General features: G+C 40.9%; 1 protein-coding gene across 1 annotated transcript; it reads right to left on the bottom strand.

Moving 5' to 3' along the window:
• Nucleotides 1–13278: 13278 nt before the first annotated feature.
• LOC141739188 (orofacial cleft 1 candidate gene 1 protein homolog) lies at nucleotides 13279–60208 on the bottom strand. Its single transcript, XM_074575978.1, has 8 exons — nucleotides 59803–60208; nucleotides 59652–59707; nucleotides 53397–53463; nucleotides 52915–53091; nucleotides 40823–40909; nucleotides 36303–36386; nucleotides 30537–30706; nucleotides 13279–13689 (listed from the first exon to the last, which is right to left on the bottom strand). Exons 1-8 carry the CDS (start codon nucleotides 59900–59902, stop codon nucleotides 13648–13650), a joined length of 783 nt encoding a protein of 260 aa, XP_074432079.1. The 5' UTR covers nucleotides 59903–60208; the 3' UTR covers nucleotides 13279–13647.
• Between the last annotated feature and the right edge of the window lie 11881 nt (nucleotides 60209–72089).

The raw sequence follows: 72089 nt of genomic DNA, 5'->3' as shown, positions 1-72089 counted from the left end.
TCTTAAATTAGCAGGGATTTCCTCAACCAGACAACATTCTGCAGCTGACAACCAGCCACAAATCTTTACTGCTTCAAGTATTTCTGCACATAAGTACACACCCCAACGCAGCTGTTTCTTGACTGGTATTTGTAAATATAAGCATTGCTTTTCTATACTCCTGATTGAAGAGCAGGCAAGATAATAAGCACAACTCAGGTACAGCCAAGCTTTTTCTCTCTCTTTTTCTGAAGTAGCTAAGGGATTTGCCCATACCAGTAATCGCTATGTTAGGAGATGAGACATGTTCATAGTTGTGCTGCATTCTGTAATTTTTTTTGAAGAGGTGAATGTAAATTATTGTTTTAATAATATGCCTTCCTGTTTCAAGTTATATATTGTGATTAGATAATGGCAAAAGAGAGGAAGTCATTTGAGGAAATCTTTTAAAACTATAAATATTGTCATTATTATGTAGGTGTACTTTATATTAATTATGTAAATATATTCTAAGACTTAGTGTAGGCTTAAAATGAAACAGAAGCATCTGTTGAAAAATGCCATAACCCTGTGGCAGCTGCTATTAAACCATTAACAGTATCAGGTTTCATTTAAACCAGATTTACCATTTTCTATAACAGCCCGTGGGAAAGCTAAAAACATTAGGCACAAATTACTGACAAAAGAGATCCTTAATCAAGCCATACATTTCATTTGGCTAGCTGGGTGCTAGATAGTAACCTCTGTGCTACAAATTAAAGGTGGTGGTTACAAGGCTATGATCAAAGACAATTACCTGCATTATTGAACAATCCCAAAGCATAAGCAGCTGAAATCACTGTCGTATCACAACATCCCTTTTGGTTTCTCCCTTGTTTCCCAGACTTACTCTTTTCTTGAGAAAAACTTCACAGTACACTCTTCTGCCAGCCTGCCTACAGACAGTAGTCAAGCAGTTGGTGTGAGGGTAATTTTGACTATTAAAAATTCGTTTCTTCGTTTCCTTCTCACAGTTATTCTTCATTTGCTACAAGCTCCTGTACTGGACCTGGATTGCAAACTCACTCTTTAGGACTGGAAGCATCCCTTTCCTTATAGTTACAGGAGCTGTATGTTTAAGCTGTGCCATGATCCAAAAACATAATGACGAAACACATAATAAGAAAAAGAAGGATTTTGTCACACACGTGTGTGTTACAAAGCCTGAGGCTGTGAGATTTATTCTGTGAGTCCTCACATGTGAACACTGGGTGTCTGACCCAGGTAGGACAGCGTCACACATTTCAGCATACATGGTCAAATAAAACATACCTACCAAGTAAGAAATTTCTTTCTGTTGAATCCATAGAAAAATCCCAGCCAATTTTCTGCCTGTTACTCTATGCCAGTGTGCCAAGCATTCACGCAGGCGCCTGTGGGCTTTCATTTCCATCCTGACGGCTGCGGGAGCATGATTTATACAGGGGAACTGCTGTTTAGGAAGGGACAGCCAGGCTGAAGCAGGAGACTGTCAAAAAAGAGGCAGGTCCCCTCAACAGCCCCACGCTAAACCTATTCCCATCGCCACAGTGAATGCGCTTCTCCGTCACAGCCCACTGTCCCACAGCCGCAGGGTCAGACAGCCCTGGGAGGGAGCTTGGTGTTGTGCCACCTGCCCTTCATTAGCCTCCTCCTAGGTGGCGAGCCCGAGAGCAGGGATTTGGGGCACAGCCAGCACCACCCATAGGCATAGATACACAAAGGCCTTTAAGCATGCAGCTCCGATTGAAATCTGTGGTCCTTGAGCATCTGTGTGCCTCTGTGCGCTTGGGCCATCATGGTCAGGTACAGGGCAGGGAACAGCTCAGGTGGTTAGAGAAGGAGGGGAATCAGTAATTGCTCGCTCTTGTCAGAGACCCAGGGCCCTGGGAGGAGACAGGAAGGGGTCCTTTCTGGAGCTGTGGGAGAAGATGCATCTGCAGAGACCACTGCCTGGCTCGAGGCAGTGCCTGGGATGGGCAAGGCACAGGCAGCTCAAACTGACCAGTTTGTTTTGATGGACTGCTTTTTTTTGAAGAAAAAAAAAAAAAAAAAAAAAAAAGCAGCTACATTTTCCTTCCCTGCTGGTGGCAACCTCTTTTGAGGCACTATTCAGTAAGTTAGTCCACAAGCTTGACCAACACTGTTGATGCTCAAAGAGAGCACACTACATAAATACAGGTTTCTGAGTTTTAATGGGTCTACTCTCTAACACCTTAGCTCCCTGTTTCTCCGTGCTCGGCTAAAATTTCCATTGAGGTCGGTGAGGTATATAGCCTTTTACAGTGCTATGAAAGCATCCAGCGCCCACTTTTTACTGGTGTAATTTCTTTTGCAAAGAGAGATGCGGCAGCGAATAAATAATGCTTGTGCGTGCCTGCACAGGCACAAGTAATTCTTCTTAGTCTGCAGTTAACAGTGTTGCATTTAATTGAATTAAATCATAGTGAACTAAAATTATCTCTTGCCACTATTTCTGAATTCAACTGTTTTATATCAGTTTTATTGTAATATATCTTACTTCCCCATATGCCACCATAATTTCAGCAACAAAATCATTTACTCTAGAGAGAGAATGAATTCTATTTGAATATTTCAATAAACAGATCCAGTGTGAGGACTGGGGGGGTTTTGTCTGACTTACTCTTGGGCTTTAACCTTGTCAGGAAAGAAAGAAGCCGCCTCTTCTCTCCTCTGCACCTTCAAATGCTTTCAATTTAGGAGAAAAATGGCAAAAATTACCTAATTCACATAACACAAAAATTTGACCACTAAACACGTACAACTCAGATTAAAGTGAATTAAAAGATGCAAAGGCAATTCAATGTTTTCTTATTATATAGAAGAATCTTGCAAAAGACCATATAAATTAACAGCTCATCATTTCTGCTTATGAAAACTGTGGCAAATGAACCTTACTGGTGTAAAACATGAGTAGAAAAACACTTAAATAGGAAGCAGTTTCCATCAAACTATTTCATTAACAAATAAAAAATTACTTCGCTATGTAAAATGAATAGTGCTGGAGATGAGGCTGTTATTGCCAAAATAAGGCGGAGCTTTCACAGCCAGATTCCAAGCCTTCCCCATTAACGTGCAAGGCTAGCATACAGACAGAGGGAAGGGCATTCCTGGGAAGTGTTTATGTAACTTTGAAATTTATAAAAGGCCAGAGGGGAGGGAATAGAAACACGGGCCGAGGTAAAAATAAAATATCATGTTATTAGGGTTTTCCAAAAGTCCTATCTATCATCAGAATGTCCTGGAGTAGCTGGAAACTGCAACAGGTATCTGAATACAAAATAACACACAAATCAAAGGAGGACTGTGCACTGCACCATCATTCATTTTCCCATATATATACTTTTTCTTTTTTTTTTTTCCTATTTTCTGAAAAAGAGAACAGACATTTCAGGCCTGACTTAGGTCAAACGACTCCCTGACTCCTCTCCCTGCAGCTTGCAGATCTCCTCAAACCTTTATGCAGTACCACCATCTTTCCTGTGACCCAGTATCCCAACTTGCCTGACTGGGGGGGATTATGGACCAGAAGCACTTGCGATGCAGCACATGAGCTTGGGATCGCGGATGAGCCGCATGGAGCTCAGGGCAGCGGTATCTGTAATTGGGCTGTTTATTCCCCACTCTCAGCATCGCGGCAGTGGCAGCCAGCAGGATTTCTCCTGATACACTGTGCCAAAGCACCCTTGTGCCCTCCCAGAGCCACATCCAGTGCCCCGATGGAAACATCTCCTGCCCTCTCCTGTGCTACCAGAGCAGCAACGGTTCCCCGCCGCCTCCCTTTCCTGTAGGAGAGATAACTCAGGGGGCAGTTAACTCCGGCAGCATCACACGCGGCACGACTACCTTACACCAGAGGACCAGAATCTGGCCTTTTATCTTCCCAAATACAGGGGAATAATGTTTGCATTCTGTGAGCTTTAGCCTCTGCATCTGTTGCTAATTGTCCTGGCACATCTGCTGCTAATTCTTTTCTGTTCTTTGACCAGCAGGGAGTAGTAATGTATGGTACAGCCAGCGCTAGCCTCCCCGAGCATTTCTGGTGATATACCGCTGGCCTGGGTGAATTCTGACCTCATCTTGCAAGGGAAGAAATCATCTTTGTAACAGGAAGGCAGGAACCCGGGTTCCTTCTCCTGAAACTCCCGTCTCATTTATTCCTGAGACGGATTCCAGCACGGTCAGAGCATGAGTTTCCTGGGATAACATATGCCACCAACATGAAACAGCAGAGTTTATTTCTTTTGTGTCGAGGCGACACGTACTTCGCTCAAAAACCACTCGGAGCCAAAGAGTCTCAGGAAGACGTGGCTCGTTGGGCACACAGGGCTGAGTCACACAGCAGCGCTGCTCTGCCTGCCCCGGGCTCTGGTGCGGGAGCAGCCAGCTTTCCTCTCCCTTTTGCTCCACGAGCTGCTCCATCTCAGGTCTCTTTCCTGATGCTGTTCTGGATTCCTCATCACGCCTCATGTAGAGCAGCATCCCCTTCCTCCTTCAGCTTCAGTCCAGCGTGGGACGCAGCGAGGCTCCCTTCACCAGGGAAGCTGTGCCAATGTGGAATTGACGCTCCTGCAGTATTTTCCAGGTGGTCCAGACCTTCGTTGGGCTCTGCTCTATTTCCAGGGGCTCAGCTAACACCCCTCCAGCAAAGAAACAGTGAGACCGACTCCTGATAACAAATCCCCTTTTCCTTGTGTGCTCTGCTTGAAAACTTTATGTATAAAACAGGATCACTTTTTTCTTCTTTCGTGGCATAAAGTACTCTTCCCATTTCCACAGCGCAGCTTTGCAACTCACCTGCTCATCCCAAGTTCACAGATAACTATATAAAACATGAAAACCTTCAAAACCAGATGTTTTAAGAAAAATAAGTGTCTTCTGAGGGTGTTTTGCTGGCTCCCACGACTTGAAGATAAGGACCAAAACACAGCTTAAGTCCCTTTTCACAGTTCCAGGCTGTCAGCTCTGGTGAGTCGTGGAATTGCTCCATTTTTCCACTCAGAGCGTTTAATGTTAAGGCGGGCATTTATGTTGTTCTTGGTGTCCTCTCTTGTCCGGAGTTTACTTGGAGCTAAGGATACAAGCAGGGGCTGCTGTATTCTGCCTTCCCACTGATCTGCCCCAGATAATATATGACTTTTGTACAACTGTTGTATCCTACGGCTCACGTCAAGCTCTCTTACAGTTATAATTTCCCATTAGGTAGGGAATAGGCCATGGAGTGGTCCAAAATAAAGGCCTGTCCCTAGACACTCCTGATCTTTAACATATGCTTGCGAGATTTTCTAATGAAGACCACACACCTTACCCTAGGTAGATATGATGCATTGTAACATAGGCCACATTTCCGTGGTCTTTGGGCAGTGTGGTTGGTCTAAGCTGAAGGAGCACGCATGGCACAGTCAGCAGGTGTTTCCAAGAACTCCTTCACTGCAGAGCAATGACCAGAAGTGTGAAAAGCAACTCCAACTAATTACCAAAAACAAAACCTGGGATAAGTAGTAACCTTTTGCATACGTAAATCAATTGCATAATGCTAAATATGGTAGATGCAATACAGTCTAATATACAATGGCTTTGTAATGTCAGCACACCAGACTTAATGAGTACTTTCAAGTCTTCACACAGTGCTGGAAACAGCTTTCCACATTGGGAAAGTCCATCTTTGGGCAGTGAAGGTCTCCAGAGAAAGCACCTGAAGGCAGCTCGTGGATGGAACAGGATCTGTGCACTGCACAGTGGCACAGGAGGTCTTCGCGACCCTTTCTGCTGGCTGTAACAGCAAGAAGAAAGGACTCAGGGCCATTTGGGGAGAAGAGGACTACTGAAGGGCTGGCAGTCAGCCCGAGCAGCGTGGGTCCCTCGTCTCCGTGCTGTGAGCAGCACCCAGTCCCAGGGCTGCCAGCAGCACGCCGCAGGGACCTGTCCCCAGGACGGCACGGGGGCGGGACACAGCTGGAACAGGCTCCCTCTGAAAACATGCCTTTTGAGGAGCTCAAAAAGATGTTTAGCAAATAGCAATCGAAGACCAAAACCCCAAACAGACTCAGATAAACAAAACAGAAGTAGTAATAAGCGTGTGTTCCCGCTGTGTGAAAAGAAAGTCAAACCTGCAGTCTTCAAATAAATACAAGCACCCGTCTAAGCTTAGTTCTTGCCTTTACCAACAGGTTCATGTAGCACCTTATCATCCCAACTACAAATAATTGCATCCAGGGAAAATTTAAGTGGCTCTCATTTTGAAAGTCCTCTGGCACTGCCAAGCATTATTACTTCCTATCTTTTTTCATAGTGTATCAAACTCTTATGTTATGTCCTATAAAGTGTCCTAGAGCTAAATGTTCTTCATCTGTGCCAGCATTTTGCTCAAGAATAAAATAACGGGGGCGGGGGAAGTTTGTGCTCTACTTTTCCTAATGATACGTTGTTTTGTAATTACCAAAAGCATCACAGTCCTTAGACAGCTGCTGACATACAGAAAATAAGGTTCTCAAAACTGTTTGTTTCATCATATTTTAAGAATTAATACCTTAGGTCATGTTAATCAGTTTCTGATATATGTAGTTTTCGAAATGCACTTCAGGGAAGAAAATGTTGGAAATGACTAATAACAACAAAGATATGAACTTTATCTGTTATATATCTAACTCTGAATGTGAACATTACCAAACTACTTTGCCATCTTAAGTATTTAGGAGGCCTTAAATAAAAAATAAATCCACCTCATTCAGTGAAATAGAACATCCTCTTTTTCCAAGCAAAAGAGTTCGAATTTATTAATTTTGTAGCTATATTTTAAAATGAGTGTCAGCCCCTGCTAGATGACTGCATGATAAGTGTCCTGAAACTTCAGAAAAAGGCACTAAATTTTTCACAGCATTTGTGTTTCATTTTCAGTGTAATAAAAATATGGTGCCCTTTTAATAATGAATAATAGATCTCCTGGTATGATTTACATGCGTGGATTAAATGTCATGTTTGAAAAGTTGCTGTTTTATTCATATTGAATTTCCCTCAAGTAAAACAAAATGGTACCCAGCTACTGTTATAATATCGCTAGTACCTTGCCACACTGATACATAAATATTAACCGGTTGATATACTCCTTAAAAAGCTACAGATCTGTGAGCTGTTCTGTCAGCAACTGTGGCTTTATATGCATATGAACTGATTTAGTGCTATCCTGAGTTCCAGGTACATTGGGGAAAGTGCGTAGCGCCAGTGCAGACGTACTTCTGGAGCTCACTTTTTTCCTTGCTGAAGTGCCGATTTTGGAAGGCTGGCACAGAATAAGGGCCGATGCTGAACAGGTGCAGCAGGACTGGGGTTAAAAAGCAACTTGGGGAGCCTGACACTGACACCATTGTCCCTGCTTCTCCTCAGCAGCGCTGGACTGACGTCCCGGGTGACTGGACGGCCTAATGAACGTTTTTTAAATGTCACTTGCAGTCCATCTCGTTGGCTTACACTGCTCTTCGCAATAGCTGAAAATTTCCTATCTGAACTTTCCCTACTGAACAAAAACTTGCTTCCCAACAGGCAATATTTTTTCTGGAAATGTGTTCCAGAAATGTTTAAAATTTATTGCAAATACTTGAAACAGAAACATCTTCCTTAAAGGTCCCTTCTCTTAGTAGGTCAATCTTGCGATGTGCAACAAAATATTTTGGCCCTAATAATTGAAATTATAGCTAAAAACATTTTTCTTAAAAGAAGAGAAGCATTTTAGCCACACTCCAATTTTTATTCCATTGAAGCCACTAACTACTTTGACTCTGAAAACAGAGGATTTCTTCTTTTTATGGTAATTGTTTCATACAACTATTTTAACATTTACTGAACTAACTTATGACAAGCTGACTAAAAGAAAAAGAAAAACCACCACTTTTTCTGAGCAAAATTAAACTTTTGCACACCGCTACTCATTTGTGCTCTCCAAGTCATCACTAAGCTGAAGAATGTCATCTGGACGTGCTAACATTGGCACGTGGATCCTATGGAGTAATAAGGCACTACTTTAAGTACACTGTGAATGAAAAATGTTTACTGACTACTTAGTAGGATCTTAGCCACCATGAGATGGCAATAAGGAAATTATATTAGTAAAATCCTTGGTCTAGTCTAAAGATGACACAGTTACATCTGTGCACAGGCTGCCAAGGACAATCTAATTGCAGTAACTGCCTTACTAGATGCATAGTAAACCTCTCATCTCCTTTCCTATCCTCTCCTTACTCAACTTTCATTCCAGACCTGAGAAAAATCAGGCAGGGCAAGAGTATATTGAAAGTTTAGGAACAAAGCTTCTTTACCGCCAGAATTAACCTACTACATTTTTTGAATCTCAGCTTGAGTTCATGTTCAGTTTGTGTTATAACGTAGGTGAAGTTTCAAAATAGCTCTTGCTTCACTTAAACCAGACAGCATTAACTCGTCTAAGTCTAAAGTTCCCATGCATGAACTAAATATACGAAAATGTCCTTGAAATGTTGGGTCTAAAACAAGTCCCCTTCGGATCTTGCTGTTAGTTGCAATTCCTAAAATTGTAAAGAGTCATTTGAAACAGCAATTGCTTTTTATCCCAATCCAAAACATTCACACGTGCTTTGTCCAGCATAATTTAAGGAAAAAAAAACAACTCGTGTGACTGTCTGGCCTTACTGAAAACCAAATAAAATTCAACTGGAGCTATTAGGAGCCACTGTCTAATACGTAGTCAGAGGCTACTGGGGAAGGTAGGTTGACAAACTAGAAAGGAGGACAGTGAAGGAGGGGAAAGAAGGGAAGCTGGCAAGCCGGAGCAAAGAACATTGATTAATGAACAAAAAACATTTTTGAAAGGTCGGGTGCGCAAGTCAGACTAGCCCTGAGGCAGATCTAACTTACATGACCAGCACTTTCTGTACGCAGCAGGTAACCCATGCTGACACCAACTTTGCCAGCATGACAGGGTTATTATTTTTGGAAGGATGTAGTGTTCTGGAACAATTTCTCTAATATATTAGTTAAAACTAAGCTTTCCTTCAATACCAAGCATGCATGTCTTCGTTTTCACCATGTTTACACTGAACTCCTATCATTTTTGTGGCCAATGAAAACAAAAGCTTATTCTTCATTTGTGAGCACTTGTATTTTCCCCACTGTAATATTTCCCAAGGCAGCAGTGCTGTATATAAGATTGTGTTCAAACCCAGATGCTCATCTGGAGCTCACCACTAAGACCTCACTACTTACGCTAAGTTTTGCAGTAGATGCTAGCCATCTGAAGCCTAACATTTGCCTCATCTCAGCATAGATCCTAAGGGTTTCTTTTAAAAAAATTCTTTAAGGTTATGGGCCAATACCAAGGTAGAATACCAACAGAAACGTAGGGTTGTTCAGAATACAACACCTACATCTTCAAAATGAGCTGGTGGAAGAGGTTCTCTAAAATTATGACATTAAGCTTTTACTGTCTGTTATACAGTAAAGAAGACATGGAATCATCAGAAGGTCATTTAGCCCAACTTCTCCTCCTGGTCCTGCATTTTAAGTGGACTTGCCTGAGACCCGCACCCTGGTTCACTAGACTAAAAATTAAGTTTGGTGAAGACACTAATTAAATGTCCTCTGTGAGACTCAAAGAGGACTTTAAATCAAACTCTGGAAAAATGGTAAAACTACCAAGCATTTCTCTCAGACCTTTGGATGAAGCATAAAAGCCACCTCCAAGCAGCTACTGAGGTGCCTGCACAAGCCCCTAGAAACTAACAGAAAGACAAGTTGTGGACCGTGCACGTATTCCTCACAAATCCATGTCAGGAGTTCCTTTGCACTGAGGAGCAGCCGGACAAAAGACGGGTAAATCTGAACTAGCTTTTGCTTAGTACTGAGAACAGAGACACGCAGTTTTGAACAGGGGATATTCCCCAGGTAGGAGCGAAAGCAGCAGGCAAGACCCAGGAGAAACACAATGAGGTAGGGCGTGCTGGAGTCGTTCAGTAGTACTGCTCATAGTCTTCTCCTCTGCATGAAGCCTGAGAAGGCAGCACTTGGGCTTCGAGGCAGTAAGCAGGATGCGTGCGTCCCGCCTAGGGAGGAATCCCAGCTCAGCGATTTCTCGGACAGATACATGTATGTGCTATAACATCATGTGACAGGCACATTCACAATTTCCCTCTCTAAATGCATGATTCTTTCCATACCGACAGCTGTATTTACTGACACACTGTTCATTATCCATTACAGATGATAAACAATTAAAAAGCAGGATATGTGACATAGCAGCGCTTTATATATCACAAACCCAATAGCTGAAATGACCTGTCTGCAAGTAACTAAAAGCATCAGTGCCACACATAAAAGCTGATTTATCTGAAAGCTCTTTGGGATAGGGACTGTCTGTCTGTTCTGTATCTACACAACATTTCACGTGGCGGAAGGGACGGAGGAGGAAATCTACTGTTCAGGTCATACTGCAAAATAAGTAATTGAAAAAGTAAAAAACTCTCCTTTTCGTTCTACCAATGCCTCACATCACGCAAAAAAACTACACTGAGAGAGATGGGTGTTGTTTTTCGAACCGTAAAGAAGCCTTCCTGTGCCAGAGAGTTTATCCGAGACCACTGTTTCAACCAGCACTAGGCATTAGCTACAACAGTGAGCAACTGACACACAACAATCCTGCCATGCACAGCATGCTTAGGCAGGAAAATATGTGTGCCTCAGTCGCAGAAGACAGAATAGAGCCTCAAGTGTTTGGGCTCCTTCCAAAATAATCCAAATGCTGCTTTTTTGGCAAATGGGGGTCAATGGAGCTAAAAACTCACAGAAGGATTTGGGCATTTATGTGTTTATATACACCCACTCGTTCATTTATTATTCTAAAGCTACTTTACAGAAATCAAATTACATAGCTGACAAGCTGCATAGATAAGAGAGAATAAAAGTAAAATTTAAAATTAGCTGACAACACTATGTGATGTAGTGTGTATTTGGCACTTTTAGAGTGAGTGATGAGGGTTAACCTAGGGGGAAAAAAATTGCACCCTCCTAAATTGCACCTTAAATTATTAAATAAATTATGAACATGATGGAATGCATTAAATATATAAGCCTGAAGGAGAAAGAGCGGATGTGTTTTAACTTTCAAAGCAAAGATAGCATATTTAAGAAGTGTTGCTTACAGTCTGGATACTTTGTCCGAAGTAGATTTCAGTGTTATAGAAGTTTCCATCGTGACTAACAGGCAGCGTTGTCCTGGCCTGAGGCTGCTCCTTCAGTTTGGGCCACTCCAGCAAACCACCACCTAAGCGGCTAAGAACAGAAATTTTGAGGGTGTAGTGGCCTTTAGGCACCTTATCTTTGACTCCCCTCAGGCATCTGATGTGAATTTCTATCTGCTGCGGTGTCTTGGAGCAGTCAACCTAGGGAGAAGGCTCTGAGTTACTGACCTGGGTTGAGCTAACTTTAACCGTACAATTAGCAAGAACAAATTTCTTCAAGAGAATAACTACCGAAAAGCAGACAACGTGCTTCTTGTTCAACCTGCAATTACCCATTGCTAGCCGAGGATCTGCAATTAGGGAGGTCAAAAGTCATAGAGATGACAGATAAAAAAAATAATACAAATACTCGTAATAAAACGTTCAGCATCCTTGGGGGGAAGGTGGAGCTGCTGAAGTATGACACCAGAAACCATTAGTCTGAAATAATAAGGCAGAATTAACTGGAAAACAACACCTTCCAAAATACAGCATGCTTTACAAGACAGGCACAATACGTGATGTGACGAGCAGGCTGCAGGCACAGAGTGAAAGACAGGGCAGGCCATGTTTTTATACTAATTATTAGCCTTGCCAAAGCTATTAGTGCTGTGTAATATGCAGACTATCCTTTCACCTTCTGATTATCATATAATCAGATTCTCTTAAAAATAGTAATCAAAGTGCAACACGTGTAGAGTTTAATAACAACTCCCTACAGGCACCTTTATTCCAAGTCCAGACAAAAGGAAACATCTGCTGCTTGCTGTTGACAAGATGTTGTCTGAGTTACAGAATGTTTAGTATGGAATAAATGCTGTGCTGCGTATTAGAAATGCCTTTCTGGTGCTTTCCTTGTATGCTCAGCTTATAGAGTGGAGGTTGGCAGAGGGGAACAGACACAGCAGTGCCATCCTTACAAGTCTTGCCTGAGTAAAAGCGTGGGGTCCATCCCACTACGCCAGCACATACTTTAGTGCTGCCCAAACGCAATATGCAGGGCCAGGCACATAACAGGGAGTCCCAGTTTGGCTCCAGTGGTGACTTTAATGGACAAAATTGCTTCCACAATAACTAATTATTTAGTGCTTCAAATCAGCAATCTTTTTTTTTTTTTTTTTCCGAGGAATCAATTTCTTCCATTATTTTGAGAAAACACTAGTGCTAGGTCGTCTTCTTTCAATGCAATGTGATACAAGAATCCAGGCCGCACTTCAGAATCAAATGGCTACCTTGACTACTAGGTTTAGTAGTCTCACAGTTTAAGCCTACAGTAGCTAATAATCTCTTCTTTAATCCTGTCTTGGATTTATTTTGGAAGAGATAGCATATTTCCATATAGATAGAAAGCTTCTAGAATTAAATTAAGCAGTTAAATAAACAGTTGAATTTGTTAAACTTCTTTTGTTTCTCAACACAAACCATACTAATCACAACTAATCTGAATGACAATTATTTTCAGCTTAATTAGAAAATCTTAATTAACAATGAAGATTTAACCTTAATATTTTTGGTTTCTGAATCATATATAAAAAAATTAACATTATGTGAATAAATAAGACAATCTTTTTAAACCTCAAGGCAGGATTACTGATGCAGGCAGACTTCGTTATTAAACACATTCTAAATTAAACGCCTCTATGAATTTTATACTGAAATATATTGTGATAGTTTTGCATGCCAAATGTGACATTTTGTATTTTAGATTCATCTTCTGTAGTAATTTTGGAAATGTCATACAAACAAAGATTTTGTCATTTACCAATGGAATTACTATGCATGGCCGGTTAGCCATCTCTTTTCTGGCTCTTCTGGTTGTTTCAAGTCAGCAAGCCATAAAAAATCTTTATCTCTCTGAAACACAGCAATTTGGAAGATAATCGAATAGTGACTGGGGGGCAGAAACGCCAGTCTGAGGAATTATACCACAATCTCTCTTGCATTTACAACCTTCCTCAAAGCGAGTGTCAGTCGAGTAGGAAAAGGAGATAGAAGATTCATCATATTTCAAGCCTGTCTCATTTGCATGGTGGCAGAGCTGTCTCATCTCCTGCTGAAAGACTTTGCTTGGCCAGCGCTGACAAACTGTTTTGAAGAACTCTTGCCATGCCCAAATGATTCATCATTAATAGCTTTAGACATTCTCTTTAAGCATATGGTTACTTCTGCTGGAAAGGATATTTTGAAACCTGCTAAATTCTATCCTCTTAAACTATGAAAAAAAAAAAAGGAATAATAATGCAATGCAATTGATCTAGTCATTTAGCAGTTCGCATGAGGGAAAAGAGCACTGATGGAGAACCTCACCTTCCCACAGGGTCCTGCTGCTCCATTTAATCCAGTATCCATACCTGCAAGGTTACCGAAGCTGGCTACCATTTCTTCTTCACATTCGTTCTCCTCTGCTTTCAGCAACTGACGTCCCACTCTGCAGCAGTTAGAAAGGGAAGAAGAACTGAAAAGAAATGAACTACAACGCAGATACAGAAAGCACTTGCCATTGGAAATGCATCGCTGTTTGATGTTTTCCTTGAATATATCGTAAGCCTCGCAGGGCATCCAGGAGAAACAACAGTGTGCTAAGCACAGCAATGACTAGGCTTCAAAAAGCGGCACATGAAAAATGCAGTCACAGCCCCAGTAACATGGCCAATATTTGTCAGTCTGTGCCACAGGTCAACTTAAGGAACCTAAAGTTTCACTGCCCGTGTATAACCAGCTGTGTTTGGTGTTGGGGCTCGAGTTCTAGGTTAAGAATATTATCTAGGTTAAGAATATTAAAGCAGTAAGCCATTGCCTCTATTGACACTTTCAGGACCAATTGACAGCTTCAATAAACTGGTACAGGCTTTTGGAAACCATTGGTTCCTTGAGGATTGGGTTGCTTTAAACCACTGAAGAAATTCTTATTACATATCTAAATCTTACCTTTTAAAAAAAAAAATCTTATAAATTTATATATAAATCTTCTATAATTTATAAGTCTTCTAAAAGATCTTATTTTATACAGATATATATGCCATATATACATACATGCACATACACAAATTCTCAGCTCTATGTGGACCATTAAACCTTCCTTGGCATTCATATGTTAACTTCTTGCATAGTTAAAGTAATTTTGGGGGTAATTATATTGACTCAAAGATTTTTTTTTAAAGAGAGGTCCCTGTAGCAATGCAGAACCCCAGCAAATAGCGTAAGAACAGCCCTACACTCGACACTGCCCTGCTCAGTGCACAGGATACACAAAAGGCATGGTACCCTATGGAGAAAACCTTGTTCTTAGAGCACAGCAGGAGCAAATGCAAAACTAAGTCACTTACAACAGACGCTATAAAGCTGTAGGCTTTGGCAATTCCATCCCATCTTTCAACAGACATGGAACCGTGAACAATTCCTCTGTCCTTACTCGGCACCAGTATCTAAATAGAAATGGCCCTAAGTAAAAACATTTGTAGGCGGTCTGCTGGCTTCAAAGCACTTCAGCTCTTGCTTCCACAGCCCACTTTAAAAGGCTGGGGAGGGTTGGTCAGTCGCGCCAGCGCTGGCGATGCTCCAGCCACACTTGCAGGTGGAGCTGGGGCAGGTAGCAGAGCACAGAGAAAGACACGGCAGCTCTCAAAAGCCAGAGGCTGAGCAGGTTGTTCGCGGCCGAGGGCCAGCCACGTGCCACCCTGGAGGTCAGGGGAGCTGCCTGTGGCGTAGTGAGAGGCGTCATATGGACCAAGAAGAAATCACTGTACCAGGTACAGTTGCAATTCAGGATTAGCTTGGGCATCTACAACACAGGCAATCAGAGGACAGGCTCTCTTAGGCTGCTAAGCCGTGTATTCATTTTTTAGCCATAAAAAAAATAATGCTAAAGTTTGGTATTCATTTAAAAAAAAAAAAAGGGGGGGGGAGGGGGAATCAAACCCAACATTTCCCTGGACTGCATTTCTGAAGCATTCCTTAATTTTCTGACTTGCTTTTGGAAAATTCAATTCCAGTGTCTTCATTCCTTTTTCCTCCTTTGCATTTTAGACGATAATATGAGAAGCCTCCCCATTTGTTCATTTAACATGGCTCTTTATCAAGAAAACTATTTACAGGGACTCTGCAAATCAAGCTAAACATCCCAGTCTGCCTCCAAGTTCCTGGCACATTGCTACAAATCATTTTCTACTCAGATCTTGCCTATTCCCTTTTTTTTTTTTCTTTAAGAAACATATATACACACGTACAGCAGTAAAATTGCCACTGGTACATAGTTAAGCTGTTTTCTAGATTCCTCTAACAGTAGAATCGCATCATGTGAATACCCAGACAACAGCTAAATCAGTTGGAAGGTCTGTGTAGACACTGGTCCCAAAGACATACATAGGAATTTTGCCCAGGTGAGGACTGATGAGAATTAAGGTCAAAATTTGAGTGCTAAGGACTGAATACAAGAAGCACGGGGTCAACCACCTGTGAGGTTTTATCCTTGAGCTGCAGTCAAGTCAACTTGTGTCCAGTTGTCCTAAATGGAAGTGACAGAAGATGCTTCTTGAGTGTGTCTAGCTAATTTGTAGAGCTGAAACATCTGAGAAGTTAACTTCTCTCCTTGAGAAGAATGGTCTGTTTGGAACTTTATACTTATTTAGTTTCTCATGATGGAAATTATTTCACTTAATTTGGTTAGAGCTGCACTGACACAGGGGTTCATTAGGACACCCATTTGCTTGCAATTCAATTTAAAATTAAATACACTTTGTTGTTGATTTTATTACTTTTAAACTACTGTATCTATTGCCTTTATTAGCTGCTAATACACAATTATGAAGGTAAACAGTTTTCATTACTGAACATCAAACATTTAAATAACTGCATTCGATCTCTTTTCGGGTTGCATTGTTTTTCTCCGTTTCCTCCTTTTGCTGGGTATTAGATTCAAGAGAATAATTTATTCAGTGAAGTTAGGCCTCTTTTGTGCTCACCAGCATGCTCATCAGCTGGTCACAGCAGAACATAGCTTCCTTGGCTGTATCCATGTGGATTATTTACTTCCTCCATTCATTTCTTTACAGGTAATTTGATGCATGTATTTAATCTGAAGGTCACCTATAGTTTGATCACAAAAACATTGCTCCAATTCATATTTCCTTCACTCTCTAACGGTAATTCAGAGGCAGGGATGAAAAGCACCATTTGGTCACCTTTTGAAGTGCACTGTGTGTAGCACTTAAAAAATTACAGCCCAAGCTGGGTATCTGAAAATGGAGGTATCCAAAACAGAGGCCTCTTTCAAAAGCACAGGCTAAATTTTTCTAGGCCTGAGGTCCTTTGTTTGGGAGAAGTTCCACTCATTAATATCTGTAAAGCACTGAAAGACCTTTGGAAGAAAAGCACATTAGATAGAAGTACAAAGTAGCCCTTATCTGACATACCTTTGAGAGAGTTCATGAATCTTGGCTCGCAACTTTTGTTTCTTGTGGTGAGAGACTTCCTTGTGGTGCTTTGAGTCCCACATGCCAAAAAGAAAAAAAAAAGGCAAAAAAAGAACAAAAAAACCCTACATTTTGTTTCTGAAGGTACAGAAAGAACGTGGAAATAAAAGCCATAAATGTGCAATTTTCCAAAGGTTTGCCTTAGGTCTTCTGGTTGAATGTTTTCAGAAGCAATTAGGAATTTCAGCCACTATTACTTTACTCCATTTTTTTTTCCGTAAATTTTTCCATATATTTTTCTATACGCTTAGTCCATTATTTCCAAGCGAAACTGAGCTCTAATCTTATTTTAAAAGCTTGATTGTTACAATGTATATTTGTTCACGCTAGTGTCCCACAGTCCTTATTTTTACTGTACCTAACACAGTCATGTATGTGCATACATATATATATATGCACGTATTGGTGTGTTTGTACACACACAACAAAACATAACATGCAAACCAGTCATAGAATACCAGATACCCCACCACTTGTCCCCCTTTAAATCTGCTTGTATCACTACAGCTGTTTTTATATGTTTGGTAAGAGGGACTGGTATTTTTGGATGTTGCAACACACAGGAGGCTAACTTGCACGAGCAGTGCTCCCCCCGCACAGTTCTGTGGCTCTCCAGCATGAAGCTGAAGGACCTCAAATCATTTTACTCTTCCACAGCAAGCTGAAAAAGTCAGTCCGTCTTCAAGAAGCCAGCATCCGTATATTTTTGGACTGTGTTCTCTGTGCAAAACCCAAAAACAACTACCCCGTTGAAGGTGGTAGACTCAGGAAAACAAGACACTTCTCCCTGACCCACACTGTTCAGAGCGCTGGCTGAATATTCAAGGGTATCTCTCCTGCTTCCTGCTGGTGTCCCTGATATAATCATATGTGCGTGCAACACTAGCAATATACAAGGAGGCTTCCTACCGTATGCCATATACTGTCATCTAAACAGTGTAAAATTTTGTTTCCCTTCCACTCTCATCAAGCCTCAAAGCCAAAAAACATTTTGGTAGGGAAACAATGTAATAGCCGATGGAGAAAAATTCCCCATGAGAGGCTCCATATCTGTCCGTTGAAGTGTCTTCTTTCTTCCAAATCTCTAAATTTTTTCACAAATATCTGGCTGTTTTCGAGGAAGCTTAGGAGTCTCTGTTGAAGACTAAGGCACTGGAAAAATTATTTGCAAAGCATCCTGCTAATTTCCCAAATGAAAATTATCAGAGTATAAAAACAGACTACAAAAAACATATTACCAAAGCCTGCCTGAGTAGCTCTTAGCATAACTTGTTTAAACCCTGTAAAATTAAAGCAAAGACAAAACGGTTGCCCTAAAATACAGTATGATTTGTCGGCAGTCCCAGCAGAGAGCCTCAGACGGATGCAATAAATCCTCCAAGCCCTGCTCGAGCACCACACATACACGATTACAAAGGTGACATGACCAAACTAGCTCAAAGCAAGCTCTCTGCGTGGCAGCTGTATCATTGGCAATGCTCCCTCCCCCACCGCTCCTTGGTTAGTGGGAACCAAGCCCTCCTGCTCCTGGACAGTATTGGGCTGAACACTACGAGTCCCTGGAGCAGAGATCGGGACTCATTTCTCTCCCGCCTCCACAGACGCTGGCACTGATTTTCTTTACCCAGCCCGGTGAATCACTACCAATGCTACTTCCCCAGGAAGGGCTGGGAGCTGGCTCCGGTCCCGGCTCTGCTCCATCAGAGCTGGCAGCTTTCTGGTTAGGGGTGATCAGACCCACCTCGCGCCACTTCCCGCAGACCAGTGGGCATTACAGCCATGAGGGAACGCATCAAGAGAAAAGGCGGTTTGCTCCTCCCCAGCTGCTCCACAGGGACACGGTCTTGCAGGCATAGGGGACCTCTCCCAGTAGCAGCAAGGACCAAGCAGTGACATTCATCACCCCAGCGAGGCAGAGGAGCCAGCCTGCCAAGGCTAGGGTGTTTCGGAGAGTGCCCAGCAATGGAGCTCAAAGTCCCTGAGAGGGTTTAATAACGAAAACTACTGACCAAAAGACATCGGGTGTTTCCAGAGTTTGGTGGCAGATAGGAAGGGGTTTAAAGTTGGGCTGAAGTGGTTTAAATTCAGAAAGCAGGAGGAGGGCTTGGTTCATAATTTGTCTCCTGGATCCAACTCTTGGTGATGCCTGGGATAGCGATTTTTCTGAGGCAGGCACTTAAGATTAAGAAATAACATGAAACAGAAAACTCACTTCATGTAAAATATCAAGTAGCCATAACATTACACCACCATTCAGACATTACCAGTCCAGGCTTACACTGAGCCAGAAGTAGAGAAATTTTTTTTAAAAAAAATTGATTATATTACCAGACTCCCATAGCTATCCAATAGCATTGTTTATCTTCCTAATCTTAATTAAATAATGAATATTCAAAAGAAAATATGAATCGGCGTTCCCTGTATGAACTGCACTGCTTTCCATCTCTCTGCCTCTGAAGTGGCAATGGGAATATGATTTAAAACTATTTCTTCTGGATTCTAGTAAAATATTTGTCACAGTGTGTCATGATAATTTTTAAAAAGCTCTATCATCTACCTAATAAATTTGTTAAGTTTATTCAAATCTTATTGAACAGGAAAAGTGCAATGAGTCATGGTTAATATTTCTTTACCTACACTAAGAAATAAAATATATCAAAAATTCAATGCTTAGGGTCCTATTCAGAAAATCTCTATGAGTCTGTAATACATCTTCTACATGATTAAAAAAAATCAGGAAACTTGCTTTAAAATGAATTATTCACCACCTTGAATAAATTTCCATCTTTCCTATTTGCAAAACCCCAAAGTCAGTTATGTAAATTTTAACCTACACTAATTACCTCAGGGGTGCGCAAGCTAAAGGAAAGTAGATGCAGTAGAAAAAAAAAAAAAAATCCCAGACATTTCCATCACCAGGAAGCAATTTAATAGAGGAAAAAATGTGTAAGTTTTCAAAAAGAGAGCAGCCCATGTTATTTTTTTTTTAAATGTGGAATAATCATTGCTGCAATATTCCTTGAATCAGAGATTTACTGGAATAAACCCAAGTGCTTTTTCTCAATGGCATATACCATCACACACATAGCTAAGCTCTTGTTTCTCATCATGACACTGGCATTGTCTAGACCGTAAAAACGACCCATTGTTGACAATGGGCGTTGCCAACAAGAAGGCATGAAATGTGGTTTAGCTTCAAGTTGATATAGACATTGAGGGCCTCTTCAGAAAAAAAAAAAAAGCCACTAAAAGCTGGGAACCACTGGATATCCTTCAGAGCTCGCCTGGGATGTACTGGGGAAAGCGAGGCGGTGTTTGAAGGCAGAAGCCTCAATCACAGCACTGCTTTCTCCTGTTTCCTATCATGATACCAGGACTGCTTTAGCTGTGAGCCAGCTCCTTCAGACATCTTTCTCAGTTTCTTCATCAGCTATCTTCAGGTTTAATTACACAAATGGTCCATCTACTGATTTCAGAGAGCATGACCAAGACCAGTATTTGAAAAAGGTCTTTCAGCCTGGGCTCAGCCCAGAGGCACACAATGGTAGGTATTGTTTCTACTGCAGACAAAAACAAGAACCTGACTCAATACTATTAATCAGTGCTGACTTGCTATTTTCACTGTGAAATTATTTCACAAACTGTAGGACTTGATTCCTATAGTAATTTCCAATTTGGAAAAAAATTAAACAAACCCCGCCCAAACACATCCTTTCCTCTTAGTAGAAAGCCTACAGAATTCAGCAAAGCTTTGAAGCAAAGCAGATTTAGTTTTGTATCATTTAGCAAAAATGGTGTATTTAGGGAAAACATTTACCCTCCCCTTTTGGTCAGTCCTAGCACTGGTATTACGATCTTCTGGTGAGGTGCTCACCCCATTACGATTTGAAAGAGACAGTTGAGCCTTGGCCCTGATGAAATTGTACTCCCTGAGAGGAGTGCTGTGGGGGTTCATCTTCCCACAAGTCCTCCTTATCAGGTCAGGGCACAGCAGAGGCAGTGTGGAGACACCACCAGTGGCGTCTCCAGCAGCCTCCCACCACCCACAGGGATCCCACATGCAGAGGATCTCAGTGTTTCCCCTTCGTTCCACTCCTTGAGAAATCACATCGGTACATCACAGTGCAGGTAGTGCTGTCTTTCCAGCCGTAAACAGATGCCAAAATGAAAGCTTTTTGCTAGGATTTCCATCTCTGCATCTCAAAACGTTTTGCAGTGATGGAAATCCCATCCACTCAATTTTTCAAGACAGGAGAAGTGAGGTGCCACTGAGAATTTTGCCTGAGCTCACTGAGCAAAGTGTCAGCAGGACTAGAAACAAAACCCACACCTCTAGTCCCCACCAGTGCCACCCAGCCCTCTTCCTTCACACTCTGGCTGCTGCGTGGAGGTTCACTCCCAGTGACTTTCAACGTCTAGGGCACTGTATACCACAAAACAAGTGAGAAATGAAGAACCATTTGAGATGGGGAAAAAAAAAAAAAAAGACAAAAAAACACCAAAAATATTGCAAGAAAAGTTAATATTCCTTTCTGGCAAAGTGAGATTTTGAGAGGCTTATCCTACCATTGTTAAATGGGATGAGTGCCCTTCATTGAAAGCAAAGACTCTAGAGTAGCTGCTCTGAAAATTGCACTGCCCGTTGCCTGTTGGAATCTGGGTGATCTTGTCTCGGAGATACCCACAAACCAGGAGGTAAAGTTGCGTCAAAATCCTGGACACATGGTAGTATTATTCACGGTGCACTCTGCCAAAAATGTGCCACAATCTCTCAGACATGTTTTTAAAAGGGAAAGAGAAAAAGCAACAAAGCACACACCCCACACCCCCCCGTGACTTTCCTTCCAAATAGAAAATTAAACCAATTTACCGTTCATGAGCATAAAATTAAAAACTTAGACAACTGAGACATTTGTAACAGCTAGGAAAAAAAAAAAAAAGAATTCATACTCTCTTTTAAAATTGATACTGCAGAAAACAAAGTGAGATTTACTTTAGTCGTGCCACAGCCTTATTACACTGAGTAATACAGTAATACGGATACATTTAGTGACAACATTATAGACTGATCATTTTGATAAATTTGTGTAAAGCATTGCATTATTTCTAACAATGCAGTGAAGGCTGAGCTACCAGGTCAATATGGGAAGGCAGTGTCCTGCTGCCTAAGTGAATGCTTTCATAAGAAATATATATATTTAAGACACTAATTTTGAACAGTTACGGAAAGTGGATACAGCTGTAGATGTGATAAACAAGGACCTGAACTTCCCCAAAACTCTGAGATGTTTTCATTCAGGATTTTGATCCAAGATAATAGTACTAACAAATTAAAAGAACTTGAATCACTTTGCTCAAGATGCACTGAGGAACCTCTGGAGGGATGTGAGTTGCAGAGCTACGCAGCTTCTGCAAATAAAGATTTTGCCTATCCAGCCTCAAAACAGAGGACTCACTTTTCTCATTTCTGCCTTGCTGTTCACAGAGAGATCACCTGTAGTTTCTTCAGAACCACCAGGTACTCCTTCAGATGCTTCTTATTTCACAGTTGAGAAGAGGTAGCTTCAAGGTCATCAAGCTTTGATGTCCTCATCAAAATCTACAGAGTGTTGTAAGTGTATGCAAGGCCATTTATCAAAGTGTCTGACAACCATAGCCGAGCACTGAAAATATACAACACTGAAATGGCATTTGCCATTGATGAACAGACTTGAAGCAGAAATGTGCTAGCCTGTCAAAGCTCCACAAGTTCAGGTGTCTCCAGATTAGCCTAGAAATCACCAGCTACTAAGAAGCATCAAGTAATTTTAGCCTAAATAGTAAGACACAATGGAAGATGCTAACAAGATACAACAGGAGATGGTAACCACATTTTATTAGGGGACACGTTCCCTTCAGTATAAACTCATGTAGCATGAGCGACGCTAGCGGAAACCAAGCGAACTATGCCAATCTGTGGATTTAAAATTAATAGTTTACATTAAAACAGAAAAAAAAAAAAAAGAAAAAATGTTCTTAAGCTATGTAATGAACTTCAGGGTTTTACAATCTTTGCTGCTTTCTGGATACCGACAGCAAATCATGGCACGAACTGAAGAGAAACTGAAAGGAAATACCAATCAGAAATACTGAGAGGTTTTTTTGTGGTTTTCCCCCATTCTTCCTCAATTTAAAAACGTTTGTTAATTTCAGCACAGAATGTTTTTATTATCTCCATAGCCTTTTCAAAGTCCTTCATGAAACTTTACTCCTTTAATCCTCTTACTCTTCCCTAAAGCAGGTATCTAATTTTAGGTCTGTTTTGCAGATAGGGAAAACTGAGTCATAATGACTAATTTGCTTGTTACAGCCCCATAAAAACTGACGTTTAGGTCTGAGGTTACGGTCTACCCTGTCCTTCTGAGTCCCCATTCTTTTTTCTGACTGTCAATAAAGCATTGCCTCACAAATTTGTCTGCATAATTGTAATCTAAAAGCACAGGCTTTAACTTTATCCAATAACTTCCATTTGTACTGGCTTTCACATCATCTTCTGTTTCAAGTGTGCAGACATGCACTTGGGCACTTTATAATTAAAAGAGACATTCACTTACAATTAGTATATCAAAATTACAGAGAGGGAAACAATACTTTAAGTACAGTTTAGTATATGATTGCCTTAAATACAACAGTGGAAATGACAAGTTGCCACGCCTAATGATTTTTCTCTGGAGAGAACAGATCTCCTCCTGAAAGCCCACATCCTGTTCCATCTCTCTCCTGAAAGTTATGGGTGGAAATCGTTTCACATTTTCAGCTGAAACGTAAGCCCCTCCTTCTCTGATTTGAATGCTGACAAGAGCAATTGTATCATAACATCATACTGTGCTGGCACATCTTTGAGTGAACGTATACACTTTAGTTTATGTTCTCATCGTAACCACCTCGTCCTGAAAGCCACATCTTGTCTAAGGGTCTAGCACTGTAGTAAGAGAAACCAACTGTGTTAACAGATTGCCCGCAGGTTGAGCAACAGCGATGATTTCCCACCTTTGTATTAAGCAAGTAAGCAAGCATGTAATGCAACTGGACTGTCTTTCCCAATATTTCTACACCTCGCAACTTATAGATGACCCAGTTATGTTCCACACTAACAAACTGGTGCAAACTCCAAAGCTCTTAAAAACTCAGATTACACATGGAAAGCCTGGAACTGCTCAAAGTGTATCAATATACCTGCTTTTAACTAGACAGCCTCCAGAGGCCCAGTCCTTCCCCACCAGAATTAGTCTGTTCTATGAAGTAGAGCTCAAAAGCACCATCCAGCACAGATTCCTCTCGACAAATTCAGCCCTGCTGTAAGACCACAGAAGCAGAAAAGTTACAATATTTAGAGCAATTAATTTAATTTTAAGGAGCTTCCTGTCATAAAAGCAAATCGACAGAAGACTTAGCTACACCTGTGACTACAGTTTGGCTCTACATGTATTAAAAATACAGAGAAAACTGAAAACCTCCCTGGGGAAACAAAAACCTAAACATAATTCTGGAGAATACATGAGCAACTAAAAATATGTTTTCACTGTATTTATATTTGCAGGTTCACATACCTATTTACCAGCAGTACTCACTCTTTACTTTACAATCCTTATATGAGTTCTGCTTCTTTTAACAGTTGGTCAGTATTTGATGAAGTCACTTCAACAGGACTTGGCAAACACCAATTCTCTTTGAAGAATCTTTCCAATTGCCTCTGTTTATTGAACCATAGAAATAGACTTCCTTACTGGAATTTGTATTAGGATAATGAGCCAGAGAGCTGACCAGTCAGATTACTTTAAGCAGCAGCAAATGCAGTATCATCATTTACAGTAGCTGTAGGATTCATTGTTCCAGCTCAACAGAATATCAAGAATTGCTTTAGTTGTTTAATTACCCTTCTGATCTTAAAGAATGAAAGAACACAGTAAAAACTAAGTTAACTCCATTATCAGTGAAAAATATAAGAAATATAAAAGATTTTAATTCCTTTCATCTAAATATTTACTTAGCTTAAAAATCACATAACTTCTGAATAAGGCAATCAAAAGAGAATTACAATTAAAAAGAGCATCTATATTAATATTGTGGGCACTGTGACAGCACAGTGACAGGCCCTTTGCAAACACATAAAACATGTTTTCCGCAGTTCTGTTTATGTTGGCATTCATTTCCACGCTCCCCATTTCATCTGTCCCAATTCTTTTTAAAAAATAAATAAATAAATAAAGTGTGTATATCGGAATGTCCAGAAGCAATGGGGGAGAAACCTTAGAAATCTAGAGAGTTCCCAGGCTTCCCACTGAGGAAGCAGGAGCAAGCCTGATAGAATAGAGATCTTTAGAAATCTCAGGTTGTCAGCCTGTGAGGTAGAGAAGTCCCCTAGGTACACATACTGAGATCTTGGTCCAGCTTTGGGCCTGCTGGGTGACTGCTGACACATATCTGAGAGCCATGTATACTCACTACACAGGACATCAGAAGTCCAAGGGCCAGAAGTCCAATACCCCAGGCTTTGGGAATTTTCCCTTGTGTTTTTTCCCCCCTCAAACATAGGTTTCAGTGAAGTGTTTTTTCATCAGTCCAGGAGCAGTCTACCTGGAAGGGCTGTAATGAATTCAATGAACTTGGCCTAATGACAAACATCAAAAGGAAATTAGGTGCTAAGCACTTCTGACAGGAGTCGATTTCTATCTGTGCCCTTGTTCTTCCTCTGTAAAATGGAGATACCCATAATTCCTACGGTAGCACAAAAATTAAATGTAAATCATTATACTAACAGACTATAGAGATGCTTTGACACCCAAATAATGTGTAGCATTTAACTTAACTAAATTGAAGTCACCCACTTTTACAACATGCTAAAGTCCTGCAGAGAAGGACTTGGGGGTACTGGTGGATGAAAAGCTGGATGTGACCCGGCAACGTGCGCTTGCAGCCCAGAAAGCCAACCGTATCCTGGGCTGCATCAGAAGAAGCGTAACCAGCAGGTTGAGAGAGGTGATTCTTCCCCTCTACTCTGCTCTGGTGAGACCCTACCTGGAGTACTGCATCCAGCTCTGGAGTCCCCAGAACAGGAAAGACATGGACCTGTTGGAGCGGGTCCAGAAGGCTGCCACAAAAATGATCAGAGGGAGGTCTTTCAGTACTTAAAGGGGGCTTATAAGAAAGATGGAGAACCACTTTTTAGCAGGGCTTGTTGCAATAGGACAAGGGGTAATGGTTTTAAACTAAAAGAGGGTAGATTTAGACTAGATAGAAGGAAGACATTTTTTATAATGAGGGTGGTGAAACACTGGAACAGGCTTCCCAGAAAGGTGGTAGATGCGCCATCCCTGGAAACATTCAAGACCAGGCTGGACAGGGCTCTGAGCAACCTGATCTAGTTGAAGATGTCCCTGCTCATTTGAGGGGGGTTGGACTAGATGACCTTTAAAGGTCCCTTCCAACCCAAACTATTCTGTGATTCTATGAACATTGCCAGCTTTTGTATTCTTGACCTGCAATTCTCAGTAAAACAAAAAAATTACTCATTCGAACATCACAGTCATTTAAAACTTTGGCAAATGTCAAAAAGGAGTAGCCAGGTTTCAGGTAAGGAAACGTCACCTTCAATTCTGCATTGCTTTTAGGTACACAATATTCACACAGGTATCATATTCATGAAGAAGCATCACACAGGGTAGTACAATGCTTAGTAGGCTATGACTTTGACAAGGGGAGCTCTGCAGATATCATCAGGATATAAATGATAGTATTATCCAATGGAGTAAAACATGCAAGCAAATGTGCATTGGTGTTTTATGTGACCGAGGCCTGATCCCCCTGATTAAATTGCTGGTTGGAGGGTAGATTTGTCATTGTCTTACATAGTACCAAATTTTACCCACGCATTATCTACCATTAACCAAAGAAAAACTGATCAATCCATCATCATATAAATTGATCTCTCTGTGACTTGGCAAGATGTTAGAGCAGTGATGACATTGACCCTGTAAGAATATTAGGTCTAATGCCAAGAGGCATTAACCTTTGTTTAACCAAAAGGTGAATCTGTTGATGAAAGGCAACATTTTATTACTATCCACCTGCAACAAATAGCTCCTTTCTTAGTACTATAACTCAGCTGCTGGTACTGAAGAGCAAAACTTGCACTTTACTTTCCGAGGCTCTTGAGTAATTCACGTTGAGGTCATGGGTCAAAACTGATTATTATAGTTGTAATGACCAAGTACTGCAAGGTGTTATGCCCAGCATAGAGGGCTAAATGTAGTGGCTGAATCCTGTAGAGAGAGATGGAGGTCGTGAACAAATTGTGTTTAGTTAAGAATATCAACAAAGTTGCAAAAAGAGGATGGCCAAGCAGGAGAGATGTTCTTGACTTCTGGGGCAGTATTGATCCTTCCAATTGCCTCTCTATTAATTTTTTCTGAGAGAACCCACATAAAACTGACCATTCACTTCTATTGTCTCAGTTCAGAAACGTCTGAAAATCCTAGAGCTGGTTTGTTTCCATGGCATTTGAATTAATGACTGGCAAGATTATGTTGCCAAAGGCCCATCAAGTACAATTCTCACCCCAGTCACCAGTGTTTGCTACACCCTCAGCAGTCTCTCATGTTTTGAGAGCATCTTGCCTTTAATCAAACACGTTAAGCGAGCATTACGTCAGGTCTGTCTTTGCATACTTCTCTGCTCTGTAAGATCAAGTTCTGCCCTTAAGCACACGACCCTGCATTGTCTCATGACAGATGGTTTTTTTGCCATGTTCTTCATACCCAGCCTTGGTTGTACCTGCTCAGCTTCCACCACAACACAGTCCCAAAGTTATGATTTTCTCTCAACAGAGTTTATTTGTCTTTATTAAAAACAAATATCATTGGGGCTTTTGAAATCTGTAGGACGACATGGTAGGCTGAAGGAAACAGTACTGTTTTCCAAATTTAATATTCTTTAATGTGTTTGTTAACAGAACACTGACATCTGCTTAATGCCTTTTTTACAAGAATCTCTCAGATCTTTCCTTATGTATGTCTTACCAACCTCAACTATCAGCTTTTACATTTACAAAACAGAACATGAAGTAAGGAATGACGTGGCTTAAAGTTCCAGAGCTAAAATCTTACATAAACCTTTATTATTATTATTTTGGAAAAATGCATCTGCTCTTTCAAAAACTTTTAATCATGGTGATCTCATGTACTGAGCTGCTGTTCAAACAAAAGCCACCCATTTATTGTAAAGCTACAAAGCAGAGAAGAAAAGCAATGAACTAAGGGATAGATAGTTAATACATAGCTGTCCTCTTCGTGCCAACACTGCCAGCAAAGCAGCATTCTCTCTCATTGGAGAGAATTTTTGGCAGCCTAATAAGAAACAGCAGCAACTCAAGTGTGTTCCTGAACCTCACTTATAAAACTAGTCTCATGTACTGTAAACTCTTACTTGCTTTTTTTAACCCTTGGGCTCCCATGTTTTGTTTTCATTTTTTCAAAGCAAAGGAATGTGAGAGAGATGTCTATTAGACTCCTTCACTCAGCCCGAGGGTTAATTACTCAGTTTGGTAGACATTTGAAAATATTATGTTACCTCTAACGGCAAAATTGATAGAAGCTTGTTTCAGGCTCACTTTATGTCATTATGGCAGATTAAATTAAGTAATCATAAATTATGCTGGCTAAAGTACATTTGCTGCTCACTAAACCTGCAGCAGGAAGGGAAAGGGTTTTTTTTCTGAATAAGAAGTAAAAGCCACACGGCAAACTAAAGACTTTTTCAAACCAAGAAACACACATTCAAGCAACAAAAGCTGGAAGCATCACAAAGATGGCAGCAACAGATTCTGAAGACCATGGCGGCAGTCTAACACTGAACCTGTAGGTGCTGCGGAAAGGCATCAACGCTGCAGAGTTACAGGGTTATATCCACAGATCAAAGAGTAAAGATGGTCCATTAAAGAAGGTCAAGTAAAGAAGAATGTGCATGCACACATTATTATTAGATGTCTTTGAATACCAATATGCCGTAAGAGGTGCATGTTTACAGCCTCTACTTCCAATGTCACATTCCATTTTCTGTTCAAAGGGGCTGAATGCACCATTTCTGTCTGGTTTCAAGGAAGGGATGGACATATACATCACTGATCCAGAAGACAATATAGAATTTACAGTGACCCTCCTGTTACCCTCTTGCAGGATGCAGGTGTGACAGCTGATACCAGCATGACTGAACTCCTAAACAGGGCATGGACAACTGAAGTTAGAGATGCGTGGGAGGAATGGACAGAAAACACAGGCATTCAAGACCTCTTCTGTGCAGTATAAAGTGTTGAGTCCCTATCTGTAAACTCATGGTAGAGCAGCTCAATCAATAACATTAAATGAGGATTTTCTTTCTTTTGGAAGAAAATAAGGAAGAAAAGTAGTGTTATATTGTATTACATGTGTATTTATATATGCAGTTGTCACTTAAAAAGCAGAACATTGTTTTGGGATGACCAGATAGCTCACCCCTGTCTAGGAAATAAACTTTGCTGAATACCTCCAAAAAGAGTCCAAGTAAGATGATCAGCCTCCCAGTGACCCTGTTTAGAGGGAGGGTAAACAAAGTACTGACAAATCTATTGTGTTCCTTCAGGCATCAAAGAGTCTCATGAAGCTTTGGGAGCACCCAAATAGCCCAAACTTAGTTAAAGCATGAACTCTCAACACAAAGTCTTTGGGAAAGGTGCAGCACTCTGGTCACCCATTCCCAGGTTCCTACTCCAACAGTCCCATGAGGCAGGCAATGCTCTTAGTACCATCTGAGTGTTTTTCCCTCAGGTTTCTCTCCCATTTCATGTTCTTTGAGCAATATTCCCCCAACCACCTTCTATGCATGATGCATACAGCTCCAAAAAAAGTCAGACGGAATGAAATACAGCTAAGCAAGGATTTAGAGGAAAGCAGCAAGGAAGGGATTGTGTCCCTCACCAATACGCAGAAGGCAATGATGAGGTTTAGTCCTGCAGTGAAAAAATTCTAAAAACTTCCTCTGAAAATAAAAGAAATCTTAGATCATTATCAGTCACTGGGTAACCTATTTTAAGCCCATCAGAGCCAGTGCGCTGTTCTCATGTTGCTAATTAAAAATGATAGATTCATCAATTAATCTCTCTTCCTGTCCCCTAGTCTTAGTATGAGATTTTTCAAAGGGACAAATGGTAGTTAGGTGCCCACAAGTATCATTTCAGCCCTGAAAACTCATGCCTTTGTCAACATGAACCCAACCCTGTCTCTTTACACTGCAAAATGTAAAAAGAAAACCATAGGAAGCTTTGCCATCCTGAAAAACACAACAGATTCATAATTTGAGAATAATCTTATCCTCTCTACAGTGAGTATCACTACACAAATCCTTCCTGGACTCCAATCTGAACTTGCTTGTTGATAGATGAATAAGCCTCTGTTAAATTTGGCAGAGAGAGATGTCCTAAGCTTAGGCTCTTGATTGAAACTCAATTGCAATACTTACTACGGAGCAGTCAGAGACACTCCACTATTTAGGAAAGAAGCAAGGAAGGCAATCTATTTTTATTCACATTGAAATGGAGACAAAGATAAAGGTCCTGCTGTTAGCTTAGCAAAGTGCCAGTCTCATAAAGCAAGCCAACGAAATGGGTTATCTTTTCCCCTTTCAATATATGTATTGCCGGGCAGTGAAATAGAATTGGGGTGTACAAGGTTAACAAGCCAGCATCATGTTATGAAGCAAGCGATAAAATTGTCTTATAGTTCTTAACTCTGACCTGTTCCAGTGAAAAGCTGCCAAGCAGAATTATGTCATCCTGAACATCTCTCTCAAACTGTTCGATATATGAAGGAATCACTTCATCTTCAAGCTCCCTGTGAAGGTCACGTGCCTTACTGGAGCTGACAGGCATCACGGAGTCCGGAAAATCTTCACTGGCTACATGGGCTGCTTGAAACAAAAGTGGCAGATTATCTCTTAGCAAAAGGGAGTTGATTTCCTGGTTAGTACTTTCTCAGTTAACGTGTTTGGCCCACCAACATTTTAAGACAACAATTCACATCATAAAATGAATAGTAATGAATAACAGCAGTAGAACAACTGCCAGGTTCCAAATGCCGTTATCAGGAAAACTCTCTTCAAGAGCAACACCTGCATACAGGGACAAATTCAGCAGGTGCAGCTTGTTCCTTAAATAATTTTTAAAAGGGGTGCTCTGCATTTCCACCATAACTTTGCTCCCCTGTAAATCTTAAAGGAATTGGGATTTGGAACAACTTTGGCTTTCACTCCTGAGGAAGAGGAGGAATAACTGCAATTGAAAGGGCGTTTTAGGTGGAGCCACTCCAAGCATTTCATCTTCCTCCCGCTCGCCCTGGAGGATCACATTCCTCCCCCAGGTGTGTGTGCACAACTCCTGCCTAATTAACTGGGTCCAGTTCTGCTCTCACCCACATCTTTCCCCTGATTTCACTGCAGTGAGATATGCAGAAACAAAGAGTACATGCTGCATATAAATAAAAATAAATCCCATTCATGAAGTCAAACTTAAAGAGAAGCTGTGTCGTTTTTTCAGTCTAATTCATCATGCTATGTAAAAAAATATGTCTTTTCATTGTTATCTGCTACAGTACTAATACTAGTTTGTGTCACAAATAATAAAGACGACTATTTTTACTCATTTCTCCACATTAGGGTCACTAAGAAATCACAGATATCAGGTTGTCCACATCTGACTTTATCTTTCTTGCTTCATATTTCTGTGTGTAAGTGCATGTTTTTGTAGTTCTCTGTGCCTTTCTCTGCAAGAAAATGCCATATCTAGTTATTTGTTTTTCTCTTTGTCCATCCTAAGACATGAAAGCAGTTAGAAGATATTTTTTTTTCTCACTCCCCTTTGAAGTCTGTCATTCGCTAATGAAGACCAGGAAAGGAAAGATAAAACTAAGGCTATTAAATTTTTCAGTTTTGCTCACTACTCGTTGTTTAATGACTTTAATTGTTGAGCCTCCCGAGTACTTAAATCGCCTCGGTGCCACCAACACACAGGAAATAGGGTGGGTTTTTTATTTAATTACAACAGGATATAATTCAAAATCACGTTGGGGGAAGTGTGCAGTAGATATAAACAACCCAAACAATTTACCTTAGGGTAGACAATCTCTTCACGTAGCATCTTACAAGCCTAATGAAAAGTGATTTGACCTACAACTATTAACTGCAAAAACAAAACAATATTTGCATTTAAATTTATTCTAACATTAAGGGTTTGGCTAGGAGAGAGAAAATCCAGGAAGCGCTGGAAAAGGAAACATTGCCAACAGCAGAAGACGCAGCTTGTCCCTCTCGACGCCGTGTTGTACACAACGGGCCATATGCTCAGCTGGTATAAATCAGCTGCTTTACTGCTTTCACAGGAGCAGAGCAAGCTTATGTTCTGGGAAGACTGTACATTCCTATCTCAGGATACACTGGGTGTAGAGAGACAGCCCTTATATATCGAAAAAGGAATAAAAACATTCCTTTCACAAAAATGACCATGCAGTGATTCATCAAAACATCCTTTCTCTTTTTTGTGTTTATTAGTTTTGTGAGGAATCGCATCGAATGAACTCAGTTTGGTGGAAGACGCTGAACTTATTAACACACAGTTTTTGGGAAAAGAGCAAAATAAGAGAGAAAACATTTTCGCCTTTTCGGGGGAAATAACTGCTACAAATACAGAGATAAATTACATTTCAGATTTGAAAAATATTTGATGAAAAGATACATATGTTCATTTAAGCACATTTGGAAAAACTGTTCATTTGCCTAAGCTGGAGACAGGGAGAGAAGAGGGTTGTTCAGCTGGTTTATTCCTTCTACGCTGGCTTTGCAAAGAGACCTCTGAAACTCGGTCACCATCAGGTTGCTCCTTGTCTGAACTGACCCACAGGTTAGAGGCTTGAGCTGCTGCCCTGCAGCAACGCTTGACCAAAACAAAGCCTCCACCTCCTTGCTGAACTTAAGTAGCCCCGGTGTTAAAAATCTTACTGCTTCATACACACGTGACGAAGTGGCTGAAAATTTACGAGGAAATTCATTGATAGATTGATAAACTAATTAAAAACTGGCTGCTTCAAGTTGTTAGCATCTGCGTCAAACTTTTCATTGCCTTGGCTGTACTTAACCCTGCAAGTCATGCTTGCCACGTAGTTTAAATCACTTCTCCTTAGTACAGGTTGTATTTGTAGACGCTGTGGTGTAATTAAAAAAATCTCTCCAGTATTAGCTTGGCTGCTTGTAACTTCATTTGCTCCTGCATTTGTCCATCAGATTGCAGTGATTTATATACTTAGATGAGAATTTAAAGGGTAGGTTCACCAGCAGACTACACCTCAGCATGGGTTTGAATGTATAAAGCAGCTATAAACTCCACATGGTAAATGCATTTTGGCTGCCTGGTTCTAGAAGACTCTGTGTATAATTATAGCTAAAATAGTACATCGCCAAAGGCTCATGCATCAGTTTCAAACAACTATCATGCTGCAAGACACTGCACCTCAATTTTTCAGTTGTTACCAAAGAACAGAAAACAATTATTTTTTTTTGCTATTCACCTAGTACCATTTTAGATGTGCACGGATCACGGTCTTGCATCGTTTGAGAGATTTTATCCCTAGGTGAAAAAATATACAGTCTACCTCTTTCTCTAAAAAAACAAACCACTAATGTTGCCTTTTAAGCTGCCTTATAACATGAACTAATACGTACCACAAGAGTCACCAACAGGTTACTCAGCGACAAAATGCTTTAAATATACAGTTATATGAATTCTGAGCCATGTTCTCTCCTTTCCTTTGGGGATCATCTATTAATTAGGACTGTATGACTACGTGATTTTTCAGCTCAGTGGTCAAATGAAGAAAAGAAGCAGTTCTGTAAGAATGGAACCAAATGAATCCTAGTTTTCTATGGATTTTCTGCAGTCTAATAAGGGTCAAACTCCCATATTAGCTTTTCCCTCAGTGGAGACATTAATAATGCTTGTCTGCTCTGCTCAGCTGCCCACTTCCATAAAACTGGTGGGGAAGTCAGACCTGTGAGACTTGCTTTCTCTTAAAAAAAAAGGGTTTGGAAGTGAACAACAGGTTCAAAAACTGAGAGGGGGAAACACAGACAAGCAGAAATAAATACAGCCCAATATACACATCCAGAGGCGGAGACTGCACAAGCCTCGCTTCCTCAGGAAAATCTTGCTCTTTGCTGGATTTTATTCAACCAAGTCAAGAAAGGTAAAAAATTCAGCTAGGACAAGGCACGACATTCACCCGCAGGACTAGATCTGAGACCCATTATGGCACTTTTAAGAAATAAAAGCACTGAAGCACCGCTCAAGACACAAGACAGCAGCAGGCTGGACTTCAGTATCTGCACCGCTTGTTGCCTTCATGCCTACATGGGGGACTCTGACGTGCTCCTGTAGTGCAAGACACACATGTAATGGATTTGCTTGCCCTTGAAGTGAATCAGTGAGCCAGCAGCTCAGCCACCTCGGCACCCTCAGCGCGAGGTCACCGTCCGCAGAGCACACCACAAACGTTCAAACAGCTTTGGATGGATGAGGGATTTGAACCTGTCTCACACCGCACATAGCCGAACAGTAATAAGAGCATTTTCTCTCTCACGGTGCTTTGGTAAAACTAGTTGGAGAAAAGGACATTTTTAGTTCAAACATACCTGGTGAGTTTAAATTATAAACATTTGAAGAGGTCAGTGAAACCTTATTTCTCTCTAAATATGCTATTTGCTATTATCCTCTGTAAAAAATCTTAACAATATTCATTAATGTTATTTGTAATATAATATAAAGTTTTAAGGCACCTAGCTGAAAAAGAGAATAACCACTGATAGATGGGAAAGGCTTCCTCTTTACTCCCTGGTACCCTTGCTTAGAAGTAGACAAATAGACACTTACCTTTAGCCATAGAAAAAGTAATGGTCAAGTCTGAGTCTGTTGTTCAAGACCCTTCTAGAGCCAAAAGAAAGAGAAACTGCTTCCAGGGCCTCTAATCATCTAAGAGGTGCCCATGCAAAGTGGGTTGAACCACTGCCCCGAAATGCTTCTCTCTCCCTCTCCCACCACTTTGGGGGAGCTCAGAAGATAACATTCCAAAAGCTAATGGAAAGGTTACTAGATCTCACCCTGGGGCAGTCTGTAAAATGACAGCAGGACATTTTCCTTAATCATCATACAGGGTTATTTTGATGATAAAGTTATTGAAGACCATGAAATGTTGTAAATGTTAGATGGGGACTGCAGAAGTACCACAGATAGACACCCCATGTCAAACTTTCCTATAGAAATAATGTTGATTTCACAGCCAAACATATTTTTATTTTAATCTGTGTGGTTGCAGAATAAAAGCCACGATCAACCTGCAGCACTGTTATAATCTCTCAGCAATGTGGAGCTCTAGATTAACATGCAACGGTAGCAGGCTTGCTAATAATTTCTTAAAGGTTTTTGCTTAAACTATCTGCATGAATTTAGCTATGATTGTTGTAGTTTCTTTTCCTTGCATTTAAAATGAGACAAAATAGGTTTCAAAGATGCTACTGATATGACCAGCGCCAGTTCAAGGATTCTGAAACCCTAGGCAAATGAAAACGTTTGCCTCTTCTAAAACAGAGTTGCTCGCAAACTACATAGTCATAAAACACGTTGCAGCTCCTGGAGCTCCAGTGTCATGGGCAACCACCTGCTCTGTCTCTCTGGCACAGTAGGTCCTGGATGTAACCAAAATGGAACACGAAATCTCATACAGATACAAAGAACAGAAAATACCTTTGTACAAAAGACCTCTGCCGAAAGGAAGGGGAAGTAAGTGGGATACACAAAAAACGTGAGGGCGGCCCTGAGCTGGGGCTTGTTCATATGCCACTCCTCCTAGGATGAACCAGAGAGAACAGACGCACCTTGTGGAAAGGCTGTGGTGGTAACAGCCTCATGAATCAAGTGGGTACGAAATAACACACGTACAAATAAGTGAAGCCAAAGGCTGCTGGCTTGAAGTGAAGAAATCTCTTCTCTTACATGTTGTTGTTTTGCTGTAGGTGGAACATCAATTTGGTATTTCTAGAAAATCACAGAAATAATTTTCTTCCCTCCCTGCCAGTGTAAATCCTTACGTAGATAACCTCAAACACTGCCTGACATAACCAATGGATCTGACAAATGGCCCACCAATTTATGAGCTTAAATAAGGATTTAGATTTTTAGCTTTAAGCATATAAGTAATGACATTTCCAGTCTTCATTTCTATGGGTGGAATTCAACATGCAATGAAGCAGCCTAGAGAAAGCATGCCACTTAAGTTACACTTAAAACCACATAAACATGACTCAAAACAAAAACATTTGGGGAAAAAGATCTTAGAGGCTTGCATTAAAGCCAACGTCCCTTTTGCTTCTAAGTTCAAGGGGATGGATTACCCACTCTCCTCCCCATATCCAGACTCAAAAGAGTTTTGTTTTTCTTTATGCAAATGATTTTGCTCTTTACCTTGGAAGTCCAGCATCTTGTTTTCTTCATCCAGAACCTTCATGAGTTTATCATACAGGATTTGCTCATCAAATTTCACAGGATCTTAAAAAAAAAAACAAAAACAAACAGTGAAATATTTACTGTTTCTTCCAGTAGCATTTCAGGAAACACTACTTTAAACTATACAGACAGACATTCAAATACAAAAGTTAAGAAACCATTTGACACTTTCAAATAGTTTTCACAGTTGTGGTGGGTTGGCCCTGGCTGGACACCAGGTGCCCACCAAGCCTCTTTATCACTCCCTCTCCTCAGCTGCACAGGGGAGAGAAACTATAATGAAAGGCTCATCAGTTGAGGTAAGGATAGGGAAAGATCGCTGACCAATTACCATCACAGGCAAAACGGACTAAGCTTGGAGGAATTCATTTTATTTATTGCCAATTAGAAGTCAGAGTAGGGTAATGAGAAAAAAAATCCCAAATCTTAAAACATCTTTCCCCCCACCCCTCCCTTCTCCCCTAGCTCAACTTCACTCCCGATTTTCTCTAACTCCTCCCCCCGAGCAGCACATGCTGATGGGGAATGGGGGTTGTGGCCTGTTCATCACACATTGTCTTTGCCTCTCCTTCCTCCTCACACTCTTGCCCTGCTCCAGCATAGTGTCCCTCCCACGGGAGACAGTCCTCCACAAATTTCTCCAACGCGGGTCCTTCCCACAGGCTGCAATTCTTCACAAATCGCTCCAGCATAGGTCCCTTCCATGGGGTGCAGTCCTTCAGGAGCAGACTGCTCCCGTGTGGGTCCCCTGTGGGGTCACAAGTCCTGCCAATAAACCTGCTCCAGCCTGGTCCAGCACGGGCTCCCCATGGGGTCACAGCCTCCTTCGGGCACCTACCCGCTCTGGTGTGGGGTCCTCCATTGCCTGCAGGTGGATATCTGCTCCACCATGGACCTCCATGGGCTGCAGGGGGGCAGCCAGTCTCACCATGGTCTTCACCACCGGCTCCAGGGGAATCTGTGCTCCGGCGCCTGGAGCACCTCCTCCCCCTCCTTCTTCACTGACCTGGGTGTCTGCAGAGTTGTTTCTCTCACATATTCTCACTGTTTTTTCCCCTTCTTAAATATGTTATCACAGAGGCATTACCACCATCACTGATGGGCTCGGCTTTGGTCAGCTTTAGGTCCATCTTGGAGCCGTCTGGCATCAGCTCTATCAGACACAGGGGAAGCTTCTGACACCTTCTCACAGAAGCCAGCCCTGTAGCCCCCCCCACTACCAAAACCTTGCCACGCAAACTCAATACATTAGTGCTAGTTTCATAGCAGAGGTGACTATCATTTTCTTCTGAGTTATGAAAGAGCATTTAAAATAAAAAGTACATAATCATATACTTTTAAAGGGCTAGCAATATTATACCTTGATCTGCACTGAAACTGGTTTACTAATTCTGCTAAATAGATTAGTCGAAATGATTATCTATATTCAAACTGCCAGATGAATTCTGTTTGACTCTTAATAAAAAAAAAAAAAATCAAAGTACCTAATTTGTTTTCTAATGTTATTTTGGATCTTCATTAGAAATTTTACCTTGCTGTCTATAATTCTAACACATTATCTACATTACAGCATACTATGAATTTTGATCTATCGGCTGGTCAGTCATTCGAATTCCCAGTAACATCTGCAGGTTTTTAAAAAGAGCAAGAGTCACACAGACATACATGTGCCTTTTTCCATGAGACCTAAAAATCACTTCAGGTGTCTATATTCAAGGGAGAAATGACCAGTTGAGACTATTTTCTCTTCAGGTCTCCCAGACTTCTCTAAGTTATCAGTGAAGACAGGCAGGTAGAAGACCAAAGAAATGCATACAAAATAGGTGGATTGAAGTACAGCTACAAGGGACCTTGGGTGGTTTTTTTTAAGTGTTTGATAGAATCTCAAAGAATAGATTATCTTTACCGTGACATTTCAGAGCCAAGTTTTTCAGTTACACACAGCATTCAAAGAGGGAGGCTTCTACAAACCTTTTCTGCAAGTACAGAATCTTTTCTATTTTTTTTAGCACGTAACATTGAAATGTTCCCTTGGCAGGGAGCAGGAGTGGAGGAGGGGAAGCAAATCCATAGTGGGGTGTTGTTTGTTCTCAGGGCATTATCAACTCAGACAAATTTCCAGAACAAATTTAATTTGTCAAATATAGAAACGATAATTGCTAATATCTTCATTTTCACAGAATAACCCATTAAAGAATCCCATACGATGAACACATTAAAATGATATTTAACTTTGCGTAATAGAGTTAGTGGCTGAAGATTTGCTTTCACCATCTATTCTCTTTGGGCATTGAGCCTGACTTGGCTAAGTCATAAGAAGAGCGTAACTTTAAAGTGTGCACTGATTTCTTCATCTTGTTCTGCTTTCATCTCTTGTTAGTGACCAGCTGCTGGACAGAAGGAGAAGGTAAACGAATATGGTTTCCCATCAGAGGATTGACCATGCAGGACCAGACCTCAGTTCTGTCTGTCCTTTATAACTCCTTCCACTACACACAAATGTAGTTCCATTTATTTAACGCTTCTGCAAGGAAAAGGAAACCAGACAGACAACAAGCCTGGTTTGTGAGTATCACTGAATTAGACTGGTTGAGGTGGGAAGGTACCTCTGAAGGTCATCTGGTCCAGCCCCGCTGCTCAAGATGGCCTATCTAGAGCCAAGTTGCCCAGGATTATGTCTAGACAGCTTTTGAATATCTCCAAGGTGGGAGGCTTGCTCTTGGCAGAGGTGTTGGTAAATAGAGACTTATAACTGGTCTGCAGATATCGACATAACCAATCTCAGGCCAGTACCATTGCTAACGGACCTTTAATAAACAAGTGTTACCTCAACCTTTGAGTGACATTTTCACTGCGGAGAAAAAGGAGGAACACCAAAGGACAACTGTTCACAAGTGAATCTCAGGTCTAGCCCGATCTGCAAGTACCTAAAACCACTTCTCCACTCCCACCCCTGTAAACAGATGGACTTTTTCAGACCTTTCATCTGTTTCAGATTTTTGTAAAAAATAAAAAAACCAACAACAAACAAGAAAACCCACCAAAAAACCAATTAAGGTTAAGTGTGTACCACTCAGCCTCCTCAACACAGGCTAGGGAATATTTTGTGGGCAAGAGAACATTTTCTCACAAGGAAAAGTGTATTTCCACATGTCCCTTATGTCACCACTCTATCCGTACACGTTTTTAGGCACACACGCACAGACACAGAAATCTAATCTGCTTTTCATTCTGTGGTTACGAAGCAGATCGTGACTCGTGATACCTATTCACAAGATGAACCAAGGCAGTACCTACAGAAATAAAATCTTTCATTTAAAATCTCCAAGCCAAAAGTTGTCTTCCGAGGTATTACGTTGCTGTTCTATACAACGAATGGGGAAATTATAGGGGTTAGATGTAATTTACCCTTGATATACCTTGATCTTTTTCACCAGTATGCAGAAATTCAAGTTACTGATGTGCATCAGAGCCTGTTTTTCTCAGTCACATGAGTTTTTGCCTCAAAATTTTAAACCTCCATATCTACTCAAAGTTTCTCATGAATGTCAGAAGTGACCTACTTTGAGACCCTTTATAGCAAATTGTTTTTAGATTTGACTGCAACAGTGTGTCTAGAGAGGGTCTGCAGTACAAATAAGTGCAAGGTTTAAAAGAGCGAAGGGCTAGGACAGCAGCACCGGAGAACTGGCTCTTGCGTGCTATCAGGTTGTTTGCGCCTTAACAACAGGAGCTGGGCCAAAGCACTCAGTGCACAGCTAAGCACTTCATTACCATGATGACATTCTTTCTTAGCTCCACACAAATTCAGGCAGGCCCATTTCCCACCCTTTTTTATCTAAACGCCATGACATGGAAGGAGAATTTCCTCCGCTTGCAGTGAAAGACAATACCTCCTGGTTCATCTCTCTCATACCCATGCAGAAATTCAGTTCTCCCAGCTCTGCAGAGTTACACCCTGCCCACTCCTCACTGTTGTCCACAGAGGGCAAAGCTAAACGCCTCAGCTAAACTGACAAAAAGAAAACCAAAAAAGCCTCGTCACATGTGGGGAACTTTTACAGACTCTGGGGTTTCTTTCAGTTAGGCAAACACACGTTCAGCTCAGTAACAAAATTGCTCTCCAAGAGGGATTTTGGGAGCAGGGTTGCAAACAAGCTACAGCTTAGTACTTAGTTCGGGACTAACTTCATTAATTAAAGAGAACACGACGTAGACAATGTTCTCAGACCACATTTCATTTTGCTACGGTAGAGGAGTGAATACAGCACAGCCTCACTTTTACCCATCCATTAACTCACTGTCCTTGATCAAAGACTATGCATGCTGCCTATCGTGTTCAGAGCGGGTAAGGCTTATAATTTAAATTGTAAACCTCAATATTTAAATAGAACTGCATACGTGATCTTTGTCACCTCATTTTCATGAATGGAAAGGAATATTCTGACACCAAAATTACATACTTAATTCTGCCTCACCTTCTTCACTGACCTCCATCCCACACTGCCTTGGGTTTATTTCCTCATCCATCAACGGGTCAAAGTAATTTCTGCTGTATTCATTTCCTGTGGAAAGCACATGAAGTAAGGGTCAGCGATTATTAGAAGCACATGAACGAAAATGTTAATTTTGAAATCGACACCAGCAAGCAAAGGGGCATTTTTTGCTACTCTATAAGCTTAATTTTTTTAACAACTCCTCTAAGCCTACTAGTACTGCAATTATCATCTTGTGAAAGGTCAGAAAAGGTAATTCTAGAAACAAGTGCACTTTATGTTACTTTTGCTCAGGAACTAATGAGAAGAATTCTCAAATTTAGATGATGGAAAGATAAGAAAAATTTAAAAAATCCAGCATCCCTAACATAAGCCAAATTATTCTTGAAACACATTTTACAAGTGAATTACCCATGCTGCAGAGGAATTTGTGTTTCACAGCTGACCCCTCCAATTTCAACAGTTTTAAATTTCACCACTGAGGTTTCAACGTCTGGTGCATCTTTAATACTGTATTCAACCAGAGAAGTGTTTAATTACAGAGGAGATACTAGAATACTGCCTCATTAATCTGAACAGCAATTATATTCAGTTGGGCTAGGTAACTAATCCAAGATTTTGATGGGATAAAACCACTCATTTTAGCACTTTCCATTTCAACGGCTAGTTTTATCTGCTCTTTAGAAACTAATCAAGTTTACCAAAAAAAGTAATTTGTTAGACTTATCAAGGAATAATGCAGCATATAACTGCCTAGAGCAAATCCCAGTAAAAGCCAGAATTTTCTTTACACAAGGGGGGAAGGAGGCCTCTTTCCTCAAAACGTGTCCTTCCTTCAGCAAAAGCGCTACACTCTATTAAAACCATCCTTACATTCATTGGATTTGCAAATATAGTAAATTATTACTAAAAAGAGCAAAAGTAAAATAATTAAGTCCGTAACAAATTTTAAAACTGCTTGAATAGACACAGATCTATATCCTGGAAAATACAAAAGCACTAAATGGACGAGGGGGTTAATTCATCCAAGATACACTATAGTAGTCTACAGTGTATTTGTTTTAGGATCAAAAATAATCCAAGCAGCACCTCCTTTTCAGAGACTAAATGAAACTTTGATATGAAACTAGGTTTAATTTATATTTCTGGACCGGCACATTTTGACTGTCAGTCTCTGTTCCTTCAATGTAGTAAGTACAAGAACTGAAAATTTGCTTTACCTTGAGGTCTCAATAAAGAAAAAATAAATGAGTTTCATTTTTGTTACTTTATCTGTCAACAACTACTAGGCTGGTATGAATCTTGGCAGTATGTAATCAAAGTCTTATGTACTGCAATAACAGAGCCATTCTACCTTATTCACTGTAATTGTTTTTCTCTAGCACAAAGCACCGTGATGTTATGTGAACACCCCTTCACACGTTGGTAAAATAATTCACCCATGTGCTAAAAAAGAAAATGATGATGCATCTCTTTATTCAATTACTTCATAGCAGTAAATGTAAATTGCTGGAAAGTATGTTGCAACCATACAAGCAATACTCAAGCTAGTGCATAAGCTAGTGCATTGCTAGTGTACAGTCTTAATATCACAACAGCTTTTATTGAATTTTAATACCCTGTGTTCTTTATCCTATGGGTCTGGTGTGAAAGTCTGAGGAGTAGACTGTTAGGCAACTCTTCTGGACAGAATAATTGGCATTTAAGAGGAAGTGTCATATTATATTTGAGTCTGCGAGGCATGGAAACCATTATTCCAAAAAGAAATATGTTGACAAATACCATTAAACAGCTTGCTCTTTGGTCCTCTAAAAAAGAACCACTATAACCCTTCTTTGAGAAATAGGAGATATTTCACCCAGAGCTTTGGCTCTGTCAGAACCACACACTGCTGGAGACAGAAAGTTATGCAGAATTAAAAAGAGCCATGTTTGATTTCTCCAGAACAACATGTGTAGGTAGAATGAGTGGTAAACACCAGAATCACCTCCTTATGCTGATTTTATACATAACAAGGCATTTTAAACTGCAGAACTCTACAGAATACTTGCAGTGAGGCTTTTCTAAAGAGTCAAAATCACTGCAAACCTTAGATCGCTGCTCTTAGGTTTTTTTGGTGGGGTTTTTGATCTCCCTCCCCCCTCAGCTCAACATTCCCCGAGAATTGGTGTGACCAGGAGGTCTAGGCTCTGGGCAGATCCTAAGATTTTGGGGGGGCTGGGGGAGGTTGCTTTAGTTTTAAAACACAAAATTATCAATTTTATTCGACATAACATACTGCCCAAGGCACTTTGCTAATAACATTTTGTGAGCATGTGAATGGATTACTAATCATTTCACATTTGCTTTTGGAAATATTTGAAAGTGTATAACATGTAAATTAACAGTCCACTAAGGAATTCACATCGCTCTGCTCCGTGGTATAAACACAGTAAAGTAAATGTTAATACAGAGCTTGCTTGCAGGTATTTTGAACAGCAGCGTATAGCTTGGTGCTTTCAGACAGCAAGTTTCTTTGAATATCTGCTCCTGTAAAGAGCTGGCCAACTTTGGAAACTTAGGTCTTTGCTTTGATCCAGAGGTTCACTCAAACCATTAACTCAATTTGAAACTCTATTCACCCTTCAAAATTGTGTCGTTTCACGTGGAAAAAACAACAGATAATTCAGGAAATAGAATGGAAGAGCAAAACCCCAAATTATCTATAAATTCAAATAAAAACTGAAAGAAGGGTGTTGGCACAACAGTGACCAGGTGGGAATTTATACAGTTTAATTAAAGCATGAGGAGTTGCTAATAAAATTAGCATAATCCTTGGATGCAGCCCATGGGACTGCACACGTATTACTAGGACTGGATGAAACTCTAAGATGGCTTTTAAGCTAAGACGTCTGTAGTCAATTATACAGTCCTGAGCATAACACAGAAATGGCATGACTAAGCTGCATTTCTACAAGGTCCGCTACTCCACAAAGAGATCAGATAGCCCGTATCAATATCACATCAAGGGTACAGCAAGGAATTCGGATAACAGGCAATTATTCCATTGTCCTTCATATTCTACTATTGATCTAGGGTTTTAGTTTAACGAAAGAATAGACAGAGCTCTGTTGGATTTGTTGTCTCCTGACCGATGTAACAATGAGGGAATTAATAACAGCCAGGTGACTGACTACTAAAAAGCTTGAATAAGCATTTACTGGTGCTTGTTTTCAGAGTCGTGCTGGGTCTTAGGGATAAAACCAAAAAATTTGGCATGAGCTGGCCTTCATTATAAGACAGGATGCACAGTATGGTCAGAGCAAACTTGCCTTATTAAGTAATAGCTACCCCTTTTCAGGCAGTAGAGTAGTCAACATGTGTCTCTACCAATGACTTGGTAGAACATTTCTGGGCATTGCTAAGGCAACTCATAAGAACCTTTTGCATAAGATAGAATAAGACGGGCATCTTGGAAAGATGAAATTCCAGTCTAGGACAGCATTTTGACCCAAAGTAGCTTTGAAACAGTGATGCAGCCAGCAATGGAAAAGAGTAGTCCTTCTTTCCACACAGCTCTCCCAAAGCACTGATTTCAGCAGCAATTCCTGTTAGTGAACATCATGGTAAATACTGTCTCCATTCAACAGAATTGAACTTGTTTCCCTAGGGATACTTTTCATTTTACTTTGCAGATACGGCCCTTTGGGCTGCCAAAATGTAAGGTTGTGTGCTAGGACACTTCCTTGTTTCTTCATGAGAAAAGTATGCAACTGAAAAAGCCAGAGTGGTTTCCTGGGGTCAGACCTGAATCCCCTCTAAGATAGGTGCCCACCTCAACATGGCCAGCAAGAACTAAGACTTGGGATCAGGAGGAAGGGGAGAGAAGGGTCCCACCTCCTGCATTTCCAACTCCTCCTCTTGTTCATCCTTCCTCAAGACATGGCAGGTCTTGCGACTAGCACTCCCACACACCATTTTCATGGTTTGGTATCTACATTGACAAAGCCTGGTATCTGCAAATTGCTTCATTGTACATACAGGCCTTTGCATCTAATCTACACTACTGGAAAAAAGCTATAAAGAATTATAAAAAATTCAGTCAAACCAACTACAGCATAAGAGAGGAGAAAGCAGCCTACCCCCTTAAAAAAACCCCTCACATAATGCAGAAAGTGCAGAAAAATAAAAATCATCCACCAAAACTGTGTAAACAGTGAGTTCATGGACAGTAAGAAACTAACTGGATTTCCAGTGAATTTATATGTTCTTATTTGATTTAAACAATAATTTAAAACTGGAAAATAATTTAGGAAAGTTTGAAACTTTCACATGGAAATATTTTGAGGCCTTATTACAAAATTTTGTGTTACTAGATTTACTCATATCTAAATGTTATGAAGATATTAAAAATAAAACTAGTTTTGAAGAACATACTGAATTAATATGTAATCCACAAAACAACGTTAAGTCTCAGTTCTCATTTCAGCAAGAAAAAAAATAGTGATTATGAGTTAACCAGAAGTTATACTTTTAGTTTGGATCTTTAATTGTCATTACTGAACCATGATATCTGTTACATTGACCTCAGCTCGTGGCCATTACAAATGCCTTTAATTAAATTTATATAGGCTTATCTAGGTTACATACAGAATGCCCTAATTAAGGTATATTATCATTCTTTTAGATTTACATCTAACATCATCTATAAGTATAGTTAAATATTGCCTATATTATTTTAGATGTAGATCTAAAATAAGATTCCTTAGTATGAAGTTATTCCAGATTATCACCAAATACATGGGGGGGGTAGAGTGTTTTGCATCGAGCTTCAAATTTTCAAGAGTACTAGGCAGAATTCAATGAAAAATTAGGTGTTAATGGCATCCTCAAATTGAAGAGCATTAAGGAAGTGACCGGACAGTAGATTATATCTTGAAAATATAGCTAGTTAAATACTACCATCAACAGGTGACTTCTTAATGTTAAAGAGGTTTTAAAGGTATCGTATGTCATTTTCCTTATCCTCAGCGGAGAGGGTAGGTAAATAAGTAAACCACATAACTGTGTCTTATGTTTATATTACAAGCCTTGAATAAACTCACTTGTCAGCTTTGACAGGACACCGGCAAAAGGGCCGTTCGTGAGCCTGAGAAGTGCAGACCATGCTGTGCCTTCCCCGACACTTGAAGAATGCCGCACCACACTCACGGCACCCTTTTTCACCCCCCACCCCCGAACTCCACTCCTGGAAGACTTACCGCATTTGCTGCTGTTTAAGCAAAGGTATGGTATGGGAATTTTTTATTTTTTTTTTTTCTTACTTCCCCTGCAGGCAACGGAGGCACTGTGCCAAGGGACGCCAGTGCAAGACCTGCTGCTTTTCCTGGGGAAACACTGTTGGTCGAAGGCGTGAGAAAAAGATTTACTGATGATGATGATGGAGTTGATTTAGGAACACTATTAGATAACGTGACACATGTCAATGGGAAAAATAAATACCGAGAGCTCCTAGGCTGGCAGGCTCGGCAGGTCCCACACTATTCCATGTAAGGGAACTTGCTGAATTTTGAGGGTCCGACAGCACTATTTTGAAGCAAACGATTTCGAAGTGTAATAAATTAGCCTTAAAAATGTATATTCAGTCACGTTCTGAAAGAGTATTTCCCAATTATAAAATGCATCCATTCTTCACAATTCTTCTCTCCCTACCTTTCACAAATTCAATTTTAGCACATTACTTAGATGAGTGGTACAGTATCCCTGTTGCTGAAATTGCATGCAATGGATCACGTTTTGCACACTACATTACACCTTGTGCCGTTCTGCTGATTTCAATTGGATTACACATTGTGTAATTCAACGCAAAATTACTTCCAATGACAACCCTTTTTATTCCTATGCATACATGGTGATCCATCATGCCCTGCATAACGGGTTTGGCATTTCCATTTCAAGTCCCTGTTGGAATCAGAAAGCATGGAACCACATACACGGAACCTGAATTATTAGATATAAACTTTGCCATTGTTTAAGAAAAAAGGGGTAGGGTTTAGATTCATATTTCTAGTCCCATCCTTTATGCAAATCATTTCGTCCAACACAAATAGTCCATGTTGCAAGCTCCTATTTCCTTCACATGCAGCACAAACACGAGTTTCCAGCAGATGCCTGCTTTTTTGTGCTTACTGTCTCTCCAGTGGGTAACTAGAACCTCTTTGGAATTAAATTACATTCTTTTCAGAAAGCTTCAGCCTCCAGTTCTCTGTAAACAGACTGAATTTGATGCGCTTGCCGATACTTTTATCATGAAATTGTTATCCCATGTGGTTCCTTCAAGAAAGCCCTTTTTTTGTCCACGTATTCCCAGGTCAAGGTCCTCAACCCAGTTACATGCTTGAGTGAGAAAGGGCTTATATTGCCCTGCCACAGCTGAAATACCTTTGGCAGTAACCACTCCATAAGCAAAGTTTTCTCTCTACTTTAGCTTTTGATAAGGAGCAGAACTACTCTGTTTTACAGTGGGATTTTCCCCATAGGAAGCACGCACCACTGTGTTAGATACATCCAACCTAGCTCTGCAGCTAGGATGTGGTGCAGCAGAACACCACATAGAGACACTAATTTGCTCCCAGAAGCAGTATAGCCATGTTAATGCCATGCTGTACCCAGGCTAATTAGAAGAATAGTTTCTGATCTTCAATCGAAAGAGTTTTCCCTCCTTGGTTCCCCCCCCCCCTTTTTTTTCCCCCCTCAAATATTGTTAATCTCTGTGGGCAAATTTATTGGAGCATGATATGAGATGTTAACAGCGCCTGTTGCAGATAAAATGGTAGAATTAATTAGAGCTTTTGATTTTAGGAGATAATCTGGTTTTGAAAAAAAGATTTGTGTATTGGGGATGATAGAGGAAAAAAATGAATGCTTCTTGTCATCTGGAGAGAATTTCAACTTGAGTCATCAACATTTAGGGTCAGACTGCCTCTAGCCTTTGTACAAGTGTGTAGGCTACAGGAGAACACAATTAGCCTTTCTTTCATCTTCCACGCAAAATCAACAGATCATCACAGTCTCCAAAGGTGTCCATGCAACCACCAGGTGCAAGGCAGACCCCATAGCGGGAGGATGCTCAAAAAGCCCCAGTGCCTGGATTCTGCAGCTCACATGCATGGTCGACACCCCAGAAAGATCACAGTCTAATTTGTTCTGACACATATTCCCTCTGCATGTTGAGGCTGGAAATTTTACGTGTCTCATAGAAATGTGAGCAGTGCCATCCCACAGGGCTCTTCCCAGGATTAGTTGGACCAAATCTGTGTAGCTCGGTGGCTGCGGTGAACACTAAGTACAGACTGGTATAAGCCACTTGCACATTTTCTGATCACGGCAGCTGAGGACAAAATGTATCAAATGCTAAAATAGACTAACATTTGTTTTGCAGGCCTACAATAATATCTTAAGTACAGTAGTCCTGTGTTAAGGGATTTCTTGTGACATACATCATCCCTCTGTGGTGGAGCAGCTGCCCTTGTATTCTGCCTTCAGCCAAAGACGGCATAATTCCTGGAGGTTTGGTGCTTCTGTCATGACAGTTTGCTGGAAGCCCTTTGCTGGGCAGAGACTTTACCAAGCCAACCTGGACATTAGGGCACTCTACGAAGTGTTTTGGGTTTAGACCCCTCTGGAGATAAAAGAAAAGCTAATATTGGCTCACCTTGAGAGCAGGTGCCTGGCAATTGGTAGGCATAGGTTCCTGTCACTGCGGGTTTGCATGATCTAAACCCAGACATTTTTCCTAGGGAAATTTGTCTATTAGACCTCCCAACTGGGGTGGCCACCATGAAAATTTCTGGCAATTTAAATACTTGCTGAGGGGAAAAAAGGCAGAAGAACTGGTTGGATTTAGTCACAAGGAAACGCCAAGTGCTTTCAGACACAAATAAATTGCACAATTTGGCAAAGACAAGACTACTGTTAGATGACCTTAATTTCACAGGCAATATGAGAAAGAAATGAAGGTGATAGGAGTGATCAGCAAAGAGTCAGCATAGAATCAAAAAGATAAAATTCAGCAGAAGCTGCAGCAACCAATTGGCTGGCTGAAAATCAGATTAATCTGAGTACATAGTAAGCAAATTCCTCTGCATCACTATAACATTTAAGAGCAATAGGAGGTCTTCACCATATAAAAGCAATGATGGAAAGTATACAAGGGAAAGAGTTACTGAACGGCCTACTCTTGAACAACAGTCTACTAATGATGATAAAATTTAGAATATTGTCCCATCATAGGAAATATGACAGTGTGAAACACAGAATGGCCTAACAAACAGCAATGAACTAGGGATCAGAGGTTTTATTTCCGTTTCTGTCACAGGCCAGTGGGGTGACTGCAAATAAGGCTTCATGCTCTACCTCAGCTTCCCAACAAGCAAAGCGTTGCAGGAGCCTTGCACTTTGAGTCATAAGAATAGCCCCCACCAATCTGGTTTGAAAGGTAGAAAAGTGTCTAAAAAAAATACTGGAAAGATTTCATCAGTTGTTGAAAACAAGAATCAGTTCACACAATCTCTTTCCTTTTCAGGAGATGTTCTGTTCTCTGAGGAAAGGGAATGGAGATGTTGATATAGCACAAACGTACCTGTGAATTAAGCTGTTTGGGGGTGCATGTAGGCAAGTTGCAATATCACGGACCACTGTACTGGCTATTAAATCCCCAAGTGATGCGTGTTCTGCAGAGCAGCCTCCTGCGCAGACACAGCCAAACACCAGCAATGGGTTTTTAAGGCTGTCTTGAGCACAGAGCTGACTGTTCACACTCCTTCCTGGTATCCTTAGCATGGAGGTGTGTGAGAAGGCATCTCAAAAGTAGGTGGAGGTTTTTGTAGAAAACACTTCCCTCCAGCAATTGCTGACAGAGGAACAGGCTGTGACGCTGTTGCAAGATGGAGGAGATGATAGCAACCCCTGTAGCTTTTATTTGCTGCCGTTAACGACATGGGTGATGGGTGGAAAGATAACAGCAAGGCAATGCCATCTCCATGCCCTGCCTTTAAGTGCATAGCCTGAAAATCCAGCCTGATGTTTATATAGTGTTTTCATACCTGTAATCTGCTAAATGCTGTGATTAAATAATTGCGCTTAAGGTTATAACTGCTTTTAAATGGTACAGTTTAACACCGAGCGTTAGAATTGACAAACGCCATTCCCCCTAGAGTAAGTAACCAAACCTAACCCTGGGGGCTGAGAGCTGTAAGAACACCCAAAGGTTGCAGAGGGGAGGAAACCCCAAAAGGAGGAGTATTTTATTGGCATCTGGGGATGAAAAGGGGAGAAAAGTGAAAGGGAGCAGTGGAGTGGCCTAAAACATATTTATTTTACACAGGCTGTGCTGTTATGCTAAGTGGATATTTCCCTTAAGGTAAAGAAGTCTGGCATGAAGTGGCGAAAGAACTGTCATTTTACTGGCATAGCGAAGTTTGGGGCAATAAGCCATGCTGGCATGTGTGGGCAGCCCCTCCTAGAGAAATAGTTTCCAATGTGGGGTGCAAGTCTTGCCTCCTATGGTTTAAAAAAAAAAAAAAAAAAAAAAAAAAGAGACTTCTCTGCTCAAATGTCTCTTGTGAACTGCGCAGTGGCTCCTGAGAGCTGAGGAGCAGGAGAGGGAGCTGTGGAAGAGTTTCACCTGTTCTGTAGGGTGGTGGTATTTTTCAACACCACGTGTGGTTTTGGTACGAGCTGAAATGACAGCAATCATGTAAAGCAGCCATGAACACGGAGCAAAGCAAAGGAAGGCTGGCTTGAGGAACCGATCCTCATGGGCTCTGGTGGTCCCAGACCACAACAGATTGCCACAAGAAGGGGTAAGCTACCTGTGGACCTAAGTCTTCACTGAGGATTGTGAAGTACGACCATTTATACATTACCACATTCATGTGATACCATACTTACCTATGCAATACTGTGCTTACCTATGCAGTTGGCTTTTCCCTTTCCCTCTTTAATGAAGTATTGTTACACTCGGGAATAGGTAAAATTAGCTTGTGAGGTACCAGAAGGTTTGGTTCAATTTTTTTCCCAAGTTTCTGGACGGGCTTGAAGCTGTTGTTTTATTAGCAACCCTTGATAAATCTGAACCGGCCCCTGTGACTGCCAGACAAGTCCTGACAGAAGTTAGACTAGAATAATTTAATGCAAGGTTGGACCAGATGATCTCTAGAGGTCTCTTCCAATCTAGACTTTTTATGATGGTATAAATGGATGATTATTTTTTTTTAATAGCTGCGTGACTTAGAGGCAGAGCTTCGCGAATAACTGATCTTTTTGGTTAACTGGATGAACAGAAGGTTGAGGAGGGAGACGCAGTGTCGGGAAACAATATTTTCCGACTCTCAGCAAGCTTTCCTCTCCCATTACAGAAACACTTAGCAGTGTATCAAGGCATTGCATTCCAGGCAAAATATAACAATTTCTACTCCTTTCACAAAGATTATATTCAGTTAGGGTTTTTTGAACAAAATGCTACTTAGGATGAAAAATCAAAATGTTTAAAAACACATTTCAGGCTTTTAAAAAAATGTGTTGTTTTCTTGAGGGAACTATTCATGAATTTCTGAAGAGACGACTGAAAGCATGGATAGTCTCCAGCGAGCCTGACTTCATTTTTTGCCAGATAGACTATTTCATTAAAAAACAATCAATCCCTTTGTCTGCTTAATCACTGTTCTGACAGGCTGCAAGGGAAAGACGAAGAATTCCTGCTCCGTGCGGTGCTGCAGAGTCACATGAAGGCTAAATGGAAAGCCAAACCTAATTTTGCAAGGGGCCATTAAGAGCCGTGGGCTCTCCAGTCCCACAAGAATAAAATCTTAACACAACAAGGTCCCGAGTTTTAAAAGCAAATTCCTGAAGTTCTGCTCACCAGCCTGCACTTACCCATTTAAATACCTGGGCTGGTAGGCAAGGGTACTTAGCAAGCAGCAGCATCGCCACTTGCGAGTTAACGGGAAATGCTGGGTGATCAGGACTTGTCAAAGTCATACCAGTTCCTTTGGTACCTTAGGTGGTCTCAGACCTTGGATGCACGTTCAAATATTCACGGATGCATACAGTCCACTTGAAGTTAATGACACCACACAGTCCAATAAGACTTTTTTCTTTTTTTTTAATGGGTATTTAGGGAAGATTTTAGGTCCGACTTCAGGCATTTTTGCTTTTACATTAAATCTTGGCCCAAGATTTTTCTCATATAGCTCACAAGATGCCTTTAAATTCTTTTCCTCACCTTCTTCCTCACTAGATTACTGAGTGAAAACATTATGTTCGTCATAACATTCATCAGTAATAATAATTCAAAATAGAGTAACCATACACTAGAGGTTAAAAGATATCAAACCTCTGCAAAATGAAAACTAACATCAGTGAAGATCCTTATAGTATGTTTGAATGAGCCTAAATAATAAACAGAGATTGCTTCCTGAGGCAGCGTCTCTTTTGAGTGCTGCATCAAAGCCTAGCTTAAAAGCCAAGATCGCTCCCCTGGACAAGCCAAGCGAGCAGGACTCTCTGACTCCAAGTATCTGAGCAACACTGGCTGAAAAAAATAATGAAACGTGAAGCAGAGGCAAGATGCTGATTGACTGAGGGCATATGGGAGACCTAAGGACAACAATCAATCATGGATCTGTAAGCTGTTTAAAACTACTCGATGCGAGGGAGCCAGCGAGGGAGCAGCATCTGTGCGCTCGGACCAGCTGCGGTGCCTCCGAAACCCAACCCAACACACAAATTAGGGGCAAGCACTGCCATGAGAGCCCAGTCCCCGCTCTCTAGCCCCCACCAGTGGGGAGCACCACGCAACCTGTGCCCCCTGCTAAGGGGAGGCACTTGAGCATGGAGACGGAGCCCAGGTCTCTAAATATTTAGACAGCCGATGTTTTCAGTGGTATTTTGGGTTTCCCACCAAGGTTTGCAGGGGCGCCTGTTTGGACAGGTCGGGAAGGGAACGCCCGGCGCAGGCCACGGAGCATGCAGGTTGGATGGGGAACACAACCCACTGTCACCGCGTTTGAGGCTAATCGGGTTTGATGTCTCACCTCTTGGTTCAGCATGGGCTTGCAGCCCGAATTTTTGTTGGTGAGCTGCAAGGGTGCTATCTGGCTTGTCATGTCTAATAACTCTCTCTTCTGAAGGCTGATATACTGAAAGATCTGTGCTGCTGATGTTAAAAGCCGGATTTTCAATGCCTTCTGTTGCTGCTCTCTCTTCTTTTACTACAGAAAACAAGGAGGTCAGAAGAGCACATTATAGCAAAGTGTATTTCAATGACAAGCAGAAAATTCCTTCTAGTAATTCCTTTGCTGAAAGACTCAAGTGTATCGTCCTCAAATGTCGCCAAAACAGAATTAGGTTAAAATTAACTCTAAAAAAAAAAAAAAAAAAAAGAATAAATGATTAAAATAATTACAAATTGCACCCTGACAAGCAAGAGCAAAATTTCGCCCACAGCCATTTGTCTGTAATTAGTTAATTAATCCTTACACAAATTATGAGCAATAACTCATCAAGCAAGGCTCACCCATCAGAAATTCAGCCGACTTGGATTTCTTCTGCTTAGTTTGCTTCAGAGCCTTCTGCTGGAACTTCTGGAGGGAAATTGTTAAATGAATAAATTAGCTAAAGAACGAAGATCATCCTTTATGATCCACAACTAACACAGTATTTTAAATATGGGATGGCATTGAAATGTCATTTAATTTACATCTCTGCTAAAGGGGTCAAACACTAATTGAACAACAGAAGTGGAAGAATTAAATAAAATAGGAGAAGAAAAGTTAAAACAAATGCCAAATGAAGGTCACATTAAAATACTTTGTTTTTTCCCAAGTTTAATTAATGCAAAGGAACCTCAACAAATGAAGAACATTATAAGACTTGCCTTTACAGTTTGCATTCAGCAGCAACTGCTTTATTTCACTTGCAGAACTGCAGTGCTTCATTTAGAAAAGTTTGGTTATGCAGCATATTTATAGACAGACTTCCCTGATATCCCCCATTCCCTTCTTTTCTAGGTCCACTTACACAACCAGTGTATTTGTTCATCACAGAACACCTAAAAATGAATGAGCTGTACCATTTTGTGCAAGGCGATAAAATAAAAATAACTCCAAAACAATTTACGACGAGATGTCACAAAAGAGAGATCACGGTCCAGAAGAGAGGGGAAGCAGGACTCACTACAACGATAAAAAGTTCGTTTAATATTAGAGAGATGCCAACAACAGTTACAGTGAAAACAAATAGCAGGAGATCTTGGAGGACCCAGACTCTGACAAGTTCCATGTTAATTCTCATGGGGAAGCCAGACTCAAAAAAAACGTGGTCACATTATTACCATCAGGAAGGCCCAAATGCTAAACACCATCTTTGTATAATACCTTGAGCGGCGCTAGCAAGAGAGTCACACGTGGGCTGGTGCATGGCTACAGACCGCTATAATAGATGCTAACAGTCAAAGCAGGCAGAGATTACCTAAAACAAAGTACATCTGGGAGTATTAATCAAAGCCAAAACCGAAGTAAGAAAACAGTTAGACCCATTTATTTTCGAACGTCACACGGCAGTTTCTCAAAACAGCGTTATTTTTTCAAGCCAGTTGCTTAATTGTCCACTGATAAAGACCACTCCTGGCAACATAGCTCCTGGAAACTGTCAATACAAAAGGATTAATTACAAGAATCACTGAAAAATTGCAATTTTTAAAGCATCCGTCTTTCCCATTTGATTGTGGGTGTCAATTTCAAGTGAAAAAACAATGCTTGCAGCAGACACGATCAATAAATCTGTCAAAAATAACTCAACCATAGCACTGACAGATTACTATAGATATTAATATCTTCATATACATCCACGTATGTATGCACATATGCATATATGCTAGTCTGAAAACAGTGGACTTCCTCTAAATTAAGACTACTACCCTACTAAAAAGCTAATATGTGTAAAAATGACTAGACACAATCTGGAAACTACAATAAATAATATAACAGAATTAATTCCTACAAGTCACATGCAGTACAACTGAAGTTAATGATAATTTTGACAGGAGTTCAATAGGTTCAGAAATTCACTCTACCGTTGCTGATTTTTTCCCAACTGAAAAATCTTTCAAAAATACACATTAGCTCGGTTAGTATCTTTAGAATCATATCCCTTTTGCAATATTAAAGTATTGCTGCATTCCTGCATACCATAAAATTTTAATCAAGTCAGTTTTAAAGATTACAGCAGTATTTGTAACGCTGCTGTGTGATGATTATTCTTATTACGCTGCGTATAATCACCACACAAAACCTTAAACTTTATGTCAATAGCTAAAGAAAACAACGTCTAGACAAAATTCTGAGACAACTTTTCAACCGGTGTGACTCGGTATACATTCGTAACTTTGACGGAATTGAGATGATCTGCATTACGTTCTCTGTATTCCTCCGCATGTCAGAGTTCCCTAGCAAAACCTACATAGGCCAGAGTCAACTTTCAATTGTTACAGTCTGTAAAACGCATAAGCTCCTTTCACAGCAAGAATTAAAAAAAAAAAGTTTTTTTAATTCCTCCTCCCCCATATCTAATAAAGATGCATAGCGGGTTCTGATGTTTCGGAGTATCTTTTCCTGTGTGTGTGTTTTGAGGGGTTTTTTGTTTGCTTGTTGTTTGGGGTTTTTTTAAAGTATTCGGTATAGTTAGCACCAAATTTTGTTTTTTCAGGGATACAATAGGCTACAGTTTTTGTCACTTCACCCACTCAAACACAAATTAGTATTTTCAAGTAGCTGATGAACAGGCTTGTGACACTTACTTACTTTCCAAAGAACTTCAAAAGAAATTATGCCCTTGTCCCTTAATGTGATCAGGATTTGAAAAGGTGCTTTTCATAAGTTCCTATTTTTAGAATGAAAGCAACACTTCATTTTCAACAGCAGAAAGGAACTCTTCCGGGGTTACTTCTCAACGTAACTCGGTAGCAGAGTATTTCGGTGCTGGCTTTTGTGTAATCAACACATGGTCTTGTCACTTTGTGCTTCAGAGGAAATTAGAAGACATTTTCCTCTCTTACCTATCTCCAGCCAATTTCCTCATCCTTCTCTCTTTGACACATGAGCACCTTTAAGTCATGTAAATTACACTCTTTTTTTCAACCCCCCCCCCCCTTCATTTTAGGTTTCCTTCCCCAGCCCCCCTACCTTTACGATACCTTTGCCTTCTCATCAGAGAATAGGCAGGAAATTATCCAGTGGCATTTTATATTCATTTTATCATTAGTCACTACTAGTTAATTTATGTATTTATGCAAATTTATGTCTAAAGCAATTGTTCTTTAATCAGTTCGCATGTACCTGCAAAACTCAGGTTTGCAACAGCAAATTAAATAAAACTCTTTCAGTGACCACTTGCCGTATTTGCAGGCAAAGTCCAGTTGTGTGAGCATACCTAGATTAATGCACATGAATGCGCGTCCGTGCAGAAAGCCACCATTCTAATATAGGACATTATCCAAAAATAAACATAAATAAGCATTCCTACAAAAAAGCGAAGTGACACAACTTGAGCCTCAAGTGATACAATGGCTGTGCTGGTTTACACCTGCAGTGGAGGTGCTCCAGCTTGCATCCACAAACAAAACACGTCAGACCTGTCCATCCCCCACCAGCACATAGAAAGGGGATGTCCTTTGCTTGCAAAGTCAAGTTTAAGGGGTGATGCTGCTGCTGATAGCAATTCATCCTAGCTCAAAGCTCCACCACAGTTGGTGAAAAACCAAAAGGCTTGCCTTTTATTTTAATTTTTAAATGCTTTTTTACCTTGAGTGTGCTGCATTACAGCAAAGGGGAGTTAGAAGTGTCTGAGCACAGCGCAGACTAATCAGCATGTCATTCAAAATGTGACCTAAACCTTTAAATGCCTTTTTGCATGCCGTCGTCATTAAAACGCACCGCCTGCTTTCCGATACCAATTGAAACAAAGGAAAACCGGGAGTACCAGGACCTGCCGTACTCGGGTCTGCGGGAGAGCAGCGAGCGCCGCAACAACAGCAGCAGCGAGGGAAAAAACCCTCATTTATAACCAGTGACAACTAAAACCTATGAAGTTTTTAAAAGAATGTGATTGTTGTCAAAAGGAATTGGGTACAACAATGCTGCGTTCAGCTCTGGTTCCACTCAAAGCCGTGGCTGAGGGGCTCTGGGAAAGCTGCTGGAAGGCTGGTGGGCACAGACCAGCAAGAAAGTGAATTTTGCATACTGTACGGATCATCGCTCAGTTCAGGGCAGTCATATTGAATCTGTGATCAACCAATTGTGCTTCATGAAACCGTCAGCCCTCATTTATGTCTAGCTGTTTTCTTCTGTCCTGCTGTAAACAAGCTCTGCTCTGAGCTGTCTCCCTACCCTTATCTGCTTACGAAGATCACACAGACAGACCTCATCAGCAGCCTTAGAGTTAAAGTTAAAGTTACTGCTTCCAGACAGCAGTCCCCATGCAAGCTGGAAGTCAAAAAGAAGAGCAACTTTGGAATGACAGAGTTTTAGTTCCTTTTAGGAAATGCATACCTTAGATTCATACACATACTGGCATGTTATGTCTCTTTCATGAAATTAAATTAGGTGTTCCTAATATGAACAACTGTTTCTAACATCAGCAAACTAGCTCAGCAGATTCATCCATGGTTTTGTTTGTGGGTTGGTTTTGTGGTTTTGTTTTTTGTTGTTTTTTTTTTTTTTCCTTTGGGGCCTTGTTTGAATACAGCCCAAAGAGAAGTAGCTGGAAATATTGTCAATCTGGTAGAGCTCCAAGAACCTAATAATGCCTGAAATGCTCTAAGGAGTGTAATGATGGTAAGCAGGAACAGGTATGTTGGCTTCTGTTCTCATTCACTTCAGCGAGAGCATTAGCCTTCCAACATAAAGCAGAGCACAGCTTTCAGAGAGTGATCCTCTTGCATGAGAAGGGATGGAGCCTTACTACAAACATATTCCTCTGCGAACACACAAACACAAATGCGTTAGTTGGTATTTACAGCATTTAATTCTTGCAACCAGCTGCTGAGTCCCTGTTAAGGCTTTCCTTTATGCAGCTGGAGCTGGAACCTTTTCCCTTTTCCTAGTCTATTACTTTGTCTATTTAAGGGATGGCAGCCAAAGAGAAACAGCTTGTAATTTGCACCTGTCTGCTTTAAGCACTCCGTGTTAGATTTTGCAGAGAGCAAACTCTTCATGGTTAATGAGGATGACACTTAGTAGGGTCAAACATTATTTTTTTTTTTAGCTGACTCCGCAGCAATTAAAAAAATAAATTAAAAAAATACCGACTTCTTTTAATCCTGTGCTAGCTAGAGAATGAGGCTAAAGGAAAAGCCGTGTCGAAAAAGAACAGCTCAGTGTGTAGGTGGAAGATGTAAGCCCATGTGTCTAGTCTAATTTAATATTGGGCACAGCTAGGCACGACTGAACCTCCACACTGCCCGTGCAGGAGACATGAGAGAGCTTTTACCTCTTCCCCCAATAAAATCCAGAATTGTTTCAGAAAGCGACCACATACAAAGAATCCTTCTGAATTTCTACATACTGGGCTGCCTTTTGAGGACTCACAGCACACTTTGCTCCTTACAGGGTCAGGCCTCTGAGAAAATTGTTCTCCGAGAATTAAAACGAAATGCACACTTCGCTCCTGAGGTGCGCAACCATTGCCATGCAGAGATGCACGAGCTGGAGCGTAGAGCAGTGAAGGTGTACCTCAAGTGAATAACCCACGTGTGATCTTTCCAGCCTTACATAAACTACCTTAGCACATTTGCTTCTTGCTAGAAAACAAGCATTGGCGCTTTCAGTCAACTGTGGTATCACTTAAAATTACATTGAAAGAAATAACAATTACACTGGCATATTCGTTCAGTTACCAAGAAGTAGATTTTTTTTCTTGCTTGCTCTTAAAATAGAAAAGTCCTCAAAAACTCAAGCTACAAAGCTGATGACAAGAACAAAAACACTGGAGGGGGGAGAATGAGAATAGAAAGGAAATAAAACGAAGTAAAACATACAACTTATTAAAGAAAACATTGGTGCTACATTTTGATTTCATAAATTGTCCTCATTTGTACTTCCTGTTTAAACAATAACTAACACAATGATGGGTTAAATGAAGTTGAGATTGTCACAAACATGGCCTCACTAGTAATTAATGTAGTTTAATATGGTTGTTGGCACACATCTCACATGACAGATAATGTTCCAACATGTCACTGATAGGACCTTTCAGCACAGCTTTAGGAGATCTACCAGGCATTGCCGAGGTTGGTTAGGTCAAAGGGTTGAACCATGTGTAATTCAGAACAGAGGAGGTCCCACGGTCGCTCCACAAAAACAATTACGCTACTTATTTCACTCCATCCCTTGCCCGAAATTCACAAGCCTCACAGTTTCAGTGCAGTCAATCTTGCTCTGCCCTGGGGCTATGAGCCACATGAAAATATGTGGTGCTGTGTTTATAAATCTAATCAAAAATAGAAACAGTAGACAAGCACAATGAGGTCCTACTATGGATCATGGGAATTCTCTAAATTCTGAAGGCACTTTTGTTTAACTTCTGTGGGCCTTCTCCTACCATTACATTGTCTGGTACTCTCGTTAATCATCCCCTTGACTTGTCAATGATATAAAGGAGCCTACACGTCTGCTGACTTCCCTCCCATCACACTACAAATAATATTTTGAAATAGCAATGCTAGGAAAAGCCCTTTTAATTTTTCTGGTTTAAAGCGTGGTTTTTCTTCACTTACCTCTTTCTCCATGCCAGCCTGCCCTTTCTCAAACCTGCAGCAGAAAATGCTTCCTCCTGCAATAAAAAAGAGGAAGTGCATCTGAATTTTCAGCCTACACACAGTCAACTAATACCCTTAGGTTTAACACACAGACTTGCAGAGCACCAACCTAGAAACCTGCCAGGATGAGGGGTCTTTTCCTGCTGCAGTTCCTGCTCCTGCATGGACAAAGAGCAAAAGGAGGATACAGTGCTGTTCCCTGCTGTCATCTTTTTGAAAAAAAAAAAAAAAAAAAAAAAAAAACCAAACAAAAAAAAACCTTTGCATCAGATCACAATTAAAAAAATAGCTAGCAAACAAAGATAAACAAGAAAAGAGTAGTTTAAGCTCAGATGAAGTAATACCAACAAAGATGTAGTTTTGAGGGGAAGTAGCCCAGAAATGGGTAGTTCCTACCCACAGACAGTAACTACTAAAGCAATGCAAAGTTTGCTGTGGAATACAGCTAACCTGAAGATTACAGTGCTAAAACTGCCAGTCTCAGGAATGATTCAGTGATGCAGCATTTAGGTGGGTCCCACTTGTGCCTCACACCCTGTGCTGGGATTTCCATTAGAAGGATGGAAATCATCCTCTGCTCTGAGGTTATAGCCATATAAGAAAACACACAATAATTTTACAAGTTATGTATCACATCAGCAAAAGTGCCTTGATTTTATACCAGCTACTTTTGTCTCTATGTGGGAAAAAAATTATTCATTCAAAATAGCTAGACGGGTTGTCCCTGTGCTCATGGAAATCAATGGCAAAACTCAATCTGACTCCAGCCACAGGACCTGAACTGCAATGAATAGCAAGCTTCTTCCTTTGCCAGCTTTTCCCTTATGCATTTATACAAACACACATTCAGATTGTTTTGCAGGGCCTGAAAACAAAACAAGACTTTGAACAATTAAAAATACCCCTCCAGAGTCCCTCAGAAGCTTTAATTGACCTTCTAGGTCAGAAGATGCCCCGTACAAAGTACATGTTTGGCCCCAGTTGAGGAAACTCGCTCTTCCTGAGGGCACGAGGCAAAGAAGTGCTTAATTCTAAGTACATGCTTAAGTTCCATTGAAATCAATACAATGGACAGTGGACGGGGCCACAAATTCTCCACGGAAAAAGGCTGCATTGTCACTTTGGTTGCTCAGTAATGAATGAAGGTCTGAGCTTTTGCCCAGGTCTTGCTGACGCTGAGAGTCTGCTGACCTTTGCCATCACTCTTCGATTTCGGTGCCCTCCTCGGAGTGCCAAGGCCACTGCAGAGATGCCGGGGGCTGCAATTCCAGCAACTCCCGCTCTTCCTGCAGCCAGCCCTGCCTAAACAGCCCTTGTGCCGTAGCCCACAGCTGTTGCAGAAACTATGCCGAAACTCCTCCCTTCCATAGCACTCTGCGATATTGAAAATAAAGCCACACCAAGATCACACAGGTAGGCTAAGGTCATATATCTAGTCATCATATGCCTCTGAAACAACCCCAGAGTCCCAATTTCAAAATCCAGGATGGGTTTCCAGGCCAAGGCAGTATCTGCATCATTTTTCCAGCTGCTCTAATCTAATTACACATCCACTGAACACAACAGGTAAATAATTTTGAGTCCGATGGCATGGCACATTCCTCGTTATGGCTCAAACAGGAGCAGCAAAAACCAAGAAACTGAATAAACCAAAGACAATAAAAGCTTGAAACAGCTCCCCTCCTTTTCAAGGTAGAAACACAGGAAGCTGCCAGCAGAAAGAACTGATAAAGACATAAATTCAACGTTTCCCTCCATGGCCAACATCTGCTCATTGAAGAGGAGCCAAAGATGCAGCAATAAGGACTTTGAAAGCCACAATAGTCCCAGGAATCCAAACATCAATGGGAAGAGTTGGAGTCTCATCTTAAAGAATATGATTGAGCAAATTAGGAAAACAAAGGCAAAGATATATAAACAATGAGTTCAGAGGAAACATTAACAACATTAGTGCCTTAAAAGTTATTTTATTAGAGTTCAGGAACTTCCCTTTATTTGGGTTTTCTGGGGAATTTGTTTGTTTGTTTGGGTGGGGGATGACTTTGGTGGGTTTTTTAAATGAAGGTGTTAGACGCTGCTTTTCCTTTTTTCTTTTAACACCAATCAGGCAACACATTCAACACTGTTGACTGTGGCCTTATCTAACCTCATCAGTCTATTTTCTGTATCTGGATAACAGCTGAATCATTAGCATTAAACCGGCTTGCAGTCCTGAAAGAGTATAACAAAAACAAAGTACGTGATTTTTCCATCAATCAAAAAACAACATAAAACTTATTTCAGATCCCACCAGATATTTCCTTTTATACCTAGTTGGTGTAATGTTTTGTATGATTTAGAGGTGGTTTTTAGTTATTTTTAAGTACATTTGTATTAAAATGACAAAGCAAAACAACCTCTTAGAAGTTATTAAATTGGATTCTTCCACTTTCTCTTTTTTTCTTCTTCCATTTTTCCCCCAGTTGTGCTGGTTTTCTCCATAAGACTAACAACTAGGGAAGCTACATCAAATATGCAAGATATGCAAGTAGCTTTCTGTAATGAAAATAATTGTTTTCTAATACAAAGATGGAGGAATTAAATACAGGGAGGTGCAACAAAAGTAACGCCACAGCTGTATCCATGGGATCCTGTTGCCAGTTGCAGACCTGTGAGAGATCAAAACAACAGACCTTCCCACTGGAGCAGGCTGCGGTACCTCTTTCTCACACCAGTTGACACTTTATGCTGTATCAGCTACTGGAAACCACTTGGTTTGCATGAAGGGCCTCTATACGATGAGATTCCTGTGAATGTAGCCATAAAATGTCCCGTTCTTGCCATGCTGGCACGCAGAAGAAAGCTGCTGTTTGTAGCCATGCTCCCAGCATCTCCTTGAAGCGCTCCCAAGCGCACAGGCACGTTATCACGGGCCAAGGAGAGCAATGCTGGGCACAGCTAAGGCGCTGGTGATTGCTGGCAGAGAAATAGCAGGTTCATAGCAGGAGTAGCAAAGCAACAGTTTGTCATCACGGTGGTTGCCTTCACTCCTTTCTCACCTTCACCTGGTACACAATTTATCACATGCTAAGAAGAAGTGCTGTGGGATCTCTGTGCTACAATATCGGCAGAAACCACTGAGTAAATGATAACCCTAACAACCTACTTGTAATTCCCTTTGGACTCTCTCATAAATACCAGCTAGCCAGCATTGGTCTTTAAGAAGTATTTCTTCAGGGGAAAATTGCACCTCTGGTGAAGAGAATCCATCAGTCACTTAAATTCAGCAGGACTGACCTTTGAAGCCACAAGCACTGTGCTTATCCTTCTTTAATCACCAATTTTGGGAGCAGGTCCTTCAAAGTAAACTCAGATCCTTTCTATCCTTTCTCTTTTTTTTTTTTTTAATTTAAAAAGTAAGGTGTTTACTGCAAATATGCTTTTATAAAGATCATTAACACAGTTAAAATTAAGCTCACATTCAATTACTTTGCTTGATAGGCTGTAATGTTCCTAGTCTTTTTCTATGTGCTTGAAAAAGTAGATAGATAAATTATTTTTCTATTGATAAGCCTCAGTAGGCAGCTAAGCATCACTCAGCCACTCGCTAACCCCCTCCACCCAGTGGAGTTGGGGAGAGGATCAGAAGGGTAAAAGTGCAAAAACTCATGGGTTGAGATAAAGACATAATTTTCTTAGGGCAGCTCCACAATTTTGGGTTTTATGATAATGGGATGACCTACACGGCACCAGGCCTCACCAGGCATTAGATGGGGTTCACCTTTCTGAAAGGGGGAAGAGGGTCTTTGCTCACAAGCTAGCAGGGCTCATCAATAGATCTTTAAACTAGACTTGAAGGGGGAGGAGACAACATCAGGCTTGCCCGGGACAAGCTGTGAGATGACACACCAAGGTTAGAGAGGCAGGATGCTAACAAGGGCCTGTAGCTCTGAGACATGCTGACTACACTGCAGCACACTTGGAATTCTTACAGAGATGAGCCAGGGGCTCCTGAGGTAAAACATCCCTGTGTTATCAACACTTTTATCACAAATCCAAAACATAAACCCACACAAGCTATTATGAAGAAATTTAACTCTATCTCGGCTAAAGCCAGTACACTACATCATGCCAGCAATTCCTGTGGAAGTGGCAAGTAACAAATTTTAGTTTCTGTGCCATCATTCCAATATTCCCATTTCCCACCAAACGGAAAGCACCATACACAAACACGTATCAAGCTGCTTCAGAGCCTCGCTTACAGACGGTCATCTCCCAGTGAAGTCACGGTGAGAGTGCTGAAATTTTTAGTGGCCGTCACCTGACAGTTGATACTGCGGGAAGGGCAAAGCCAGCCCCATCCCAAACAACAGTCTTTCCAGGATGGGATGACAACCTCCCAGTTTTGCTTGCCGGGCTTTTCTTTGGCACAGCTGCCCACCACAAAACCTAGAAACAGCTCAGATCAAGACGGTAGCAGGCAGCAGGACTGGGGCACTGAGCACAGTAAGGAAATCACACTCTTTATGGTCATGGTCAAGCATATATCTCTTTTTCCTCCAGTTTTCCACTTGTAAAAGAGGCACAATAATACTCCACATTACCTCCGTGACTCTACCAGCCATGGTGGGTTTCTGCTGACCTCTCTGGATGCAAAGTCATGGTAGCAGGCACCTCAGCACTGCCACTGTCCTTACTCCTCCCTTCCCATCCACGTTGCAGTCCTTATCCAGCAAAAAAGGGTTCTTTTTGTTACAAAGGGCTCTTCTGACTTGTAATTCTTGAATAACATGGCCTCCAAAATATGTCAGTTAAAAGTACTGAGCTGTATGTGAAATCCTAAAAAATATATATGCTTTAGGGACAAAACCAGTGAATGATTTTGCTTGTGCAAAAACAATATGGTAAAATCTAAGGGGACACCACGTGCAAAGGTAAACAAAAATCTAGACAGGTAGAAAACATTTATCAACAATAAACACGTGAGCAAATAATATATATTTTGACTACACACAATTTTAACGACAACAGCCCCAACTTCTTTTGAAAAGTCATCAGAGTTTTCTCCCTAACTTATTTTCAGGGAATAAGTAGTTCATTATGTGACTGTCTGCATTAGCCATAGATTTTAGCGCTGCTTCATGAACTTCTACTATTCATTCTCCAGTTTGCACTTCTACTACAAAGGAAAGTCAAACAATCAGAAATTACTTTTATACTTTCCGTAGCTTAGGAAATACGCCTATAATTATTGAAGCATCATTTTCCAGGAAATTTTCCTTCCAACTAGCACACATGATTTGCACTAGGAAAAAGTCAGTTTTGCTGTTTATCAGTTACAGATTAAAATTTCAAATACGTCTATAAAAAGGCAATGTTAAAGGTTATTTTGATTTACATCTTCTCTCTGAATTAAGCAAGAACATGCTGGAAAATACAAGAAAATGCATCTTGTAAAAGTAACATCTTTTACACATATACCACTTCAGATATCAATACTGTTTCTAATAGATCAGTAGACTTTTCTTTCAGTCAAAGAGACAGAAATTATATCGTATGAGCGATCCCAGAAGGAATACCTCTAGTGGTTCAAAACGTATTTCACTTGCCTCTGGCATGAGTTTCGGGATTAGTGTCATATATGTGTCAACATAAAACAACACAGGCTATTTGTTTATACATTCGCATTACTCCTCCTTATGTTGTTCTGTATGCCAGCTGACATTGACTATACATGTATATCAATATATTCAGCCGAGTGAGTGCACTCTTCTGTCAGGTACTTGTTAACGAGACATAACCACTGAGTACAAATGAAGGGAAACTGAGGTAATGGTGTCTATAACTGAAAAAGTGACACAAAGCAGACAGGGACTCAACAGCGCTGTTTTCATACTACTCATTAGAAATGGCATTATGTAAAGATGTATTTTGACTAATAAGCAAACAGAGCTGCAGCTTTGTTTTTAAGATCCAGTTAGCTGATAAAACCCAGACACACACAACCTGAAGTTTGTAGGGGTTTGCATTAGTTTTCAACCAACAATAGCAGGAAAATTATGCCCGGCATGTTTTAAATTTGGTATCCTTGATCAGCAAGGCTAGGTGAGAAGTTTCTTTGCTCCAGCCAGAAAATTCAGCAATTGGAATTGTGACTCTGGGATTCGAATTCTTGAACCAGATATCCCTTTGAAATAAATGCTAGCAGTGTTTCATTTATTACATGTAAAAAACAGCCACCTCGAGACCTTGAGCAGGCAAAGAATAGTCAAACATGACTTCAGCCAAATTCCTGCATTTTGGGATAGGCAGCATGTCTTATAGGGCCAAAGCTGGTTTCTAACCAATGAAGTAGCTATAAAAATGAGACACCCTCCATATCATCTAACCAAGTAAAACAGTCAGCAGCAATTCAATTCCATGACATGTTCTCCTTGGTGATGAAGCAGCTTAATAAGTTTCTGCTCTCTGCCCCCTTCCTCTCTTCAGCCATTCATTCCCGTCCCTGGGCCGCAGCTCGCTGCAGTTTCATTGGGCTGATATTACTGTAGATCTAAGCCAGGTTGAAAATACCTGTCCGCAAAACACTTTCCTTTTTTTGTGATTTACCTTGAACCACTTCACTGGTCCTGCACATGGCTATACTACCACAACCAGGGCACAAGGAAGTCCAGCAAGGAAAAAGATCCTTAAGCAAGCTTTCCCATCAAAGAAAAGATATCTTGAAACTAGATCCTATAACAACATTAGAGTTTACTCTGCTAGCCTTTTCAACTAAGGGTCTGAAAACGTTTATGTTCCTCCACCATCGGAACAAAGCAGAAAATTACACTGACTGGCAATGTGAAAACTAGAACAGAATCCACTAAGGCTTCCCTACTGCAGTAGGTATTGCTAATTTAAAAAAAAAAAAAAAAAAAGAAAGAAAATTAAAAAAGAAGGTCTTCACGGAGGTAGTAGGCAGCATTGACTTGAGGATATAGAACCAGGGAGATGACACACTACCACCCCAAGCAATCCTGCCCACCTGTCTCCAGAGAGGTTGCCTACTCATACTCACAGCGCATCCTCTTCTCACTTGTCCATTGCCTTGGGAAGGGTGGGGCAGCCTGGCTCCCCCTTCTTCTCACCCACTTGGGTACCACCTGCTGCCCCAAGGCTGGTTGTTCAGTTTAGGATTGGGGCAGTCTGAAAGTAAAAAGGCAGGAAATTTGCCGTTCTGTAAAGGCTAAGCAAAAGGCCTACAGATCAGTGAAGCCTTTTGAGGTTTGAATGGCATATCGGCATTTTGATAGCCTCTTTCAAAAGAGACAGTTTCACTTGAGAAGCAAGTAAACTGAGCCAGAAGCAGCTGATTTCCCAGCATCACTTGTTTTGTTTGAGAATAAGTTAGTTTTGGGTTTCTTGGCTTTTGCTAGCTTGGGGCCACACCCATAGTTCAATCTAAAATTAGCTTTTAATACTACATTTTTCACTACTACAGAAGAAGGGTTTGAACAGTTTACAACAGTTCATCACAGTTGAACAGCATATTACGTAATAAATGGAAGAGAATAACTGAAGCCTAGTCTGCTTTGTATTTATAGGTCTCAACTCTGAAAAACACTTATGCACGCACTTCTCTATATTTGCATGAATTTCTTCATTGAGTACAGCAGACTAATGTATAAACCCACTCCCAACTGAGAACCATTTGTAGTAAGGGAGCGTGTGCAAACTTCTATAGAACTAAAAAGGCATGATTACACCTCATTTTTTCTGATCCCTCATCCTTCCCTCGCTCCCTCCCTCAAATACCAGATTGAGGATTTAAGGAGCTCATTCTAACATCATTTTCATCAATTTAAGATTGGTATAATTTCACTGACCTGAGAGAACTATTTCTCATTTGGTGAAGGCGAATGAAAGCAGTTTCAGATACTTACTGCTGATCAGTCACACTCTACAAACTAAAAACATTAAAGTGGACATAAGACAGCCCAAATACTGAGCTCTTTTTCACCTGAAATTTCAACACGGTTCTTTCCTACTCTAAAAAACAGAGGGTTTCGTCATGCAAACATTAAAGCAGACTTAATACAAACTTAAATAAGGTGATGCTATAACACGAGATCATAAATGCTTTCTTATTACCATAATTCATTTGTGTTCATTTATTGACGAGGTGGTTAGCTATTTAACTGAATCCAAAAATTATAATTGAGAGATTAAAAACTCTTACCAGTGGCTGTTTGCTACTGCTCTTGCTTATCAAGTTTAACGTACGCCGGCCTGGTTTACTACATGCCCGCACAACAGAAGTCGCAGGTTGGTCCCCGTTAGTTACAATTACTCGGTGGAGCAGTAGTAACTTCCAACTACTCATTAGCAGCAACTTTTCAGATCAGACTGATTTTTCCATTGCAGGGCATCCCACTGCAGCCCATACGTGGTGGTGTGCGGAAGTCAAATAAGGCATGGAGTCCACTGGAATCAATGAGAAGACTACCATTGGTTTTGAAAAATTTTAGAGCATGCCATCAACACTACACAAGCCTTGTACAAAATGTAGAGACAACTAGAAACCACAGGAAATCCAGAGAAACCAGTAGAAACTCACACAGGGGCATGTCTCAGGTTGGACAGGCAATTGACAAGCATCACTTCTACTGCATGTTTAATTTAGGTGATGTTTTCTTGTGGGTTTTTCTCAGAATAGCTGAAAATGTTAAAACACAATCACCTCCATTTTACTTCCTTCTATGTAAAGTCAATTAATCTCCTAAACTGCTAACACAAAACTAAACAAGAATTTGTATAAGGTCCCATTAAACTCTTGTAGATTGAATCTCTCCCTGACATTTCAGAAACTTGTTGAAAGGGTAAACGCGGGCCTGATCCACATGTGAGCAAGGGGGTGGGTCTGTACAGTGCCACTGTGCCTCGTCACATCAGGACTTGGGAGAAACCTTCAGCAGATCTTCAGTTCCACCTGACTTACCTCCATGTTTTTCTCTCTGTACCTGAGCCCTCACAGAAAGAAGACAGTAGTAAAATGCAATACACTGCTTACAATGCCCCTTTTCCAGGCCCTGGCTCGCTGATGTGCTCTTCCTAGCTAAGATTTAGCATATGTTGCAAGTGGAAACTGTATTGCAAGTGGCTGTTTGTCTCAGACTGGATGGATTAATTCTTCTCCATTTTTCACTTCACTCATGAAGCACAAAGGAGTGACATTTCGGTTTGAAGTTACTGATATGCCCATAGGTTAAGTTTAAGCCTTTCATTAGTTACTTTTAACACTTCACGCTTCCCTGAAGGTGATCTTTAAGGTGAAAAAGAAAGGGGTCTGCCCTGTTCTTCTTTCTTAAGATCCATAAAGGATGCCTAAAAAATTTCCCATTTGGGATTAGGGGGTTTTTTTCCTCCTTTGGGGGTGGGTTGTTTTTTTTTTAATATTTGAATTAAGAATGTCAAATCTTGTCTTTCAAGAGTTTTTGAAGATGCTTCCAGAGCACTGGAGAGCTGGATTAGGGAATATCTTCATCTGTTGAAAGAGTGAAGCTGATGGATCTTTCACATGTTTTCTTGCAACTGATTGTTGGGCATTTGAGTTAATTAAGACCAAAGAAAGCAAAACGAGACATGACCCATCACAGGAGATTATGCTGCAGTGAGCTCTGTGTGGGCAAACCACTCCTCAAGCAAAATCCAGCAGGACTCTGTGAGATCCCAAAAGTCCTCTGCAATGGCATAACTGTAGGACTATGGGCTGACACTAACTGGGAGCCTGTCCTCTAACTGCCTCATCATACACAGTTCCCTCAGCCACTTACTTGCACCAGATGAACAGATTTTGGATGTTCAGCTTACGTGCATAAGAAGGAAGACTAAGCATTATAAAGCTTGCCATTAAATTTGAGAGTTTTTTATTTCACTTGTACTAAACCATGCCAATACATCCCAGATGGCAATAGTATCATGTGATTACTGGCCCTCAGTAGCACGCTATAAACTTCCTCGTACTTTATTCCTGCCCTAAATACATTGTTTAAGGCCAAACAACCAGATTTATCTATGGTATTAGGCTAGAGATTCTGAAGTCCATACTTTTGGATGAAAGGAAAGTATGCCAAGTCCTTAAGGTGGTGGTTTTATGATGCTAACAATGACGCTTCACTATATTGACTCCTTTTTTCCATCAGCCATTTACAACAACACACAGAAAAACAACAGGACAGATCAGAACCAAGAGTCCTCTTGATCATCCCATCTGCAAAAACAATCGGCATAATATTTTTCAAGCAAGTTGTTTTGTCATCTTACGAGAGTTATAACCACTTTGTAGTCTTTAATATTGAGTTCAAAGATGTGTTCACCTTAACAAAAAGATGGATCCAGATGCACTACACCACGTATCCCACAACAAAGCATAGGGAGACATTCAGTGTGTTAAACGCACTAAGTTTTATTTTTCCCTCCCCTCTTCCCCCTCCTGCCAAAGGAGAAAAATCACAGGAAGGAGGGAGGTTTCAGGACCAAGGCATTCTATTTGGACCCAAAAAACTTAGATTCAGCATTTGGTTTCACTTTAGGTTTATTGTGTAATCTTGGACAAGTCTCCAGGCTAAACTGCAAAGATCGGTGGACAGCATGGGCATACAAGCTGGAAAAGGCTGGGTCGAGCTGGCCAGACCGGGCGACCTGTTTCAAACTCTTGGAGTCTGCCCTGGCTAAATCAGAGACTAGATTTTGGAATAGCCACCGGGAAAGCATCCTTGCAACCCAAGCCCATTCCTGGAGGGGAAGCTGCTTTGGCAGTGCAGGAAAGGACACAGCGCTCTGCCCCGGCACAATCAGGCTGGCACAGGAGCTGAACTGACCCATCCATAGCCATCACTGCTCCTGGGCACAGCTACTGGGGCCATGGGCATTTTTAGAAATTAAATTTGGAGTGAGAAGAGAAATAACCTAAGAGTTTCAGCAAGATGCAACCCTTGCTTCAGTTTCAACCAAGAGCGAGCCTGTCTGGCATTCTTCAAAAAGAAATCTCAACCTATATGCTGACATCTGGGCGCAAGCTGACCAGGAACACACAATCCCCCTTCTCCTGAAAACATGCAAGGTAATTGCATGAGTCTCAACGTGAAGTTTACACTTCATACCCTATTCGTCAACTAAGAAACAGCTTCCTTTGGCACACAGACAACAGGAACAGGCTGGTTTCATATCAGGGTGTCAAAGAATTTGCTTCAGCTTGGACCAAGAATGTTCAGCCTTGACGCTGACAAGATGCCTCGAGAGCAGCTTCCTTCACACCATCTGCAAATGGTGCTACTGAATATACTGAATACTTTCCAGCTCTCAGCCCAGGGGCACAGTTTGTATCTTAACATGCCGGAGTGAGGAAAATCTAGTGCAGCGTCCTAAGCCAACAGCACTACAGGTGCAGAAAGTTAGTAAACACTAGCAGCTGCTTTATATAGCACAAGGATACTTGAAAGGGGCAGTGGAGGAAATTGAGAACTCAGGTGTGGGTGTGAAACAGGTTGCCATGATCATGGACACAGAAGGCGGTGGCCATGTGAAACCCAATCAGATAGGGCTTTGTATCAGCAGTAAATTTGCCTGTTCTTACATGAAGCAGTTGTAGATGACGGCAGAAAACCAGTGGATGTTAACCGGGATCTTCTGCCAGGTCTTCAGCCTCCATAAGCTGTTACCTGCACTTTTTAGTACAGCTACATCATCCTATACTGACAGGGGATAAGTCTCTGGTTTGTGGGGGGAACCTTTTGACTTTTTTTCAAAAGCAATTTCTCCCAGAAATTGTTACCCAAGGAGAGAGTGTACTTCAAACCCCAAACATTGCGAACTACTGGTAGTGATAGTCCCAGGTTCGAACCTGCCGGCAAACGTCACGTGCCATGTTGAGCCAAACCTCTGTTTGCATTTGCAGATAACGTGGAATTAAATGCATTGTTCCTACTTGTTCCTGTTCCCATGTAACTGTATTTTAACTCAGAGACTAACAACACAGCATGATGTGTGCTTACACAGTTGTATTTAAATATTTTTTATATATATAAAAGTTAAATAAAACCAAAGTAAAAATGACTGATAAAGATCTTCCTCTTTTCCTTTGTATTGCTGCCATTAATACTGTAGGTTGCTTCTTAAATACTAGCCAAACAATTCAGGCTCATTTGGGAACTAGTCAAACTTGTGCTCCTGGCTTTCCAGTAAAAACTGTCACAAGTTACAAGACTTAAATCTTCTCAGCTCCTCCTGCCACCTTTTGTCCATCATTATCCCAGATTAATACCTGTGCCTGCTTTGTTCTGTGCCGGCCTTTGCTGACGGTTATGCAGAGAAGTATTTCGCTGTACCGCATGTTGAGAAATGCATGCCAGCAACCATCCTTCTCATTTAAATTAC

The sequence above is a fragment of the Larus michahellis genome, chromosome 2 (genome assembly GCF_964199755.1).
Source record: "Larus michahellis chromosome 2, bLarMic1.1, whole genome shotgun sequence".
Taxonomy (NCBI): domain Eukaryota; kingdom Metazoa; phylum Chordata; class Aves; order Charadriiformes; family Laridae; genus Larus; species Larus michahellis.
The sequence above is the reverse complement of the archived record's forward strand: the minus strand, read 5'-3'. Positions and strand labels throughout refer to the sequence as shown.

What these genes read in the sequence shown, in the direction of transcription:
- LOC141739188 (XM_074575978.1), bottom strand. Translation starts at nt 59,902, where the DNA reads ATGACAGCAGGGAACAGCACTGTATCCTCCTTTTGCTCTTTGTCCATG. An exon ending in AGCCCATGCTGAACCAAGAG is followed by an intron (nt 40,910 to 52,914) that starts GTGAGACATCAA and finishes TGCTTTCCACAG; the next exon opens with GAAATGAATACAGCAGAAAT. An exon ending in GCAGCTTTTCACTGGAACAG is followed by an intron (nt 13,690 to 30,536) that starts GTCAGAGTTAAG and finishes TAACTGCTGCAG; the next exon opens with AGTGGGACGTCAGTTGCTGA.